At 35.9% G+C, this 72,089-nt stretch overlaps 1 long non-coding RNA gene across 2 annotated transcripts; it reads right to left on the bottom strand.

Annotated features, from left to right (window-relative positions):
- Positions 1-58,266: 58,266 nt before the first annotated feature.
- Positions 58,267-59,966, bottom strand: LOC114387379. 2 transcript variants are annotated; one of them, XR_003661300.1, is made up of 2 exons: positions 59,261-59,966; positions 58,267-58,495 (listed from the first exon to the last, which is right to left on the bottom strand). It is a non-coding gene; the product is annotated as an uncharacterized LOC114387379 (long non-coding RNA). The 2 variants fall into 2 exon arrangements; XR_003661299.1 differs by having other exon boundaries at positions 59,432-59,964.
- Positions 59,967-72,089: the final 12,123 nt, after the last annotated feature.

Below are 72,089 nucleotides of genomic sequence, written 5' to 3'. Positions count from 1 at the left end.
TGCTAATAGTCTTTTAATGGGATGCCTTTCTTAGATCTTCATATGTTAGCATGCCGTGCTAAATGCTTGAATTATTTTTCATTTTAAGTGTGGGTGGTAGATGGTGAAAGCTAGGGTCTAGAAATAATATGGTTCTCAAAGTCCACTATAATAATGTATGCATCGGATTCATCTAGTAGCCATAAAAAATGATATTCCGTAGACCACTTGTTAAGGTCATTCACGCTAGAAGCCATCCCAATTTAGATGGTAAGATAAATTGAATCATTTTTTTTATAAATTAGAGGATTAAATTAAATCTTAAATAAATTAGAGGATTAAATTGAATAAAAAAATTAATTTAACCTAATTATGCCAATTTATTATTTCTCGATTCTATTTAAGCAATTCTATGACAAAATTTTACTAAAAACAAAAAACAATGAAATTAAAAATTCCCAAACATGTGCTGAAATTTAACAGAAACACCTAATATAAAAATAAACATTTCAAATTGATTAAATATAAGTTAGATCCAATAGGAAACTGATTGAAAAAATAAAAATATTTGTTTTATTTTGAAAGCAAAATTTTCTTTTATAAAAAACCTAGGAACTACAAATATTGTAATAATAATAGTAATAATTTAGAGAAGTACATTTGATAATTTTCAATATATTATACAATAACATGATTGTTTAGTTATTTTTCTCCAATCTCTAAATTCCCATCCTTCTTTTCGGTGTTACATTTTGTTCGCTAATTCTTTTTATGAAACAGGACATTAAGCTCTCTAACATAGCAATACCTTCAAAAATGAAAGCACCCCATAAATAGCAATTTGAATTATTGTCCTATGCCTGGTAATAAGCTTCTTGTTTGAGAGATCACCTGCTGTAATTATGGGAAAATATTGATAGAAGGAGAAAACTGAAAACCATTGGTATGAGAGATTACTTGTGCCAAAATCTTTGGTCATCAAATTCCTTTCAATCAAAGGCACATGAGGAAACTTTTAGAGGGAGTAAAGGAATTGGAGTATTTAGGTAGTTATAGCTTAATATCAAACCCTTTCATAACCTTATTCTTGAATCTGAAGGTCCAATTTATACTTATGCTTAAATTTAATAATGATACACATTGTTCAATACTCATATGCCTATGATGTTTATCCTTTTCAATAAAGCACCACTCACGTCAGTAGAGACATAAGACTTGCTTTTGAGTTTCAAAAATCCTCTTAACTCCAAGTTTTTGACAAGTAGCTTAGTAAATAGTAATGGATAAATTTGATGTCCTTGTCTCTCGTTCTCTCACAATTATATCTTTGCTTATTTAACTTCCACTGGAATATGAATGTAAGCCGTTGGTTTATTTGCTCAAGCAACCTGCGCTCTTGAGTTTGACTTTCAAGTCTGTTCAATCAGAAGTTGCTCGTTCTACACGTTTGATGATGGTGCTGTAAACAACGAGTAAAGTAAAAAGTTAAAAAAACAAAAATCTTTGATTAACTGTGTTTCAAATAAAACATACAGACATTCATGTGATCTTATTTTATCATTCCTAAAAGTTGTCTTTTTGAGAGAAAAGTGAGTTATCAAGAACAAGAGTCATTTGACTTATTCTGTCAATTGAAAATCCTTTAAATATTTCTCGTCCTTGAAAATTTATTTTCGAGAACCTGCACATTTTCTTTCATTTTTCCTTGCTACAAGGTCATGACAAAGGACAACAATAGATACTTCAGAGCCCTACACTGGGGAATGAGAGGCACCGTGCATGAGCCTCAAGCGAACCTAGGGGCAGATCAAAATTTCTCACTCAATAGGTTGAAAACCCAAAAGGGCGGCCTAAGCAAAAATTAGGGTTACAAAAATAAAAAGAAAAGAAAGAAAAAAAAAACAATCAGGGGCATGTTATTAAGGATTTGTCCCAAAATCCAAACTACAAAAGGATCTAAGTCAAGATTTGAAATAACACATGGCCATGTTTCAATATCCCAAACACTGGTTTATCCTTTGCTACCCCCTCTGAGCCAAAGCATACTTTTTTTTTTCTAAAAACAACAATATAGAAAAACAACAAAAGCAAAATAGAAACCCTGAGTGGGAACCACCGCTAAACCGGCGGGAAGAGCAATGCAAAGAACACATGCATGAAGTTGGGCAACAATAAAAAAAAGAGATAAAATCCGCCAAAGGTGAGTGAAGTGAAAAAAAGAGACAAAAGATCTCCAGATTTTACAAGGCACAAAAGTGCGATGAAAATTAATGTATGAAACAAAAGGAGTAGAGCCTTTCCCAAAGGTACAAGTAATGCTCTTGAGGTTCTTACTCTATGTAACCCTCAAAGACTCTTTGAGCCTCTCTAATCCTTTCTTTCATAGCCCTCTTACCCCTGACCACGTTATAAGCGCAATAAAGCCCATGTGGATCAACGAATGACTAATTTTGCTTTTAAGTTGGGATTCTGGAATGAAACCCGCACACGCTTGTGATTGTTGAAAAATATATATATAAAAGGGAGAGAATCCTCGAGGTTTCACACTTGCACATTTGAGAAGAAAAACTCATTTGGCCAAGAGCTTGTGCAAAATGCCCAAAGCCATTTGTAATAGTAGGGTACATCTAATGTTAGTCGCTCATGCAGACTCCTTAGTGCCGCAACCTACCCTTCGGTGGGAGGGCGACGCGGGGCTCAAGGGTTTGTCTTCCATGGGAGGAAAATGTGCGGAGTCGCCACCAACGTTTATTCGAGGAAAACATCGGAAAAACCGGAAAAGGTGTGGTCTACGAACTTTAAGTGTGAAAGGTTCAGGAGTTGTATTTACGCACGGGGAAGGTATTAGCACCCCACTCGTCTGTCACAAAGGACGACAGCCTTTAATCAAATGTGCAATATCATGTCTTTAATTTGTTTTATTTTCCCTTTTTTATGTTTTTTATGTCTTTTTATGCCTTTTGTATTTTTTATCCTTTTGTGGTCGACAAGGGTGTTTCCCTCGCTCCTACGTATCCTCAATTACGATGAGGAAATCAGACCTACGTAGTTCTTTCAGAACTAAACGTTGGTTAAGTTATTTTGATCTTTTTCCGCAAGATCGATTTTAACCACACAAAAGGTCATTTAAGTCGTTGGACCATTAAACGATCTTTGATTTTGAAAGGAGAGAAACTTTAAGGCGTTGGACCATTAACGATCTCTTGGTTTTTGAAAGTAGAGAAAACGTTAAGGCATTGGACCATTAACGATCTCTTGGGGTGGTTGACAAAAGCGGGGCTTTTGCTCCTAAGTATCCTCAATTGCGATGAGGAAATCAGACCTACGTAGTTTTTACAAAAGTGGTAAAGTTACATGTTGATTTTATGCTTTTGAATGGTCCATGTTAACCGATAAAAGCAAAGTGGATCGTTTAAGGTGTTGGACCTTAAGACGGTTTTAAGTGACTTTTGCGGACAAAGCTTGATTTGTGAGTTGATTTTAGCCTTTGTTTCACTTTGGTTATTAGTCAATTCATTCAAGGAAACTTCCAAAGAAAAATGTCCGATTGATTTTTTTTTTATTATTTTATTCAAAGCTTTATTATTATTTTGCCTTTTTTCGATTTAATCGTGATTACAGCGTGAACGATCAGTTGAATTTTATTTTAACAGTGATTAAACGATATTACAACTCAAATGATCGGTTGAAATTCATTTTATTATTTATTAGGTGAGAAAACGGCTTAAATAAAATGGTTAAAGCACGTCAAAAAGGGGTACGAAAAACAAACGAAAATGAAAATAAAAGTACGCGAAACAAGTGGGGACCACTAAGGGTGCATAGAATGAATTGAAAGATTCGATTTCGAGATCTTATCGGTTGAAGACCAAAGAACGAACGAAGAACGATGAAGAATGATGAAGAACGATGAAGAATCTTCACGAAATCACTCACGGAAACATCTCGGAAGCGTTACGGAAGCACCTCGGCTTGGATTTTCTTCACGAAAACAATTTTCCTCACTAATTTCGAGAGAATCCTAAATACTAGAAGGGCTGAACCTTTTTGTTCTGCCCTCTTTCCCCTATTTATAGGAGAAAAGAGGGAGGTGGTTGCTGCCCAGCTCGCCCAGGCGAGCTGGGTTGCTTCCACCAGAAAGCACCGCCTTCTGTTGGAACCCCCTAGAAGGCCTAAGTGGGCCTGATTACTATTTGCACCCCCCATTTTTACTAAATACACCCCCCTTTTGCGTTTTTTTGCTGATTCCTTTTCCAAAACGTTACGAAACTTTACGGATTACATAACGACACCTATTTTCTTTCCGGATTGTTGCAAAACTTTACAGATTATGCAACAATGCCCTTTTTGACTTCCACAATGTTGCGGAACTTTACGGATTGCGCGACAATGCTTCTTTTCGACTTCCGGAACGTCGCGGAGCTTTACGAATTACCTAACGATGGGCGTTAAGTACCTCGAGGTGGTCTAGCGAAGGTTGCATGCCACCAGACAATGGTCCTCGGACAAAATTAGGGTATGACACTTAGGATTCCTTTTGAATCCAACGATGGCCTTTGCTTCAGGATCATCCCGTGTCATCGAGTTTCAGCAAGATCAGCATACCCATGGCATCACTCTATGACCTTAAATCAAGAAATTTTCACTTGGTCATATACCAAGGTGTAACAATCCATTGCCATCCTTCAATGGTGCATGCGATTGGTCCCAAAGCGTTATATTCCTCAATGTTAGGTTATAAGTGCATAGATTTCTCTTTATATACCAACTTCCCAAATCTAATGTCCTATCTTTTGAGTTTAGGATGAGAGGCCTTTCAAAGAGTCAACCTCTTGCTTGCTCATAAGGTTAAGCCCTTTTGTACTAGTACCTATTGGCTTGTTTCCTAGGACTCCAAGTCCTCGCCTTTATGCTTTCATAGGACTCAAAGTCCTCATCTTTATCTTTCATAGGACTCAAAGTCCTCTATTCTTTACATTTCAAAGACTACCAGAGTCTTTTGTCAAGGCTATCACAGTCTTCTTTACATTTCAAAGACTTCAATGTCTTTTGTCAAGACTATCACAATTTTCTTTCTTTTCCAAGACTATCAAAGTCTATTGTCCTGTGGAGACCATCAATATCATCCGCCTTTACTTTTCAAATACTATCATAGTCTTTTGTCTTGTAGAGACAATCAAGGTCATATACTCCTTTACTTTTCAAAGACTATCAGAGTCTTTTGTCTTGCGGAGACTATCAATGTCATCCGCCTTTACTTTTCAAAGACTATCATAGTCTTTTGTCTTGTAGAGACAATCAAGGTCATTTGTTCATTTACATTTCAAAGACTTTAATGTCTTTCATCAAGACGATAATGTCTACATTCATATTTCAAAAGACTTCAATGTCTTTTGTCAAGAGGACGATGTCTTCATTTACATTTCAAAGACTTCAATGTCTTTCGTCAAGACTATCACAGTCTTCTTTACATTCTAAAGACTTCAATGTCTTTTGTCAAGACAACAATGTCTTCATTTACATTTCAAAAGACTTCAATGTCTTCAGTCATTTACGCTTTCAAAAGACGACAATGTCTTCATTTAAATTTCAAAAGACTTCAATGTCTTTAGTCATTTACGCTTTCAAAAGATGATAATGTCTTCATTTACATTTCAATGACTTCAACGTCTTTTGTCTTTTATAGGACTCAATGTCATTGTTTGTGCTTCATAGGACTCGACGTTCTCGTTTCTATGTTTGAAAAAAAAAGAAAAAAAATAACTTCAGATATATTCTGCTCTACAGAACTTCAATGTCCTCATGTTTTCTCGGTTTCACTTCCTTGGTTCGCCAATTGCCCGGTCGAATAGTAGGATCGCTTGATCGAAATTAGTGTCCTTATCTTTACTTTCCTTTTATTTCCAATAAAAGATAAGTAAAGAAGGGCAATTGTCATACCCTAATTTTGTTCGGAGACTATAGTTTGTGTATCTTTTGATCCTTGCTAGTCGACTTGCGGTGTTAAACGCCAGTGACGGTGCGAAACAGATGATCATTCAATGTTTTGATCACGGATGCGAGAATACCCAAAAGGGAGGGAAAAAGGGTCATTTTAACGCTTTTTCTGAACCTTGGCTCGCCTGGGCCACCGAATAACTTCATGGTGAAGTAACTAGCTCGCCTAAACGAGCAAGGTTGCTTCAGGATGAAGTAATAGCTCGCCTGGGCGAGCTGTCATGACCCCAAATGCCTTGTTTTACTATAAATAAGTGTGAAGAGGGGATAAGAGGGAGGTTCTAAGGTCTAGAGGTGAAGTATTGGAGAGAAAGAAGAGAAAAGAATAAGGAAGAAGAGAAAAAGAAGCTAAATCGCTGCCGAACTGCAATCGTAATCGTTCTTTGTTCTTCATCTGACTAGTGTTTCTCTTAAAGGATTTGAACATGATTTATAGACCCTTAGGGGTCCCCTTTATTGCTTTGTGCATCTTGATCTCCTTCTCCTATCATCGGTAATCGCTTTTCTTTTGTAAAGTAAGTTTTAACCGGTCGTTAGTGCCGTAAGTTATCTTTAAAAAGGATTGGAGGTTAAAAAACAAAAAACCAAAATAAAACCAACTCATAACTATTTTCTTTTTATCAAATATCACTTGAGATCGTTTCAAGGTCCAACGCCTTAATGATTCTCTTCGTTTTTCATCAAACATCACTTGAGTTCGTTTCAAGGTCCAACGCCTTAAATAAATGTTTTTCGCAATTAAAATCAATCTTTCAAAAAACCATAAAATAAACATAAAAACATTCAGGCTTAAAGAATTACGTAGGTCTGATTTCCTCATCGCACCTGAGGATATGTAGGAGCAAGGACAACACCCTTGTCGACCCCCAAAAAATAATAAACATAAAAAGGGAAAATACATAAAAAAATATAAAAAGGGAAAATACACAATTTTGAAGTCATGTTTTGCACACTTGATTAAAGGCTATTGTCCCTTGTGACGGACGCGTGGGGTGCTAATACCTTCCCCATGCATAAACAACTCCCGAACCCTCATTTTCAAAATTTGTAGACCTTCATCTTTTTTGGTTTTTCTAGCGTTTTCCTCAAATAAACGTTGGTGGCGACTCTGCTCATTTTCTCCCTTGGAGACAAACGCTTTGGCCTATCATTTTTGCCTTTTCGGACCCCCGCCAAAGGGTAGGTTGCAACAATGGTAAACCTTGGAACTTGGATATCAAGCGATATATCGAAGACAAGGAATACCCACGAGAGGCTTCTAACAATGACAAGAGAACGTTATGAAGGTTGGCAGCTGACTTCTTCCTGAGTAGGAATATCCTGTACAAGAGGAACCATGATATGGTTTTGCTCCGATGTGTGGATGCCAGGGAGGCTAAGCAAATGCTAGTGGAAGTGCATGAGGGATCCTTTGGAACATATGCCAATGGACATGCCATGGCCCAGAAGATCCTGAAGGCAGGGTATTACTGGCTCACTATGGAAAATAATTGTTGTATCCATGTGAAGAAGTGCCATAAGTGTCAGGCCTTCGCCGATAATGTCAATGCTCCACCCGTATCTTCGAACGTCTTGGCAGCACCTTGGCCATTCTCTATGTGGGGAGTAGACATGATTGGAACTATTGAGCCCAAAGCTTCGAATAGACATCGCTTCATTTTGGTCGCCATTGACTACTTCACCAAATGGGTTGAAGCGGCTTTGTACATTAGTGTGACTAGGAGTGTGGTTGTTAGGTTCATCAAGAAAGAGATAATTTGCCGGTATGGTTTGCCTAGGAAGATTATCACGGACAATGCCACCAATCTGAAAAATAAAATGATGAAGGAAATGTGTGAGGATTTCAAAATCCAATACCATAATTCTACGCCTTACAGGCCAAAGATGAGTGGGGCAATTGAGGCTGCTAATAAGAACATCAAGAAAATAGTTCAGAAGATGACCGTTTCATACAAGGATTGGCACAAGATGCTCCCTTTTGCGCTGCATAGTTATCAAACCTCGGTACGCACATCAACTGGGGCAACCTCATTCTCTTTGGTGTACGGGATGGAGGTTATGCTTCCAGTTGAAGTAGAGGTTCCATCATTGAGGATTCTAGCCGAGTCAGGGTTGGAGGAATCAGAATGGGCCCAAACATGCCTTGATCAGTTGAATCTTATAGAAGGTTAGAGATTGGCTGCCATGAGCCATGGACAATTGTATCAAAGCCGAGTAAAGAACGCTTTTGACAAGAAGGTGCGCTTGTGCAAGTTCTGCGAGGGGGATCTCGTCTTGAAGAAAGTATCCCAAGCTCAAAAGGACCACAGGGGGAAGTGGGCTCCAAATTATGAAGGACCTTTTGTTGTGAAAAAGGCGTTTTCAGGAGGGGCATTGTTGCTTGCCACCATGGACGATGAAGAATTGCCTTCTCCTGTGATATCCAATATCATCAAACGATATTATGCATAAAGCTTGGGGTAGCTAGAAGGTTCAATACATGGTTGTTCTCCAAGGACTCATTGAGATCTCCAAAGTCTTAAAATCCTTTGTAAACCATGATCACAACATTAATAAATATTGGATTAATGATTTGCATTTTAAAACTTCCTATGTTGTGTCTTTTACTTCTTAAGAACATACACTCCCGATCTTACCCACTGAATCCAGAGCCATTTGACTCAATTAGTGGGGTGCCATAAGCGTTTAAGTAAAATTGAACACGATAACACCTGTTTAATTGTTTCACTTAAACATCCAAATCATAAGCATGCATGCATTTGCATCTTGTCATCCTACAAATCGGAGGATGAATAAAGAGTCATTTTGATTGATGGTCAATACCACACCAAAATTGAGGCAAGGGTAAGTGAAAGGTAATATAGGTATTTTGTGGTGTTGTTTCACATTTGCTGCATGATGCCATTTCATTTGTTCAAAGCTTAGGGGCAAGTACGAGCAGGTGCTAGGCCCATGATCAATCAATCATCATCTCGCGTCCGACTCAAGACGTTAAAGAAGGCTCCTGGGAGGCAGCCTAGTATCTCTAATTTTTGCTCTTTAGAATTCCTATTTTTATTTATTGGAATCGTATTCGAGTTTATTTAAGCTTATTCGCAATTATAGGATTTTTTGAAAATACATGCCTAAGAATCCATGTTTTTTTGCAAAAAAAAAAGGGAAATTAGCTCTCCTGTGCGAGTTGAGCTCGCTTGGGCAAGCATGTTTGACGTTGGTTTTTAAAAAGGGAAGGGGTGAAGCCATTTCTTCATCCCATTTCTTCCCCAAAACTCAAAGAACACTAAGGCTTACGGGAATCATGAATCCAACAGCCCCCAAGCCCCCCATTGTGTGTTTTTGCTTTCGTTCTTTGCATTTTTTTCATCCCTACAAGTATCACCTCCCTTCAAGTTTTTGCTTTCCATGGTGGTATTTTTAGTGCCCTAGTTGCTTATCTTTTGCAAATTCCGTGGGACAAATTATGTGTTAATCCATGCTTTTTTTGATGGATTTGGGGGCTATATGGGATGGCTATAGGCCTATCTTGGGTTCTGGTATGAATTGGCATGTCACCTTGCTCCCATTCCTCATTTTTTCATGCTTGAAGATGCGCCCACCAACTGTTCAGTGAAATGCCTCAATGACCTTTGCATGTGATATTGTGAAGTTTAAATTATGGAATGAATTTGTGCATGTATGTCTGCCATTTGGGGTGTGTGGACAGCTTGAGATGTTAGAATAAAATGCCAAAAGCATGACCTATGCGAGCATGTTTATTTGGATTTTAGACTAGCATTTGAACTTGTTGCATCATGGTGGGCACCTTGCATCTAGGTAGCTAAAATGCGTTTCAAATATATATATATATATATATATATATATATATATATATATATATATATATATCACAAAATGCCTTTCAAAAAATATATATGTATGGATATATATCATAAAATGCCTTTCAAAAAAATATATATGTATATAGATATATATACTTAAAAGGACAAGGTAAGCTAAACAAAAGGCATGCCAAATGGCTGGAATTTCTAGAGCAATTCCCTTATGCAATTAAACATAAAAAGGGAAAAAGAAATATTGTTGCGGATGCCTTGTCAAGGAGACACTTTTTGCTTTCTATGCTTGAAACAAAAATGATTGAATTTGATTGCTTGAAAGAAATGTATGAAGGAGATGACACCTTTCATGAAATCTTTAAAACTTGTGAAAAATTTTCTAAAGATGGTTTTTATAGATATAGGGCTACCTCTTCAAAGAAAATAAATTATGTGTGCTGTTAGTCGTCTTATACGACTAACTTTTGTATAGAAAACATTTTTCAAAACTTGTATAGTTTCCCCAATTTATAGTTAATTTGTAGGGATTTGTAAATAAATCTTGTTTTATTGTTATAGTTGTCTCTAGAGTATCTCCCATGTGATTTAATGATAAAATTTGCACAATTTTAGGTCAAAAGAGGCTTAAATCTTGAGGTGCTAAAGGGAGCAGTTGCGCTCAACTCACCATTTGGGCTCAGCGCGCATCCAAAGCTAGCGCAGCTTCAGCGCAACAATAGAATCTGGCAGAGCATAAATATCATGGCCGCACGCTAAGCATGAGATCCGCTCGCTAAGCGCGATGGCTGTCTTTAGCCAGGCTTAGCGCATGACTGGTGCTAAGCTCAAATCCTCTAACTCGCACAATGTCGCAGATTCAGAGCCTGTCTTATGCAGAATTAGGGTACACAATTTTTAGCTAGCAGTACAAAATTCCAGAGCAAGTACACCATAGTGCTAATTTCGAGATACAAGCTCTAGAGGCAGCAAGAGAAGCAGCTTTGCAGAGAAGCCTAGGGTTCTTCAATTAGAGAGATATTAATGAGCTATAAAGTGATTGTGATGTTCTGAGAAGAGGAGTAGGGATCCTCCTTCTTGTGTAAGGATCAATTATTCTATACTCTCAATCTCATTTGTGTTAGGGTTTTTCTGTAATGGCTGGCTAAACACCCTTGTTGGGGATTTCTAAAGAATAACTGATGTAATTACTTTAATATCTAATTAATTGTATTTTATGTCTTCAATGCTTAATTTCTGCATGCTCTTGATCTGATCACCCATTTGTGTGTACAGTCAGGTGACTTTAGCATTGGGAAATGTACTATTGCCTTAGAGCTTGATAGAAGCAGGACTGAATAACCACATTACCAGGGGTGGATTATTGGGGTTTTGGTTTTCTGAATATGTTGTTACGATAATGCTTTTTAAGTTAAGCCTAGTCTTACAAGAGGGATCTGCGGACGAAGCTTAGGTTAAACTAGTCTAAACTTACGAGGGATCGAGGTTTAGTATTTTAGGCTACAGCATAGAACACAAAAGCATGATTGATTAGAGAAATATCTGCATATGCATCATCTTGTTTTTTAGAAAAACCCAACGCTTTTTACCTATTGCTGCCAACTTTTACTTACTTGCATTTACTGTTTTTACCATAGAAGTAGTTTATTTCTATTTTTAACCATCGTTTATCAATGTTGTTCCAACAATGGCTTACTTCTGAATAAAACTTTGTCTAATAAGCAAGTTCCCTGAGTTCGATATTCAGATCACTCCGTTTTAATTTTAAATACTTGATGACCCGGTGTGTTTTCCAGTGTTTCATTTCCCTTGAATATATTTGTTGAAAATTGGAGAAAAATGAACCATATGGGAAAATGAACAAAGTATTTATGGCGCCGTTGCCGGGGAACTTAATTCATTAGAAGAGTTCAATTCAGGTTTACGACATTGCTTTATATTTTTCTCTTTGATTCATTGATTCTTTTTGTTCATATTTTAGTTACTGCACATTTTATTGTTCTTTTGAACTGGATAATTGTTGTTCTGTTTCTCTTGTATGCAAATAAGATCTACTACAGGTGATTTGATCCCCATCGATTTGGAGATTAACACTACTTGCAGGAGGCGCAACGTAGAGAGAATTAGGAAATTTTTGCAAGACTTGGAAGCAGCAGCAACTCCAGAAGAAGAACCTCGATCTTCCGAGGCATCTTCTAGCTTTCCTATTCCAGGGAAATCTTATACAGATTTAATTGAAGAAGTTATTATGGCTGAAGAGCCAAGAAGAGTGACTCTAGAAGATTACTCAAGTTCCACTCTGCCGCAATTTTTTACCAGCATTGCACAACCAGAGGTTCAGGCATAAACAATTACACATCATCCTTTTCTGATACAGCTGATTCAAAATAATTTGTTTCATGGTCTACCAAATGAAGACCCATACGCACACTTGGCCACTTACATTGAAATATGCAATACTATTCAATTGGCTGGTGTGCCTGAAGATGCAATTCAATTGAGTTTGTTTTCATTCTCATTGTCTGGAAAAGCTAAGAGGTGGCTTCACTCATTCAAAGGCAACAGTCTTAAGACTTGGGATGAAGTGGTTGAGAAATTTATGAAGAAGTATTTCCCGGAGTCTAAGACTGCAGAAGGAAAAACAACCATCTCTTCTTTTCACCAATTTCCAGATGAATCCCTGAGTGAGGCCTTAGAAAGATTTTGTGGTCTATTGAGAAAGACACCCACTCACGGATTCTCAGAACCGATTCATCTCAACATTTTTATTGATGGGTTAAGGCCACAGTCCAAGCAGTTATTAGACACTTCTACTGGGGGAAAGATAAAGTTGAAAACCCCTGAAGAAGCCATGGATCTTATTGAAAATATGGCTGCAATTGACATTGCTATTCTTAGAGATAGAGCCCACATACCAACAAAGAAAAGCCTTTTGGAACTTACATCACAAGATGCATTGTTGGCACATAACAAGTTGTTGTCCAAGCAATTGGAAGCATTGACCGAAACACTAAGTAAGTTGCCAACTCAAATACATTCTGCGCAATCTTTACCATCTACTATTTTGCAGGTTGCAGGGTGTGCCATCTGTGGTGGAGCTCACAATTCTGGCTGCTGTATCCCCAATGAAGAACCAACTCATGAGGTCAATTATATGAGGAATCAGCCAAGACAAAATTTCAATGCAGGTGGATATTCCGGATTTCAGCATGGCCAACCATATAATTCACAGCAGGGACAGTGGAGGAATCACCCTGGAAACCAGTTCAACAAAGACCAGGGTGGTCCATCTAACAGACCAAAACAACAAGGGCCTAGTCTCTATGATCGAACAATGAAGCTGGAAGAGACTCTAGCTCAATTTATGTAGGTATCTATATCAAACCATAAGAGCACAGAGTCCGCCATAAAGAATTTGGAAGTCCAAGTGGGACAACTGACAAAACAGTTGGCGAATAGGCCGTCAAGCAGATTTAGTGCTAACATTGAGAAGAATCCGAAGGAAGAATGTAAAGTTGTAATGACAAGGAGTAGAATGGAAATTCAGGCTGATGAAGGTAGAGCTAAAGAGAAGGTGCAGGGATATAAACAATTGTTGGCAGCTGAGCTGGCACTGGAACCAGTTTCTGATTTTGTTGAACCATAGGAAGTTGTGGAAGATGAAGATGACCAATAGGGGAGAGAGATACCAACAAAAGAGAGTGAAATAGGAATAAAGATGAAGGAAGAACAAGAAAAACAAAAAGAAAATGAAAAAGAAAAAGAAGAAATAGAAAAAGAAAAAAATCAGAAAAATGAAAAAGAAAAAGAGAAGGTTGATGAGGAGAAAAAGAAGAGCACGAGTGAGGTTTCAAGAGAGAAAAAAAGAGAGATTACTTCAGCTGATGGCAAGGAAGTACCATATCCATTGGTACCTTCCAAGAAGGATAAAGAGTGACACTTAGCTAGATTTCTTGACATCTTCAAGAAGCTGGAGATCACTTTGCCTTTTGGAGAAGTTCTCCAACAGATGCCACTCTATGCCAAATTTTTAAAAGACATGCAGACAAAGAAGAACCGGTATATCCACAATGACGCAATAGTGGTGGAAGGTAACTGTAGTGCAGTCATTCAGCGCATCCTTCCCCCAAAGCACAAAGATCCTGGAAGTGTCACTATACCGTGTTCCATTGGCGAGGTTGTTGTGGGTAAAGCTCTCACAGACTTGGGAGCTAGTATCAATTTAATGCCTCTCTCCATGTGCCGGCGACTTGGAGAAATAGAGATAATGCCCACACGCATGACCCTCCAGTTGGCTGATCGCTCCATCACAAGACCATATGGAGTGATCAAAGACGTTTTGGTTAGGGTCAAACATTTGATCTTTCCAGCTGACTTCGTAGTGATAGACATTGAAGAAGATGCTGACATTCCCCTAATTCTTGGAAGACCTTTTATGTCCACCGCAAGTTGTGTGGTAGACATGAGGAAGAGGAAACTACAAATGGCCATAGAAGACCAGCAAATCAGTTTTGATATGTTTCATGAAGAGAAAGCTTTGCCTGACCAAAATGTTTGTTTGAAGGTGAATATGATGGAGGAAAAGAAACTAGAGAAGAAGGTTCTGGAAGTTGGAACCTTGTTGGACCTAGGATACCAGGATGATGCGTCAAGCTAGTGACTTTAAAAGAGAGCTTACTGGGAGGCAACCCAACTTTTCTTTCCCTTTTCTCTTTTTCATTCTTATCTCTTGCATGTAGTTAGGATAATTGCTTGTGATTATGATTAATTTTGCAGCTTGTTTAGTAGTGAATAAGGGGGTTTTTAAGCCTAGGTGAAGAGATGGATAGAAAAGACTTAGAAATTTTTTTTTCAGTTGTCCATCCGCTAAGCGCAACCCTTGCGCTAAGCGCCATGTCTTCACGCACTAAGCCAAAGCTTCCTCGCGCTAAGTGCTTAGACCCCTGGCTAGTTGGCTGAATAGTTTAGCTAAGTGCACATCACTGCGCTAAGCCCAGCATCTTCACTAGAAGTAAACTTCAAGCAGTGGGCTTAGCGGAGATGATGCGCTAAGCGCCACTTCTTCTCTGCAAAAATTTATTGTAGCAGCGCTAAGCGCGCTGTCCTGAGCTAAGCCCTAGATCCATTTTGGAATTGAGCTTTCATAGTTGGGCTTAGCTGCAAGATGCGCTAAGCGCCAATCCCTTACTATTTTTGAATTCTTGGAAGTACGCTTAGCGTGCTTGTTGCGCTAAGCTTGAACTACTCTCTGTAAGTTGAAATGTGATTGCATGCTAAGTCTTACATCTCAGGCTAAGCACATATTGCAAAAAAAATTGTGTTGTAGAAAGCACTAAGCGCCACTTGCTGCGCTAAGCCTAAGATGCTCACTGGAATTTGAAACCTCAAGTTAGGCTTAGCGCTAGGTTAGGCGAAGCACATGCTTACTCAGAAATCAAACGTTTCACTAACGCGCTAAGCGCGCCATACGAATTTTAGTTTTTAAAACCAGAGGCTGAGGCATTTTGGGTGCTACCTTTACACCAAAGCTTTTGCCTTTGCTAACCCTGAGCTTTTGCACTTTCTACTGTATGGTGAAACCTACTTGTCTGCATTGTTCTTGCTTCATTCTACATTGCAATCATAATCCAAGTAAGTGAGTACATTTTCAATTTCATTTTCTTAGTGTAGATGATTTCATGCTTTCTTAGTTAGTAGTGTCTTAAGTTAGGGTTTTTAGTTTGAGGGTTAGTCATTTTAGGATTTTAGGTAACTTAAAAGCTCATTAGGGGCAATGTGGCTGAAAGGGGCCAAGACCCCTTCATTCTGCTGAGAATAGCGATGAACGCGCTAAGCGCGCCTGCTGCGCTTAGCCTGTTCATCTCATCTGAGAAAATTTATGGATTTCCAGATGATTGCGCTAAGTGGAGCATGTCGTGCTAAGCGCGTTCATCCCTGCTGATGAATGAAAGCGATGAACCCGCTAAGCGTGTCTGTGCACTAAGCGGGACTAATGTTTCAGACATTAGAATTTTTGAAATTTTGTCTCAGCGCTAAGCCTGATCTGTCAGGCTAAGCACCAATATGCTTCTGTTAGTCAGTCCTTTGAATAAGGCTAAGTGCAGTTGCTGCGCTAAGCCCTTGTTGTGTATCAAGGAGGTTGAGCTAAGCGCACCCTGCTGTGCTAAGCTCAACTTTCTCACTATTTTTGAGTTTTTGTGGTTAGGTTAAGCGTGCCCTGTGTGCTAAGCCTAAGGGTCATTCTGATGAGGCTGAGCTAAGTGCGCCATGCTACGCTAAGCCCAGACCCTCTTCTATTTTGAAAATTGTAGATTTAGGCTAAGCTCAGCATGCTGTGCTAAGCCTAATCTACAGAAAAATATTTTTTGTATCTTTAGGCTAAGTGTGCGTCTGCTGCGCTTAGCCCATGAGTAAAATTTTATAAGGCGTGCTAAGCCCAGCCGTCTGAGCTAAGCGCCCAGTTAAATTTTTGGTTTTATTTTTCTGTTTTGTTGAAAATAACCCTGATTAATGTTGTTGTTTGATCTTATATTTTCAGATGCATCAAAGAAGAGAAAGGCACCTGCCACACCTTCCTAGGTCCGATATGACCGATCCTGGTTCACTTCTCCTGATTCATATCTCTCCAGCACTTATATTTGAAGACATAATGCCATCAACACCAGCCATGGAGCCAGAGAAGCCCATTCTTCAGGATACACCAGCTGCTCCAGTGCTGGATTTAAATGAAGATCAGCCACAGGATGAGCAGGATGTTTAAATTCTATTTTGTTTTAATTTCTGCAAATCATGAACAATTTAGTTATTAGTTATTTAGTTGCTTTATGTTTCAGTCATTTAAATTCCAATTATTTTAGTGTTGATTGCTTGTACAAAAAGCTTGTTTGAACAGTGAACTAATTGATTATGATATTCAGCGGTGTGATTTCTTATGAATGAGGTGTTTGTGATTGATTTGAATGAGAAAATGTATGAATTGAGTGGATGGGAATGTATAGATTTTGTTTGATCAAGCTTGCAGCCATTAGAAGAAAAAAAAACATGTGATTAGAAGTATGATTGAAAATGTTAATCAGTTTGTCAGATTGATTGTGAAGGAATGCATTGACCGTATCCCGGTGAGAGTGTGATCCTTAAATTTTGAGAGAAATGACTATCATTTAGTACTGATTTTTGCATGAATCTCTTAAGTATGGATTGAATGCATGAATTGAGGATGATGAAGGCCATGTTTTGATTGTGATTGCTACTTAGCCAAAAGGCTGACCTTGTGCTTGAATGATTTATCCCTTGCACCCTGTTTGAGCTAAATGAATTATTGATTGATTGAACCTTAAGCCTATACAATGTTATCTCCTGCTACCTTGTCTTAGGTTGTAGGAGAGCATCATCCACAGAAAGCTTGGTTCAAAGTAAATTTGTCCCAAATTTGGGGAAGTAATTGCTAAGGTAAATTTATTCCAAAATTTGGGGGAAATACTGGGTAAAGAAATAAAATGGTCAAAACAGAGTAGCATATACACACTGTTTTCTGTATAAAAAAAACTGCAAGTATAAATAAAAATGTATAAAAGTGTGTGTGCTGCAAATCAAATCAATGGAAGCTAAGTGCTTAAATAAAAGGCAAGTATGGGGTAGGAATGAATAAAAAAGTAAAGGTTTATCTATGGATGAATGTTCTCCTAGAATCGAAGCTTTTGAATCCTAGAAAAACCATGATTTGTTGGCAGCCCAACCTCATTACAAGCCTAGAAAGTCCTTCGGATTCATTTTGTGTGTTTATTTTTGTATGGTATGAGATGATATGCAAAAGTTGGGACTTGTGTTAGTTGTTTATAATGGAATGAGCCTAAACACTTGAGCTTGAGTGAAACAATGACTGTGAGGCTTTGGTTGATGATTCTTTCCTTGATATCTACCATTCTCACTAGCTTATTTCAATTGTGACTCTAATTCATATGTTCCTATCTTTGAAAAGTTGCATGTTTGTAAAAAGCAATTGATTGAAGCATTCCATGAAATTCATTTCATATGATTGAATTTCTCTGTGAAGCAAACACCATTTGGATTGACCACTGTATTTTGTCACTTAAGGACAAGTGAACTGTTCTTTCTTTGCTTGAGGACAAGCAAAACTGTGAATTTGGGGGAGTTTGTTTGTCGTCTTATACGACTAACTTTTGTATAGAAAACATTTTCCAAAACTTGTATAGTTTCCCCAATTTATAGTTGTTTTGTAGGGATTTGTAAATAAATCTTGTTTTATTGTTCTAGCTATCGCTAGAGTATCTCCCATGTGATTTAATGATAAAATTTGCACAATATCAGGTCAAAAGAGACTAAAATCTTGAGGTGCTAAAGGGAGCAGTTGCGCTCAGCTCACCATTTGGGCTAAGTGCGCATCCAACGCTAGGCATAGCTTCAGCGCGCTTAGCACGACAGAAGAATCTGGCAGAGCATAAATATCAAGGCCGCATGCTAAGCGCGAGATCCGCTCGCTAAGCGCGACTAACTCGTGCTAAGTGCGAGGGTGGCACTAAGCACAACATCGCGGATTCAGAGCCTATTTAAAGCCTGTCTTGTGCAGAATTAGGGTACACAATTTTTAGCAAGCAGTACAGAATTCCATAGCAAGTACACCACAGTGCTAATTTCGAGATAGAAGCTCTGGAGGCAACAAAAGGAGCAGCTTTGCAGCGAAGCCTAGGGTTCTTCAATTAGAAAGAGATTAGTGAGTTGTAGAGTGATTGTGAGGTGCTGAGAAGACAAGGAGGGATCCCGCTTCTTGTGTAAGGAACAATTATTCTGTACTCTTAGTCTCATTTGTGTTAGGGTTTTTCTTTAATGGCTGGCTAAACACCCTTGTTGGGGATTTCTAAGGAACAACTGATGTAATTACTTTAATATCTAATTAATTGTGTTTTATGTGTTCAATGCTTCTTTCAATGCTTAATTTCTGCATGCTCTTGGTCTGATCACCCATTTTTGTGTACAATTAGGTGACTTTAGCATTGGAAAATGTATTGTTGCCTTAGAACTTGATAGAAGCAGGACTGAATAACCATATTACCAGGGATGGATTGTTGGGGTTTTGGTTTTCTGAATATGCTGCTATGATAATGCTTTATAAGTTAAGCCTAGTCTTACAAGAGGGATCAAGGTTTAGTATTTTAGGCTACAACATAGAACACAAAAGCATGATTGATTAGAGAAATATCTTCATATGCATAAGCTTGTTTGTTAGAAAGACCCAACGCTTTTTACCTATTGCTGTCAACTTTTACTTACTTGCATTTACTGTTTTTACCATAGAAGTAGTTTATTTCTATTTTTAACCATCGTTTATCAATGTTGTTCCAACAAAGCCTTACTTCTGAATAAAACTCTGTCTAATAAGCAAGTTCCTTGAGTTCGATACTCGGATCACTCCATTTTAATTTTAAATACTTGACGACCCGGTGCGCTTTTCAGTGTTTCATTTCCCTTGAATATATTTGTTGAAAATTGGAGAAAAAGGAACCATATGGGAAAATGAATATGTGCCCAAGTGTTCTACTAGAAACTTGCTTGTGTGAAGCCCATGAAGGTGGGTTGATGGGGCATTTTGGGGTCCAAAAGACCTTAGATACATTGAAAGAACATTTTTATTTGCCTAACATGAAGAAAGATGTGCAGAAATTTTTTGAGCGTTGTATTGTTTGCAAAAAGTCCAAGTCAAAGGTAATGCCTCATGGTTTGTATACCCTTTACCAATTCCGGATTCTCCATGGATTGATTTATCAATGGACTTTGTTTTAGGGCTACCTAGAACAAGTAATGGTAAAGATTCCATATTTGTTGTTGTTGATAGGTTTTCTAAAATGGCTCATTTTATTCCTTGTAGGAAATTTGATGATGCTAATCATGTGGTAGATTTGTTCTTCAAAGAAGTGGTGAAGGGTACTGTTTTCAAACATATTACGAGGGGGTACTATTTTTTACGTCTGCATGCAAGCCAAATCGTCCTGCACGCTGGCGATTTCACAAGGGAAGGGCACGTGGCTTCTCGCCACTGCCACTGGCAACAAAGCCAGTGGTTATCGCCACTTCCATTGGCGAGTCTAGCATGGACCAAACTCGCTGGTTTGACTGGCGAGTCCAGTATACGTAGGTGCACAGGCTAGTTGGGGCTGGCGCAGGGGTGCAGGGCACAAGAGTTGCAGAGGGAATTGCCATTATGACTAGCGACTTGTGCTTCGGGTATCGCCACTGGTGCTGGCGATTTGTGCTTCGTGAATTATAACCCCCCCCCCCCCTCTCAAACGATAGCAAGCACACATTTTTCCTTTACGCTTTACACTTATGCTGGTGGCGAGAACTTTGGATTTCCTTTACGCTTGTGGTGCTAGTGGCGAGAACCTTTGGTGCATTTTCAGTTTTGTCAAAAGTTGGTATGTTATTTAATATTTTTTGTATTTTATTTATTTAGTTGTTTGTGTTCTAATAATTAAATTAGTTGTTTTAGATATTATAAAGTTTTTATGTAATAGAATAGTTTTAGGTATTGTAAGTTATTAGTTTTGTATAACTTATTTTTTGTTCTTAGTTTTATATGGTAGATTAGTTTTAGTTTTATATATTACGGTTAGTTTTAGTTATTGTAAGTTTGATATGTTATGTTAATTAGTTTTAGTTCTTAGTTATCTTAGTTAGTTTTAGTTGTTAGTTTTATATGGTACATTAGTAATAGTTTTAGTTTTATATGGTACGTTAGTTTTAATTTTAGTTTTAGTTATTGTAAGTTATTAGTTTTATATGTTAGTTTTAGTTTTGTATGCTATGTTAGTTTTAGTTTTAGGTATTTTAAGTTATTAGTTTTTGTCATACCCTAATTTCGTCCGGGGATTATTATTTGATGATATAGAACCTTTGATTGGCCGCTTTGAGATACTTGGCACCCTTTGTTGCACAATAAGTGAAGTCCCGAGACGTGCCGAAAATCAAAAGGAAGCAGGCTTACGCGATCCGTGAAAATTCCGTAATGTGACGAAAATCGAAAGGAGGTGTTTTTCGCAATCCGTGAATTTTCGTAACTTCTTCGAAAGCTAAAAAAGAGTAAATACATAATCCGTGAAGATTCATAACCTTGCAGAAGGAAAATAAGTATCGTTACGAAATTCGTAAAGTTTCGTAACGTTACGGAAAAAGAATTACCAAAAAAAGGTAAAGGGATGTATTTAGTAAAATGGGGGGTGCAAATAGTAATTTTCGAATCTGGCCCCTTCTAGAGTTTCTGGGCAATTTCTTGCTTAAGGTTGCCCCCCATTTTGTTGAAAAATGGGATTCCGGGGCTTCCGGGACACCCGTAATGCTTCCGTAAAATTCTCATAACCCTAAATAAGAATATTTAACCTAATACGGGTGAGAGGGAAGAGAAAAAAAGAAGAAAATTAAGTCCTATATGCTTCCGTAACTTTTCCGTAAATTACGAAAGAAGGGGGGTGAACTTATCAAAATTGGTGGGGGTGCAAATAGCAATTTTGAAATTTTGAGTTGGGCCTTCTAGAATGTTGTTTGGAGCTGGGTTGCTTCCGCGCCTGGGCGAGCTGGGCGGCAACCTCCTCCCCCTTTTTCCTATAAATAGGCTGATGGGGGTTGTTCTAAGGAGCTCGAAGGCCCCTGGTGAGGTATTTCAGCTGTTTTGGGTTAAAAAAATTGTTTCCGTGAAGAAAATCCAAGCCGAGGTGCTTCCGTAACGCTTCTGAGAGGTTTCCGTAAGCAAATCCGTGAAGGTTTTCCTCCGTTATTCATCATTCTTCGTTTTCTTCAGTCTTCAACGGGTAAGTACCTCAAACCGAGCTTTTCAATTCATTCTATGTACCCGTGGTGGTCCACATTTTGTTTCATGTATTTTTATTCTCGTTTTCATTCGCTTTCTATACCCCCTTTTGACGTGCTTCAGTCATTTATTTGAGTCATTTCTCGCCTAATCTAAAAATAAAATAAATTTCCACCGATCATTTGAATTGTATCATCCGTTAATTTCGGTTAAAATGAATTCTGACCGTTCGGTCGTGCCGTAACCACGTTGGAAATAAAAAAAGAGGTAAAATAATGATATAATAATCAAAAAATATCTTTTAGTAAAATGAAGCACAAAAATCAATTGGATGTTTTCTCTTTGAGATTTCTCATTCTTAATTGAATTGACTAATAACTAAAGCGAAACTAAGGCTAAAATCAACTCGCCTAGTCAAGCTCGTCCACAAAAAATAGGGTTTTGAAAGTTTATCATTTCAGTTTCATACCAAGTAAAATGGATCATTTTTAAGGTCCAACGCCTTAAAATGATCACCTTTCAAGTAAAAAGAATCGCTTGATTCACGCTTAAGAAGAACTACGTAGGTCTGATTTCCTCTTTGATGGAGAGTACGTAGGAGCAAGAGCCCCGCTTTTGTCGACCTCAAAAAAATAAAAAGAAATAAAAGTTAAGATAACACAATTCCACAATTCTAAAAAATAGGTTGTTGTCCTTTGAGACAAACGTGAGAGGTGCTAATACCTTCCTCAAACGTAAATACAACTCCCGAACTTAGAATTTTCATTTTGACCGGTTTCCTTCGGTTTTTCCGACGTTTTCCACAAATAAACGTTGGTGGCGACTCCGCGCATCTTTCCTCCTTTGGAAAGCGCACCCGTGAGCCTCGCCTTCGCTCGCCTGTAAAAGGGCACGTTGCGCTAGTTGGCGACTCCACTGGGGACTATTTTTGTGAGTTAGGCCTATTTTAAGGAATTGTGGATTTGTGAAACTTCGTGTGTGCATTTGTTGAACTGTGTAAAATGTAAATAACTGTTGTCTATTTCGCATTCTTTACACTGCATTCTAAGCACCCACGGGTTTGAGTAAAAAAGGGGCCCTATACCCGGGTTCATGGGAATTTAAGGAGTGGAGGTGAATCTATCATCATGCTAGGTCTCCGACTTGCTTGATAATAGTGAAACCTCGTCTAGAGCTTTCTCTCTTTATAATGTGTTGTCGCTGGTATTCCATACCGCCACAATATTATTATCTTGAGTGATGATACCTCTAGAAAACAGTCGTGTGAGTTATGAATTGTTAGGGAGTAGTTATTAGAGACCCCTAGATATTGTCCCGTAGGTTCCCAAATAGGGGCAAAGAGCAAACACGCTCCGTGCCATTCGTTCTCATGCATTTTTTGGTAAATAGCACTAGTTTATAGTTTTGCTAGTGATGTTTGGTTTCTTTAGAGTAATACGTAACCTTTTTAATACTACGTTGAGGCGCCATCATGCCCAAAACGTAGCATTAAATTTGGATATCTGCAGTCTCGTATGTGTGAATTACCCCTTTGTGTTGTTTTCTTTCCGTTTCATGCATGCGCATCTGCATCATACCGTCACACATGCGTTGTATGTGGGTCTTGTCTTTTGTCATGGGAGGCCGGAAGATCCATATCGTCTTCTTAACTGCACACATGGGGCACTGCACCCCCGAATGCGCAAGTAAGGAGAGATGATTTTCCGGACTCTCGTGTCCGTAAATGCATTCATATCATGCATCGCATAAGCATCTCTTCATGGCATCATAACGAACATATCGTTCCTACATTTGTCCGTTATCATATTCCAGCATCACATTTTGCATGAGTCATTGCATCATCATGCATATGCGTTCAACAAACTTTTTTTGATCTACAAATTGCATACTAATTGTTTTCATGTTTGCTCATGCATGACCCTTGTGTTTTCCCCTACAAGACAAAAACAAAAAAGAAAGCGCAAAAATTCACGCTGCATTCTTAGTTGCATATATTCGGTACCATGAGCCAAACCATATTGGGATCATAAACCCATTTCACTTAAAAACAAAATGATTGAACATGGTACCTAATGCATGGTTAACTAAGAAAGGATGTTTCTTCGGGCATCTCAATCTCATAATTACATTTTCCATGCATAGCATGCATATTCCCGAGTCTTTCATCCCTATGAATTGTTGATGAAGTATTGGCGATCAAAATTGCCATTCCCTGGGTTATGGGGTTGAACTAAGCTCGTGCTTTTACGAAAAGGTTCATCGAGTCAAGTTGAAGTATGGAAGTAACCATCTTAAAAAAAAAAATTGGGGCAAAAGATGGATCGTGTGACATCGCTGTTTCGTCTACTGCCAAACACATTTAGGGCTGTCGATGTCCCTGTTACTTCCAGTTTCACCTTGACGAAGATGTCATGGACCATGTTGAAAATCTAAATTGATTCAACCCCATATCCTGCGTAAAAATTCACAATACTTCAACTAGGCATCATTCGCATACATCCATGTTGTTCATTGGTTGCATTGCTCATTGCATTCTTTCCTTGAAAAAAAAAGGAACTTAATCATTGTTATAAAAAAGAAAAAGAATGCACTTTACGATGCCCTCACCGAACCTAGATAGAGCTAGAGTAATGGGTGAAGTAGAGGAGGTACAAGAGAAGATGAAGGCTGACATGGAGGCCATGAAAGAGCAAATGGCCATGATGATGGAGGCCATGATGAGCGTGAAGAAGATAATGGAAGCCAATGCGGTTGCAATTGCCACTACCAGCGTTGTTGCTAAGGTGAACCTGATGTCCCCATCCGGCATCAACCAAATGAATCATCCAACCTCAGATATGGTAGGCAAAGATTTGGGAAGTACGGGCGGCCCCCATGATGTGCAAATTCAAAACGAGCACGCCTTCCCGCCATATGGCTTGCCTCTCAACTATACGCCACCCAATGTGGCGTACACTCCCAATAAAAATGCCAATAACTCCACTTCTATACCCATTGAGAGCCAACAACCCCAAACTGATCATGCACATGTCTCTTAAACCATGGGGGAGACACATGAAATTCCCCATCATAATCTAGCCGACTTCGAGCCTTGGCTCGGATATGCCACTGAAGGGCAAGCAGTTGGTGGTATACCCCTACAAAACCCTTTGGAGTGCCCTCAGCATCACCCACAACTACACCTCTTGCATTCCATAACAAGTAAAAACTCTCGTGCTATGGCAGAAATGGGAAAGTTGGATCATCTAAAGGAGAGGCTCAGGGCCATTGAAGGAAGTGAAGATTATGCCTTTGCTAACCTGGAAGAGTTGTTCCTAGTACCCAATATCATCACCCCTCCCAAGTTCAAGGTGCTGGACTTTGACAAGTACAAGGGGATTACTTGCCCCAAGAACCATCTAAAGATGTATTGTCGGAAGATGGGGGCATACGCAAAGGATGAGGAATTGTTGATACATTCCTTCCAAGAAAGTCTTACTGGGGTAGTTGTTACCTGGTACACTAACTTGGAACCTTCCCGAGTCCATTCCTGGGAGAACCTAATGGTTGCCTTCGTTAGGCAGTGTCGGTATAATGGCTTCGGATAGGATGCAACTACAAAACATGTGCAAAAAGGGGGCACGAATCCTTCAAAAGAATACGCCCAAAGGTGGAGAGACCCGGCAGCTCAAGTGGCACCTCAATGACGAAAAAATGATGACAATGATAGTAGACACATTACCAGTATTCAACTATGGAAAATGGTGGGTTACACTCCTTCAAGCTTTGCGGATTTGGTCTTCGTCGGTAAATCTGATCATCATGCTTTGATAAATGCAAAAAAAAAAAAAAAAACTAGGGCAAATGAAGAGGGTGAGAATGAGGGAGAAGCCCATGCTTTGACTGTCATTCCTATACAGCCAAGTTTCCCACCAACCCAACAATGTCATTACTCAGCCAATAAACAAACCTTCTCCTTACCCACTGCCCAGTTATCGACAAAGGCCATCCCTAAATCAACCACAAAGTCTGTCTACTACACTTCCAATGACGAACATCACCTTTAGCACAATCCAAAAACACCAACCAAGAAATGAATTTTGCAGCGAGAAAGCTTATAGAATTCACCCCAATTCCAGTGTCCTATGCTGACTTGCTCCCATATCTACTTGATAATTCAATGGTAGCCATAACCCCAACCAAGGTTCATCAACCTCCATTTCTCCAAGAATACGACTCGAACGCAATGTGTGTTTGTCATGGAGAAGCCCCGTGGCATTCCATTGAGCATTGTAGGGGCTTGAAGCGTAAGGTGCAAGGTCTAATTGATGCGGGCTGGCTGAAATTTGAGGAGAATCACGTGTAAATCCTGACATTGACAAGAGATGCCACACATGGGGCAATTTTGAAAGCTGTTGTTAGATGTCTCTAATGACTCATCAGGATTTTCAAGTTTGTACCATTATTGTAAACCACAGTTACAATGAAATGGATGAAGTTGATATCTTTGTCCCTCATCCTCTCACAAGTGCATCTTTGCTTATTCAACTTTCACCGGAATGTGGGTGCAAGCCATTGATCTGTTTGCTCAAGCGACCTGTGCTCCTGAGTTTGGACTTTCAAGACCGTTCAATCAGAGATTACTCATCTTGCACGTAGTTGGGGGCGCCATAAAACAACGAGTAAAGTTCAAAACAAATAAGTTTCAAAATAAAAATAAAAAAAAGTGTTCAAAAAGAAAAAAAGCAGTTGATTGACTGTGTTTTCAAGACGTTCATGTGACCTCATTTTATCATCCTGGAAAGTTTGTCTTTTTAGAGAGAAGTGAGTTATCAAGAATAGGATGTTGGAAAAATGGCCTCAGAAGGGGGGGGGGTTAAATTAAGATACAAAGACTATTCCCCAATTAAACTTTCACTCTCTCTTTTCAGATTAACAATGCACACAGGGACAACCCTTCCCTTGTGTTCAAGAATCCCCTACAAAAAGAGACCCACGATCTCTTAATCCCTTTTCAGAAATAAGAAGAAGAGAAGAAGAGGTCTCTCTTAAAAGAGATGGATTGTACAATGAAGATCAATCAAAATTCTTTATTGAATATGCAAGTGGTTGACCAAGGAATCTTTTGAGAGGATAAAGACATTTCAGTTTAGAAAAACTCTTAATCTTTTGAGGATAAAACTTTTTGGGCAATGAAAACTCTCTTTAAATTCGTGTTTCCAAGTCACATATAAATAGACCTTTGATGGCCGTTCATAAACCATTTGAATAGATGTGACTCCTGGGAATTATATTCTAAAAATCGCCTCTGGTAATCAATTACAAGACTTGTGTAATCGATTACACGTTATAAATTTTGAATTCAAATTTCTAGTGACTGTTATAAACATTTTCAACTGCTGGTAATCGATTACCAGAGAGCAAATCTCAATTTGAAATGATAGAATTCTTTGGTCAAACCTTTTGTATTTTCAATTTGGAAACTTCTTCCTAAAGATTCTAGAGATCAACTTGATCATATATCTTGATTTTCTTGGATTCTTGTCTTGAGTAAAACTTAGAAGCACTTGATCCTTTAGCATCATCAAGACATCAAAACATCTTGCTTCTACATAGGAGTCATTTGACTTAATCCATCAACTGAAAGATCCTTCAACTATTTCTCGTCCTTGGAAAATTCTTTTTGCAAGAATCAACTGCATCTTTCATTCTTCCTCACTACGAGGTTGAGAAAACAAGACAACAATTGGTACCTCTAAGCCCTACACTAGGGCAATGAAAGGCCCCATGCATAAGCCTCAAACGAACCTAGGGGAAGATTAGAAGTTCTCACCCAATAGGTTCCTTGCTACAAGGTCATGACGAAAGACAACGATTATACCTCAAAGCCCTACACTGGGGCAATGAAAGGCCCCATGCATAAACCTCAAGCGAACCTAGGGGCAGATTAGAAGTTTTCACCCAATAGGTTCCCAGCTACAAGGTCATGGCGAAAGATAACAATTGGTACCTCAAAGCCTTACACTGGGGCAATGAGGGGCATCGTGCATGAGCCTCAAGTGAACATAGGGGCAGATCAAAAGTTCTCACCCGTCGATGTTTTTAAACAAGAAAAAAAGGGGGGAGACAAGCCCTAAAATTTCAATAGATTGATTAAACGCCAAACGGCTCCATTGTCGTCACTCCAAAATGGTCAAGTGACTAAATCAAACAGAATATACACTCTGAGGGAGTTCCCGGAGAGATTTGCAAAAGATAGGATAAGGTTGCATGAATTATTACCTTTTTCAAAAGGACAGTCAATCTGTGTTTTCTAAAAAAATTAAATCAAAATCAAAATCACAAAATAGGGAAAGAATGCCCTGAACATTGTACAACTTTCCATTGCATTGCATTGTTTCATGTGCGGTCAGCATTACCAAATTTCACAACAAAGGTTGCATGCGTCTGCATCCCTAAAAATCATGTTAACTGCATAGATTTCCTACATCTCGTGTCCAATCTTTTTGGATGACCTGCCCTCTCGATGAGTCGATCTCTTGCTTTCTCATAAAGGTGGACCCTTGGGTACTAGTACCTATCACCTTTAGAGGACTATATGTCCTCGCCTGCAGAGGGCTACACGCCCTCGCCTTTAGAGGGCTACGCGTCCTCATTTTCAGTGTGCTCCATATCCACACCTTAAGAGAATATAAGGTCCTTTGCCCTTAGATGCTTAACCGAGACTTGCGCTCCCGGTTAAGGGGCCAGTAGTTTCCTTTTATCGGTTCCGGGGCCACCCCTTGATATTGGAGGGCAACCAACTGTGCGAGCACATCCAGAGAGGGAGACTATCACGCATCTACTATGCATACCGGGGCAAGATTTCACCCGTGCCGCTGCAAAAAGATGAGTGCGAATCATGTGTACCAACATGACCAATCTTACGTGGATATGGATGACGTTGCTATTTAGCAACATTCTGCTAAGCGACCACAATGCCAATCTTCACCTACAGATGTATCGGTTGGTCTGTGCCGTCATGACATAGGTAAGTATGCACATGGCTCAATTGATTTCTGATGTCATCTATTGTTTGTAGGGATCACGCCCACAAGACGCCCAGTGGACCCGAAGAAGTCCAACAGGGCCCTGGGGTTTCCAGCTCTGGTTACGGGCCTCTATAGTCCTATAGGGTGCCCGTTCCCCCGGCAAGGTCACGTCATCATGGCATAGGTAAGTATCCACATCGCTCAACTGATTTCTGATTTCATTTATTGTTTGCAAGGATCACGCCTGCAAGACACCCAGTGGACCCAAATAAGTCCAGCAGGGCCTTGGAGTTGTCAAGCTCTAATTACGGGTCTCTATCAGTTCTACGGAGTGCCTGTCACCTCCAGCAAGGGCATCAGGCCCCCTACTAATCGAGCTTTCATCAAGAAGTACTGCGTCCCCAGGCAGGCATAGGGCGAAATATCACAACAGCCTGGGGATGGCCGGCAGCGGGCAACAGACACACCGCCATCACCTCTAGAGTTCGCCTCAGCTCATCCACAAAAAGGTTAGAGCGTTGCTTACGACCCATGGCTGACCAATAGGCAACTAAGTCCAGAGCCAAAGGTAAGCAAAGTACTAGGTCCGTGACCGACAAGCCATCAAGCGTCCAGCTCAAGATGTTAAAGAAGCGCTACTAGGAGGCAACCTAGTACCTTTTAAATCTCTGCTTGTTATTTGATCACCTTTGTTTCTCAAGTCATAGCAGGACACACCTAGTTGCTCATGATCCTAGGAATTTAAATAAAACAAGCACAAGCTCGGAAGGTAGTCATACCTCACAATATATATATATATATATATATATATATATATATATATATATATATATATATATATATATATATATGTTTAGGTTGAAAGATACCTTGGATATGCATGTATGTAGCAAAAAAAATACTTCACAATATATATATATATATATATATATATATATATATATATATATATATATATATATATATGTATGTATGTATGTTTAGGTAGAAAGATACCTTGAATATGCATGTATGTAGCAAAAATACTTCACAAAATATATATATGTATGTTTAGGTAGCAAGATACCTTGGATATGCATGCATATAGCAAAAATATCTCACAAAACATATATATGTATGTTTAGGTAGCAAGATACCTTGGACACGCATGTATATGGCAAAATACCTCACAAAATATACGTATGTTTAGGTAGCAAAATACCTCAAAAAAAAAGAGAGAGAGCAAAAAGAGAACGAGCAAGAAAAGAATAAAAAAAAATAATAATAAAAAAATAATAATAAAAAGTTGTCTAGCTAAAAAACAACATGCTTGTGAAAAGAGATGACTTCCAACTTTTCTTTGAAAAAAATTTGCTGATCATAACTAGTTTTTGAAAGAATGTGTATACACCTGAAGGGTGAATGCTGTGAAAATTTTCCCGGACGCCCAAAATGGACTCGAATGAATGCACAAATTGATAAAAGAACGTATTTTGGAAATACTGGGTTGACTTAAAATAGGGAAAATGAATCCTGAGCCCTAGTGTCACATGACCATAAAAAACTTGATGCTTGAGTATCCACATAGGTGCATGCATGACCAGTTTTGCATAAAATTTCCTAATCATCATTGTTGCATGTGTATCATAGAAATAATGTGGGACGTCCCCTTTATCCCCGAACCACTGGCCAAACCCTGACATATATCGTGACCAGCCGTTCTACAAGCCTTGAGCCAAAATCCCAACATACCATAAACCTTGACCCAGGGTGAGAATGTCAATCCTTGCCCTCGGAAGAAAACGCAAAGAGAAGGAAAATTCCCAATCCAAGAAAGGGAGAAGACACAAAAAGAAAAGAAAATTCCCAAACCAAGAAAGGGAGGAGACACAAAAAAGAAAGAAAATTCCCAATAAAAGAGTGGGAGAAAGAAAAAAAAAAAAGAAAGAAAAATTCTCGATCAAGGATCGGAAGAAAAAGAAATATGCAGAAAGGTCTTTGGACTAGACAATATCTGAACAATACAGAATTGTCACCAAGTAAACAAAAAAGGAAACCATGACCCAAAGTGGCCCTCTCCCTTTGATTGCCAACCAAAATCATGTGCGCTAGCGACTTTCTTGCCCCGCACTAAACAAAAACAGAAAAGGAAAAGGCAGAAACACTCAAAGCCAAATTTCCCACCAAGAAAAACAAACCATTCCCAAGAAAAAGTCCTATTGACCCATGATCACGCATGTAATCTTTGATTTGATAGGAAATGATTTGCAAAATCAAGTCATGACATATCTATGGTTCGGAATTAGGATAAAACACTTACCTGTGTGAGATTGATACACTTTGAGTGATTTTCTCCTATCTTTGTTGGACCCAGTGTTTCCTCTAAATGGTCATTTAGAAACGAAATGCTAACATCCAAAATCTCATTTATGGTTATGAGAAAATTTCATCAGCATACTCTCCTTCCCCGATAGACACATTGTTTTTCATCCAAAAAACATATGTTGCTCTGATCAGTTAGACGTTTTGTCTCTTTACTAAAGTATGTTCGCATTTTGGTGAAGAAAACACCGAGACTATTTTTAGTCTCACAGTTATCAACAACTGCGTAGGTCTGAGTTCCTCATCACAAATTGAGGATACGTAGGAGCAAAAGCCCTGCTTTTGTCGACCACCCCACTTTTTGTTACCGTGACCCAAGAGTCTGGTGGCATGCGGAGCCACATGACCGTGGGATCCCCAATTTGTTAACGTTTGTTTCGTTTTGATTAACTTTTGTTTTGTACATACATATCGTTTGAGTCGTTACGTTAGTACTTGTTTCGTTGTTGTCAATAGTGTCTGTTGAAATTCCGAAATCGCGTAGAATTTTTCATTTAGGAATGTCGTCCTAAAAATAAAATGAACCAAAATCATGATAAAAAAGAAAGAAGTGTTGTGAATAAAATGTCTGCGTATATAAAGAAAAAGGAAAATGTGCATAGAAGGGTTTTTTATAAAAAATACGTGTAGAGAAATTCTTGTGTGTGTGAACAACGAGTGTATATAAAGAAACTTTTGTATGAACCATAGGTGTGCGTTGGAGAAAAACGAAAAGGATCTTTTGAATGTAAATAGTCTTTGATCGTGTGACGTAAAGAGAGAGAGTTCCAATGCGTATACAGAAAAAGTTTGTCATGTATAAGAGTGTAGATATACAAAAGAAAATTTCTTCATAAAGGACCACAGGTGTATAATTTTGTGAATATATAAAGATGAAACAAAAAGGAAAAAGAAAGAAAGACCGCGAAGGTCGACATGTTATAGTTAAGAAGTATAAATCATTCGTAGAGAGCAAACATATCTTCTGGAAACATGGGACTGATGCTAAGAGTTTATTTTCCGGAATAAACCGAGATAAGAATGGATGAATTCATTGAACTGATGAAAGAACATAATTTGGAAACATTGGGTCTGTTTGTGTAAATTCCCAACCGTAGTATCACAATGCCATAAACGGGATGCTTGAGTGCCCACCTGGCTGTAGCCATGACTAATTTTGCACGTTGTTTTCAAATCATCATTGTCACGCGTGCCTTATGGAGTGATCTGGGAGTTCGGCCCGAGACCAACACCTTGACACCCAAATTTGTTTCGCCCCAGATATCAAGATTGGGTTCCCACGATAAAAGACCCCATTGAAACACAACCTTAGACCTTTTTGAACCTGGGCCTATAAAAAAGAATCCTCATTCCTTCCCCGAAGCAAAGGACAGCGGAATCTCCTCAAGGGAGAGCGAATAGAATGCTAAAACCCGATTTCCCAAAGAAAGGGATGGGGAAGGAGAAGTGAAAAGAAAGAAAAAGAAAGAAAGAAAAAGAGAAAAAATGAAAATAAAGAAAAGAACAAAAGAAAGAAAAGGAAGGATTCCCGATCAAAGATCGAAAGGAAGTAAAAAGGGAAAAGAAGCAATTCTCGATCAATGAAAGAAAGAGAACGGAAGATCTTCAGACCAGATAAATTTTCGGCAAGGTAAGTGACTGCCGGCAAAGGAAAACTCATTTTTTATGTCTCTTCCCTTCAGATTGCCATTCAAGGTCGTTGTCGACTGGCGATATCCCACCCCACCTGAACAAAGAGGAAAAGACCGAAACACCCAGCTTCCTCTCCAAAAAACACTACCCTTGAGAAAATCCTATTGGACCGTTGCCTCGTGCGTAAGCTTATCTAATTCACAATATTATTTCATATTTGTTCATAATCATTTTCACAAAAATTAAATCTAGCACTGGGCATTGACTCCTTAATTAAACAAATCGATAAAGGAAGACTTACTTTACGTAATGCTTTTGTTGAGCTTATGTTGTTGAAGTTCGACCAAAATATTAATATAACATTTCATTTTAAAAAATAAACACCTTAATTTCTACTCATAGTGATTCTATCCAATTTATATAAGATTGTCTCCATAATAATTCTATTCAACTCAAATAAAATTGTCTCACGTGAATAAAGAAAAATATTTATTTCAAGTCATTTTTACATGAATTATGATAAATTCATGCCCCAATGTGAGGTTCACAAGAAACAGTGATTGAAAAAAAAAGATAAATAATCTATCAGGAAAACAAGAGAAAATTAATAATAATAAAAAAGAAAATAAATTAGAAAAGAATATGACAAAAAAAAAGTGCAGGCTAATTTTAAGGACTGTAAAAAGAAATATTTTTGAGGAATATTTTTTAATCACTCAAATAATAGCTTTCCTTTACAAACCTCAACTTTTTCCTTGGTAAAAACAATTCGTTTTCTTATCACATTACATTACAATTATATCAGTTTTTATCTATCTTCTCTTCCTATCTCTACGTTGAAGAGATTTTACACCAAATAATTCTATTTTTTTCTTTTTTATACAAAAATCCAGCTAGAATTTGATAAATTAATATTGACTCCTTTAAACATGTAGTTTTTTTTATTCCTTTAAACGTGTTGCTGATCTCTGTGTATACCTACTGATCGTAACATTCAACTTAATTAATCTTATTCAATTTAAAGTCTTTTTTTTCTTTCTCAAATCATAGTCAAGTCACTTATCACGTTTCCTTCTCGTGACCTTATATTGTTCTATCCCATGAGTTCTTCAATGGCCCGAAGCCAACTTGTAAAACTAGTCATTTAGTCAAATAAAATGATTTCAAGCTTAGGTATCTTTTCTTGGTCATAACTTTAATATAATTATTGGAAATTAAAACTTTGCACATATAGTATCGTGATATGAATATACTGGTTGGTCTAAAGATAAAATAATTAAAAAAATGACTCGACGAAATGAAATAATAGAAAGAAAAACTAATGTTTTGAGAATATTGGTGTCATATAACTTACTTCTTACATGCATGTTATACATTTTTAATTTGATCAAATTTATTGTTTTATATGGGATGATTAGAGCAAATGAAATATAAAAAAAAAAAACAAGTGTCTTTGGAAGGTCTGTATTAGCAAAAGTATTTAATATCAATAAGACTACATATTATTTTAAAAAAAAGGTTTAGTATTAGAAAATCCTGAATTGTAATTCTAAAAGGCAATCTTGAAGTTATAACTTTTTAATTAAAATCTAAAATTTATTTCTGCACCTAACAAGTTTTCCTTGGAAATACTCTAATAATATAATCTGACTAATATAAAGGGAAGAGCTGGTGTAAAACAGGTGTAAAATGGAGAGATGTCAAGAATTTGAGAAGAGGGGGCGTAGTTCATTCACCGCATCCAATGGAGAGAACAACTTAACTAAGAATTAATATTACACAACAGAGGCACCCTTAGTTCTTCTCTTCAATGTTCAAACAATATGACAAAATTTATATGATTCATCACCTTTTGTTTAGAAATGGATATCTACAAAAATACGATAACCAAGACTCTGTGTCAATAAGATTATACATTTTGCTTACACTTAAAAAAATTAATTACATGTGTGTAATCACACTACAAGCCTAAACAACTCCATTCAGGAGTAAAAAAGTAATAAACACTTCTCATCTCAGAAATAACTTTTCACACTTAAGTAATCTTTCGCATGTATATATAAATTTCTTACTCTTTGTTGTTTCACTGGTTGATACATCATGAGAACATTTTTTTTTTTAAATAATGGTGGTGCAACTTCTTCTAAGAATAAAACTAGCTAGTTAATTTTCACATTTTCAAAACGGTTAAAATTTTGAATTTATTATTTTAAGAGTCAAATATTAATTTCAAATAATATAACAATAACCTATATTTTTTTTTTTGACAATTACAAGAATGACCTACCTATGTATAAGAATCACCATAACTTTGAGAAAATATTAATTTAATAAATTTCTTTCATTAGCAAATAATTTTTTGTTTTTTATTTTAACTTTTTTTGGGTAAAGTGCTGAATATTTATTGACTCAAAGAAGAAGCAAAAATTGTCACTAAAATTTTTAACTTGTGATGTTACAAACTATAAAAAGAAACACAGGTCATTAACATAATGTGGAATAACAAAAATCAAATTATAGCTCCAGTTATTAACATGAAAGAGTTGTCTTGTTTTGGTTCTTTCAAGCTCTCACTCTCTCTCTAGATGGTGTATCAGATGAATTGGAAGAGATGAGCTATGGGACCAAATACATGTGTTATATATAGATATTCTACCATCAAGAATGCATTTAGTAGTCATTACCACTCATTAGTGGTAATTACAACCCATTAGTGATCATTACCACCCATTAGTAGCCATTCAATTTGGCTTCTCAATTCCAAAACTAATGGAGTCTTTCATTTTCCAAAATGTTGAGACCAAAATTATTACATTCTCCCACTTGTTCCAAACATTTTGACTCAATGCTCAATCTTCTTAAGAAATGAATATACGAATCATAGTGATAGTTCCTCTTATGACGAGTAATATCATCCATGTATTACAATATGCTCAATTTCCCAAGCAGTATACTCAAAGTGGTAATAAAACGTAATGAATAATTTCAATGTTTATTCTTGGTCCAAAACATATTTTTTCTCAACTAAATCAATGTGCACCTAAATATGAGAAAATATCACAATATAAAAGTTTCATTTTTAACATGTAATTATACAATCATAAAGTGGAACCAAGTCTCATTCTTTCTACATGATTCTTAAATTTAAATGGTGGCATGCCCTTAGTTAAAGGATCAACGATCATTAACTCAGTGCTTATATGCTCAATGACCACTTTCTTGTCTATTACTCTTTCTCTAATGGCTAAGTACTTAATGTCAATGTGCCTACTTTGACTTCCACTTTTGTTATTCTTAGCCATAAAGACAGCAGCTGAGTTATCACAAAAAATTCTCAAAGGCCTTGAAATAGAATCAACTATCTTCAGCCTAGAAATGAAACTCTTAAGCCATACAGCATGTGATGTAGCCTCAAAACAAGAGACAAACTCAGCTTCCATGGTAGAAGTAGCAGTCAAAGTCTGCTTAACACTGCTCCATGAAATAGCTCCACCAACCATCATGAAAATGTACCAAGATGTTGATTTGCGAGAGTCAACACAGCCAGCAAAGTCTGAGTCGGAATAACCAATCACATCTAGATTGTCTGTCTATCTATACATAAGCATGTAATCTTTGGTCCCTTGAAGGCACCTCATCACTTTCTTAGTAGCTCTCCAGTGGTCAATACTTTGATTACTCTAATATCTTCCTAACATTCCAACTGCAAAAGCAATGTCCGGCCTTGTCCATACTTAAGCATACATGAGGCTTCCAACAACTGAAGCATAAGGAATGTTTTTCATTTGTTCCCTCTCAAAGTCATTCTTTGGGCATTGGTTCAAATTAAACCTATCACCCTTCACAATGGGAGCAACACTTAGTGAACAATCTTTCATCCAGAATCTCTCTAGAATTTTGTTAACATAGTTTTCCTGTGATAGACCCAAAATACCTCGAGGTCTATCTCTATGAATCTTAATGCCGATGACATAAGATGCATCACCCATATCCTTCATATCAAAATTCTTAGAGAGAAATTCTTTCACCTCATGTAGCAAACCTCGATCATTGGCTGCAAGTAAAATATCATCTACATATAAAACAAGAAAACATATTTTACTTCCATTGACCTTGTGGTATGTGCATTGATCCATAAGGTTTTCATCAAAACCAAATGAAGAAATTAACCCATGAAACTTAAGGTACCACTAACGGGAGGCTTGTTTTAAACCATATATAGATTTATTAAGCTTGCAAACCAAATGCTCACCACTACTAGAGGAGAAGCCTTCAGGTTGTTTCATATAAACCTCCTCCTCTATATCACCATTAAGAAAAGTCATTTTCACATCCATTTGTTGCAACTCAAGGTCAAAATGAGCAGCTAATGCCAAGATAATACGAAGAGAATATTTCTTAGATACTAGACAAAAAGTCTCTCTATAGTCGATTCCTTCTTTTTGAGTAAATCCCTTAGCAACAAGTGTTGCCTTGTATCTCTCAATGTTGCCTAATGAATCCCTTTTGGTCTTAAAGATCCATTTACATCCAATGGCCTTTGCCCCATTAGGCAACTCTACAAGGTTCCAAACTTTGTTACTCTGCATGGAATTCATCTCATCCTTCATGGCATTATACCATAAATTTGACACTTTACAACTAATGGCTTGATCAAAAGTTTCGGGATCATTTTCAGCTCCAATATTATAATCAGATTCTTGCAAATATACAATATAATCACTAGGAATAGCTAATTTTCTTACTCTAGTAGACCTCTTTAATGCTGCATCAAAATTTTCTTGGGGATCATGTTGTTGAACTAGTTGTTAATCATTTTCAGGAATTTGATGATCAACTTGATCTACTAGATTATCAGCAACAGGTTGTGGAATGCCAATCATGTGTTGTTCATCATCCCTTTGAACTTGAGCGGTATGAATTACAACCAATCTTTCACTTGATGTGGAAGGTTGAGATTCTATATAATCAATTTCAAAACCTAAGTCCCTCAATTGATCACTCCCACTGATCAAGTCATTTTCAAGAAACTTGGCATTTCTTGATTCCACAATCCTAGTAATATGATATGGACAATAAAACATATAACCTTTAGACCTTTTGGCATATCCAATGAAATACCCACTAATAGTCCTCGGGTCAAGTTTCTTCTCTTATGGGTTATATATTCTCACCTCAAACAGACAACCCCAAACACATATATGTTTCAAACTCGGTTTCTAACCTTTAAACAACTCAAAAGGTGTCTTTGGGACAGCCTTGGTTGGAACACGATTTAATATATATACACTATTGTCTTTAGTGCTTCAGCCCACAAGGATTTAGAAAGATTGGAGTTGTTAAGCATACTTCGCACCATGTCCAATAATGTTCGGTTTCTTCTTTCTGCCACACCATTCTGATTTGGAGAATCAGACATAGTGTATTGGGCAACAATCCCATGTTCTTGAAGAAACTTTGCAAAAGAACCAGGTGTTTTTCCATTCTCAGTATATCTGTCATAGTATTCTCCACCTCTATCTGATCTCACTATTTTTATTTGCTTGTCACATTGGTTCTCAACTTCTATCTTAAAGACTTTGAAGGCATCCAATGCTTCATTTGTGTTATGAAGCAAATAAACATTCATATATCCTGAATAATAATCTATAAAGGTGATAAAAATATTTCTGACCATATGCATCCATATCTGGACAACAAATATCAGTATGAATTATTTCTAATATGCTTGAACTCTTGTTAGCACCATTCTTAGACATGTTGGTCTGCTTACCCTTAATGCATTCCACACAAGTCTTAAAGTCAGCAAAATCTAGAGTATTGAGTACTCCATCTTTCACTAACCTTTTAATCCTCTCAATGGAGATATGTCCTAATCTTCGGTGCCATAACATAGAGGAATTCTCATTAATATTACACCTTTTAATACCAGTTTGAACATGCATTGAACTATAAGTGGCATAATTTTGTAAACCAAGAAGATAAAGACCATCAGACAAGATACCATTCCCAACACATTCAGAATTATAAAATAACTTAAATGATGTGTCTTTAAAATTAAAGGAATATCCAAAAGGTACAAGTCTAGAAACAGAAATCAAGTTTTGAGAAAAAATTGGTATATAAAAGGTCCTTTCTAATTTTAAAATAAAGTCACTACTTCAAGTTAAAATGCAAGTTTCAATGGCCTCCACATGTGAGCCTAGCTTAGTGCCTAATTAAATGTTTTGCTCACTTCCCACTAGTTTCCTTAGGTTTTGCATACCCTGTAAAGAATTTTCAATATGAATAGTAGATACAGAATCAATCCACCAGGTGTTAATATTAACACTAACCATATTAGATTCATAACATACTAATGAGATTGATTTATCTTTCTTCTTAAGCCATTTCTAGAATCCGAGGCAATTCTTCTTCATGTGTCCCTTCTTCTTGAAAAAAAAACACTTTGCCACCTTCTTAATATCAGTTTAAGGTGGTATTTTACCATTCCCCTTCTGATTAGCTTGAGACTTAGTTGCTTTGTTCTTCCCATAAGCAATTGCCAGCAATGCACTCTCACCCATCTCCATTACAAGTCTTTATTCTTCCTGAACACACATGGTCATTAATTCATTGATAAACCACTTGTCCTTATGTGTGTTGTAGGAAATCTTAAACGACCCATATTCATGCAGAAGGGTGTTTAAAATGAAGTGCACCAGGAAAGACTTGGACATATCAACCTACAATTTCTTAAGTTGAGCTAAAATATCTCGCATTTTCATTATATAATCACGCACACCTTTCACACTAGTGAGCCGAAGAGAGGAGAACTTCATGATTAGGGTGCTTGCTAAAGTTTTATCTGAAGTGATGAACTGGTCATCGATGGCCTTAAGCAAGTTTCAGACCTTTTCATGCTGGTCAACAGAACCACATATCCCAGCCGAGATTTTGGTCATAATGAACATCACGCTGAGCCGGTTGGATTGCTCCTACCGCTCATATAGCGCAACATCAGCTGGGCTGCTTTCATCAGTGACTGTAGGTGGTTCATCTTTCCTTATAGCATAGTCTATGTCCATCCACCCCAATTGCAGAAGAATTCTCTCTTTTCATATCTTATAGTTATCTCCTTTGATTTCGGGAACATCACATTGAATATCAGAAAAACTAATAGTTTGAGAAGCTGTAAAATTCAAAGGCTGATATCAAAATTTGAGACACACTAATCTAATGATAGAATAATCAAATTACAAGCTCAAATTCATGCTTTGCGGGTACAACATGAAAATAATTAAATTTCTATCGCAAATATTTACTTTATGATAAAATCGACAAATTATACATACCTCATGATGCCTGTGGATAAACCATGAAAAATAATGTCATTTTATCCCAATTAATTATACAAATATAATAAAAATTCACGTGGGATAAAATTCATTATATAAGTACAATTAATCACAATATTATGTCTAATTCCTTATATGATCTTTAACACCTTAATATATAATTTTAGGCAAAATATAGATGTTGTGGCTAATCCATAATTAATCAAAATTATAAAGATCACTTAGACATAAAACTTAATTATATGAGAATAAATCATATTATGCATTTCAGGATCAAGATATAATATAATTATGAATAAGATTCTCATATAATTTCATAATTGAAACATAATATTATGCATTTGATTTCATATATATATGTGTATATATATATATATATATATATATATATATATATATATATATATATATATATATATATATATATATGCATAGAATAAAATTTTCCAGAATATATTCATGCATAAAATAAATCAAAATCCCATAATTTATAAAATAGAATAAGGATATAAAATATGAAAAACAATTACATATAAGAAAACCTTTACTGATTTAGTGGTTTATGCTATACTATAGCATCTTGTCAATCATGGGTTTGACACCCAGCTAGTGTAAAAAGCTTGGATTTTTTGTTTTTTTTATAACTTTTTTTTTAGCAAAACACTATTCATCATCTTCAACCTCTAGCGGGTCAAACCCGACCCATATGCAGACTCGGTTGATTCTCACTCATTTCCACACTGTTTTACACGATTCAAAAAACCAAAACACAAGGAAATCAAACAAAATAAAAAATTCTAATCTTATTTTTAACAAACAAGGCCCTTTATACCAGCTTGGATTCCTTTTTACGGGTCCACTCCCACTTAGCATTCTTCCATTGATGATGTGTCCCTACCACGCGAGGAGGAAGATTAGTGCGATCTGTCGTTATGCGGCGACACTCAGTGGTTTTCCGGTATTGTCGCGCTTTTTATGAAGGAGAGGATGGTGGCGTTGGAGGGGGTGTACGGTGCAGGGGAGCGGATCGGGATGATGTCAGATTGGGAGTCACGAGTGAGGTCGACAGAGCTAAAGTTGTCTGTGGCGCGGCCAGTGATTTGAAGGAGCATGGTGACAGCTTGTTGGAAGGGGGTGGGGGAAGGTGTGGAGGTCAGATCAGGAGAGGAATTGGAGGAGGACGTGATAATGAAGGATGTCGACAAGGGTATTCAGGAAGAAGTGGTTGCCGACAATGAGGTAGATGATGGGGACGACGAGAATGGAAAGGGAGGAGTGGTTTGAGAGATCCGTGGTGAGGGGCATGGTGGAAACGAGGAGGGAGGTGAATAGGGATAGTATTGTATTTTTTCTTTTGTAAGACATCAGACAAGAATAGAATAGAGGAAGGAAATTAAAAAGCTTTTGTTTCCCTCTTTCGATTAACTCACTTTCAAACTTTCAGCTTTTTCCAAAAGCTTTATCTCTATGGGTTCCTCTCTTCCTTCTGGTTTTGTAGGGTTGAGTTAAGCCCAAACCCACTTTCTGACATGGTATCAGAGCCTATCCTAAATGGATCCCTATGTTTGTCACGCTCTAGATAGGTAGCCTTGAGCGTGAGGGGAGGTATGATCACACCTAGATAAAGGGGTGTGTTGAAAGTCCCACATGGCGAGTAGCCATGAGAAAAATGGAGATGTTGAAGTCTCACATTGAATAAAGATAATGATGAGATAAAGTATATAAGTGAGGAGCAATCCTCACCTTACAAGCCGGTTTTGTAGGGTTGGGTTGAGTTGAGTTGAGCCCAAACCTTCAACCTCATTGCCCCAAAATTAACATGAAGTTGCAAACAGGATGAAAAACTTGCTTCGATTTAGGTTGCAACGAGAGGAAGAAGCCTAAAGGGTTATGGATTTTCCAAGAGGAAGAGCTTGCATGTTAGAGATTTTGAGGAAAGCTTTTACGGAAGAAGATTTTAGGGATTTTGAGATGTTTTTAGGGTTTTGTGGTGAAATAAAAATTACCGATGAGGGTTAATTTCTTGTTCCAAAATAATGTCCAATAAAAATTTGACTCGTGACCGTCAACGTATGCAATTAACAATCAACATTTAATTTCAGGGTTAGGGACTAAAATTGCGAGATTACAAAAAAATGGAAGACTCAATTGATAAATTAAATTATAGGGGAACCAAATCATTAGCTAAGATAAATATGAAGACTAAATTTACAATTAACCAAAAAAAATATACTTATGTCAACAACAAAGTTTGTCGCTGCAAATGTCGTTAGGAAAAATGTTTATTTTTTTATGAGAGCGTGTTGGTTATTTATTTTTTTTTGGAAATGTCACTGTGTTTGTTGTCGTTAGAGTTAAGTGATATGATATTTTATAAGTGCGGTGGAAAGTATAGTCATACAATTGTAAAAAGTATAATGCCAAAGTACCTTTAATTTACTTTTTTTCTTCAGAATTGACTCTACCTAACATTACTTCCGTCGATTTTACTCTTTCAGTATTTTATTCATATTCTCTTTTGTTTCTTTCGGATATACATACTTTTAAATGTTTTTACTCACTGTAATATTTTGATGTGCTTTTGATATTTTTTAACAACTTTAAGTAACTTTGTATTTTGTTTAAAGAGTATGAAATTACTTTTTTTAAATCTTTGAAAGTTAAAAACTCTTCTTTTAAGGTTTGAATGTTGATTTAAATGAATATAATTAACAGGTAAATGTATAGTTATCACCACCAACATGGAGCAATTTAGCAAAGTTATTTTTATTTTATTTGAAAAGTATAATATTTCCAAAAGAGTGTCTGTATTCTTTTTGTTCACATTAATATTGAATGACATAATTTTATAAGAAATATAAAGGAAACTAAAAAAAAAACGAAGTAGTACATTTTTATATAGTATTGTACAAAATATTATCCGACTTGAGGAATACATAAGAAATGAGAATCACAAAAATTTATAATTTCTCATAATTTTTAATTAAGAGTAGACAGTGAATGTATTTAAAAGCTAAGAGTGTATTTCTACTTGTAACTATGTCTAAATTGGCCTTTAATTGATTTCTTTTTCTAATATTGGACTATGTTGGTGTAAAAACTTATCAATGGTTGTGTTAGTTAACACGGGTTGATTTCCTAGTAGACGTTTGATTCAAGAAAGACACTTTGTTTATCTTTGATTGAGTTAGCTCTTGGTCCATTTCAAAGAATGATATGAACCCTCATAGTACAAGAGCTGACTTAGGATCGTCTAGGATTAAACCTTGATGGCAAATATGGAAATTGATTAAGGAAAGGATGGAAAATAAGGTAGTTAATTTCGTGGGTCTTAATAAGGTGGTTCTTGGCATAAAATGGATGAATGGGATGGTAAAATGTAGGTTAAGTCGTGGCTGGATAGAAATATAGAAATGACAATAACTGAAGCTACAGGGCTCCAAATGAGATGATTCCAAAACGAGGTGAAAGGTCTCATTTTGAAATTCAATTTAGGCTCAAGAATCACTTAATTTGAGTGCGTAAAATGTGAGTTATAGCCACGAGATAATTCTGGGCAGAGGTGGATTTTCTGAAATTGTGGTTTGAAAGAACAAGGGTGAAGATGAAAACAAGGAAATAATCACTCTTTCCAGCGAGGGCAACACACAAAGGTTGTGAAAGTCCTTTGATACAGCCAGGGTGTTCTTGAATCACTCAAGAATTTAGGAGAATCACTCTCACTAAGATAAAAGAGATAAACTCTAATTTTCTGAATAAAACTCAACTTGTGTTTATTGATAAAATGGTTCAGCTTATATAGAAGCTTTACAGCAGATTTTAGTAATGACCCACTAACCTAGAATTAAAATAACTTAATGCCATTAACCTAGGGAATTAAAAAAAAACTTAATGGCTAAGTGTAACTGAAATTGTGGCAACCAAAAGTCACCCCCAACAGCCAACAAGTCAGCCACCATTTGGTGTCCCAAAAGGCTGATGCCTAGGTTGCCAATTGGGCCCTTATTACAACTTGAACTAAACCTAACTAAAGCCCTTTTAGTTGATTAACCCAAAACATATTTTTGGTCAGCCAACTTTACAAGGATTGGGCCATTATTTAGACAAACTAAACACTCTAAAATTGAAACAAAGTGGTATCATTTAGTCCTCCTCCATTTGGGCCATGATACAACTCACAACCTTGGACATTTCTCCTTGAAACTTGGGCTTGTATTCAAATAGTATGGACAACACTTGTTGAAGAGCTTCCTTGGCTTTCCTTGCTCTAGCCCTTGTCATAGGTCCTCCAAGTCCTTCAAGTGGATCCTTGCCCTTGCTCTTGGTCATGTCCTCATCATTCTCTCCCTCTTGAGAAGGATTTGTCCTCAAATCGGATTCTCCATTTGCATCAAAAAGAGATAAATCAGAGACATTGAAGGTGGAACTAACATTATACTCACCGGGCAGCTCAACTTTGTAAGCATTGTCATTGATTCTTTCAAGCACTTGAAATGGTCCATCTCCCCTTGGTTGAAGCTTTGATTTCCTTTGTTCCAGAAACCTTTCTTTTCTCATGTGCACCCAAACCCAATCTCCGGGTTCGAAGACAACCTTCTTTCTCCCTTTGTTGGCTTGTTTAGCATAACTTTTATTTTTCCTCTCAATTTGATCTTTGACTCTCTCATGAAGCTTCTTCACATAATCCGCCTTTGCTTGACATTCTTTATGCTTAAAAACAGAAACATTAGGCATAGGCAAAAGATCAAGAGGAGTTAGTGGATTAAAACCATAAACAACTTCAAAAGGAGAACAATTAGTGGTGCTATGAACAGCTCTATTGTAAGCAAATTCAACATGGGGTAAACAAGCTTCCCAAGTTTTTAAGTTCTTCCTCAAAATTGTCCTAAGCAAAGTTCTCAAAGTCCTATTAACAACTTCCGTTTGCCCATCGGTTTGTGGATGACAAGTGGTTGAAAATAACAATTTAGTGCCCAACTTGCTCCACAAAGTCCTCCAAAAATGACTTAGGAACTTAGAGTCCCTATCACTAACAATGCTCCTTGGCAGACCATGGAGTCTCACAATCTCCTTGAAAAACAAATCAGCCACATGGGAAGCATCATCAACTTTTTTACATGGAATAAAATGAGCCATTTTAGAAAACCTATCAACAACCACAAAAATGGAATCTCTACCGTTGCTTGTTTTAGGCAGCCCCAAAACAAAATCCATGGATAAATCAATCCAAGGATACTCCGGAATTGGCAATGGAGTATACAATCCATGAGGCTTTACCTTAGACTTTTCCTTTTTACATACAATGCAATGTTCACAAAATTTCTGCACATCCTTTTTCATATGAAGCCAATAAAAATGTTCTTGTAATGTTTCTAGAGTCTTTTGGACCCCAAAATGCCCCATTCAACCTCCTTCATGTGCTTCACAAACAAGAAAATTTCTAGTAGAACATTTAGGTACACACAATTTGTTTTCTTTGAAAAGAAAGCCTTCATGTCTAAAGAAACCATTTTCTGAAAAAATTTCACAATTTTTAAAAATTCCTCCAAAAGTTTCATCATTTTCATACATGCTTTTCAAACATTCAAGACCAATCAATTTTGTTTCAAGCATAGAAAGTAATGCATGACGCCGAGAAAGAGCATCAGCTACAATATTACCTTTTCCCTTTTTATGTTTGATAACATAAGGGAATTGCTCTAGGAATTCCACCCACTTCGCATGCCTTTTGTTAAGCTTGCCTTGCCCCTTGATATATTTGAGGGACTCATGGTCACTATGAATGACAAATTCCTTGGGATAAAGGTAGTGTTGCCATGTTTTCAAAGCCCGTACTAAGGCATACAACTCATTATCATAAGTTGAATAGTTAAGGGTAGGACCACTTAACTTTTCACTAAAATAAGCAATTGGATGGCCTTCTTGCATCAACACAGCCCCAATCCCAACATTTGAAGCATCACACTCAATTTCAAAAGATTTTTGAAAGTTTGGCAACGCAAGTATGGGAGCATTAGTTAGCTTTTGCTTAAGAACATTGAAAGCTTCTTCTTGTTTCTCTCCCCATTTGAAACCAGCATTTTTCTTGAGCACTTCATTGAGAGGTGCTGCCAATGTGCTAAAATCCTTCACAAATCGTCTATAAAAACTTGCTAAGCCATGAAAACTCCTCACCTCGGTCACGAACTTAGGTGTAGGCCATTCTTGAATAGCCCTAACCTTCTCCTCATCAACTTGCACTCCTTTTGAACTCACAACAAAACCAAGAAACACAACATGGTTAGTACAAAAGATGCATTTTTCAAGATTGGCATACAATTGTTCTTCTCTAAGCACAGTCAAGACAGATTTTAAATGATCAATATGCAAATCAAGTGAAGTGCTATAGATAAGAATATCATCAAAGTACACCACAACGAACTTTCCTATGAACTCTCTCAAGATATGGTTCATTAGTCTCATGAAAGTGCTAGGAGCGTTAGTTAGGCCAAAAGGCATAACCAAACCATTCATACAAACCATATTTTGTTTTAAAAGCAGTTTTCCATTCATCCCCTTCTCTAATCCTAATTTGATTGCATCCACTTTTTAAATCGATTTTAGAGAAGTAACATGCACCATGCAATTCATCAAGCAAATCATCAAGCCTAGGTATAGGGTGCCTATATTTAATGGTGATGTTATTAAGGGCTCTACAATCGGAACACATGCGCCATGTCCCATCCTTTTTAGGGACCAAAATCACTGGGACAACACAAGGACTCATACTATCTCTTACCCAACCTTTGCTAATGAGTTCATCCACTTGTCTTTGAATCTCTTTGGTTTCTTGTGGATTACTTCTATAGGCTGGCCTATTAGGCAAAGAAGCTCCTGGATTGAGATCAATTTGATGCTCAATTCCCCTCAAAGGTGGTAGTCCATTTGGCACATTTGGTGGAAACATGTCTTGAAAATCCTGCAAAAGAGTTTTAACACTAGAAGGCACTTCAAAATCATCAAAAGTGTTAGTGGTCAAAATCTGATTTTTGGAACACAAGATATATAGTGACTGTTTAGCACGAAACAACCTCTTGACCTCACTTTTTGTGGCTAAATAGCTCTCCCTCACTTCAAGTGTTTCACTCTTCTTTTGTTCACTCTTTTTCCTATCAAGTGTTTCCCTCTTTTTCTCACTCTCAAGTGTTTTGCTCACTTTTTCTTTTTCTCTTTTCTCTTGAAGAAGTTTTTCTCTCATTTTCTTTTGATCCTCACACACTTCTTGTGGACTCAATGGCTTGAGCACAATCTTTTTGTCTTGGTGTATGAAAGAGATCTTGTTGGTGTAACCGTCATGATTGGCTCTTTTATCAAATTGCCATGGTCTCCCCAAAAGTAAGTGACTGGCCTCCATAGGAACAACATCACAAAGTACCTTATCATTGTATTTCCCAATGGAAACGTCCACTTCAACTTGCTGCCTCACTTGCACCTCCCCATCCTTACTAAGCCATTGAAGTTTGTATGGCCTAGGATGTGGTTTAGTAGCTAAATTTAGCTTTGACACTTATCTAGCACTAGCCACATTGGTGCAACTACCTCCATCAATGATCACCATGCACACCTTGCCATTGATTAAACATCTAGTGTGAAAGATGTTTTCTCTTTGGCTCTCCTCCTCATGCTTCAATTGACCACCAAGTAACCGCTTAATCATCAACAAATCTCCCTCCGGAGTCTCCTCTTCCTCTACGTACTCACTCTCCTCTTCCTCTTCAACATCATATTCACTTATATATTCTCCATCTCTAAGAACCATGGACCTTTTGTTAGGGCACTCATAAGCATAGTGTCCTAGGCCTTGGCACTTGAAACACTTCACATCTCTACTCCTTTTAGAGGGTTCCTCTTGGTACTTTGAGCGAGTTTTTGATGGGATAGGTGTGGAACTACTAGAAGTAGCAGCCCCATCTTTCTTACCTTTTTCTTTCCAACTAGAAGAACCAAAGTTGGTAAAACTCCTCTTAGCCAATCCCTTCCTTTTTAATTGTTGCTCCACTTGGATTGCTTTGTGAAGTAAATCATCCATTTCAACAAACTCCTGCAGCTCAACAATATCACGGATATTATTAGTCAAACCATTAAGAAATCGAGCCATAGTTACCTCCTCATCTTCTTCAATATTTGCTTGAATCATGAGCACATCCATTTCCTTGAAATACTCCTCAACCCCCTTGTTGCCTTGGGTTAGTTTTTGGAGCTTGAATTTCAAGTCCCTTGAGTAACTAGCCGGCACATACCGCTTCCTCATGATCTTTTTCATCTCCGTCCATGTATCAACCATTGGCTCTTCATTTCTTGCTCTCTCCTTTTGTAGCTTGTTCCACCACACAAGAGCATAGTCGGAAAACTCCATGGCGGCAAGCTGCACCTTCTGGTCCTCCTCATAGTTGTTGCATGAGAAAACATGCTCTATTTTCATCTCCCACTCCAAGTAGGCCTCCGGATCATTCTTTCCTTTAAATGGAGGAATGTTGAGTTTAATACCATCAATTCGGTTTTGTCTAGGAACACCATCATTCCCTCTTCTCCTCCTTTCTTCTTCATTATGATCTCTATTCTCCATTTGATCCAACCTCTCATAGAGCGCATCATCTCGTTGTTTCATTAGCCTCTCCAAATGTTGCATCAAAGCTTGCATTTGGAATTGCGAAAGCCCCACTCCATCATTAGGATTAGTACCTGACATCTCAAACAAATAAATCAAACGTAACAAGACAATTATAGTTGCTGTTTGAATACCTCACCCATTCAAGTGTATCACACAATTATGGCTTTTCTCTAATGAAACACTCTTGCCTTTTACCACTCTAATTCCCCTTGAGTTCTTAGGCAATTCAAGAGATTATGGCCACAACAAAGAACAATTCACCAATATGTGTAAGGTAAGGCTAGAGAGACAAGGAAAAGGTTAACCAAGAAAAGGCTAACAATGTTTTTAGGCACAAATGAAGGAAATAAAATTCAGAATTTAGGAATTCAAGTAACAATCCTTCATGCAACCAATATATTACCTTAAAGAGATTTTTTTTAAAGTTCTTCAAGCATGAACCATTCAGCCCAATTTTTTTTTTTTTAATTTTGCTTATACGAAATTATGCTTCTTTTTTTTATATAACAAAGAGATCAAAAGGCTTAACTTTTGCAATGGTTCAGCCTAAAAAAAAATATATGAATAAGAAGGTAATATAAATGGCAAAGAGAATAAAGAAGGATGTTACCCAATATTTCCAGCAAAAGAAGTGTTGATCCTAGAACCGGAGCTCTGATTACCAAATGATATGAACCCTTATAGCACAAGGGCTGACTTAGGATCGTCTAGGATTAAACCTTGATGGAAAATACAGAAATTGATTAAGGAAAGGATGGAAAATAAGGTGGTTAATTTCGGGGGTCTTAATAAGGTGGTTCTTGGCATAAAATGGATGAATGGGATGGTAAAATGTAGGTTAAGTGGTGGCTGGACAGAAATATAGAAATGGCAATAACTGAAGCTACAGGGCTCCAAATGAGATGATTCCAAAACGAGGTGAAAGGTCTCATTTTGAAATTCAATTTAGGCTCAAGAATCACTTAATTTGAGTGCGTAAAACGGGAGTTAGTAAAACGGGAGTTATGGCCACGAGATAATTCTGGGCAGAGGTGGATTTTCTGGAATTGTGGTTTGAAAGAACAAGGGTGAAGATGAAAACAAGGAAAGAATCACTCTTTCCAGCGAGGGCAACACACAAAGGTTGTGAAAGTCCTTTGATACAGCCAGGGTGTTCTTGAATCATTCAAGAATTTAGGAGAATCACTCTCACTAAGATAAAAGAGATAAACTCTAATTTTCTGAATAAAACTCAACTTGTGTTTATTGATAAAATGGTTCAGCTTATATAGAAGTTTTACAGCAGATTTTAGTAATGACCATTAACCTAGCGAATTAAAAAAAAACTTAATGGCTGAGTGTAACTGAAATTGTGGCAACCAAAAGTCACCCCCAACAGCCAACAAGTCAGCCACCATTTGGTCTCCCAAAAGGCTGATGCCTAGGTTGCCAATTGGGCCCTTATTACAACTTGAACTAAACCTAACTAAAGCCCTTTTAGTTGATTAACCCAAAACATATTTTTGGTCAGCCAACTTTATAAGGATTGGGCCATTATTTAGACAAACTAAACACTCTAAAATTGAAATAAAGTGGTGTCATTTAGTCCTCCTCCATTTGGGCCATGATACAACTCACGACCTTGGACTTTTCTCCTTGAAACTTGGGCTTGTATTCAAATAGTATGGACAACACTTGTTGAAGAGCTTCCTTGGCTTTCCTTGCTCTAGCCCTTGTCATAGGTCCTCCAAGTCCTTCAAGTGGATCCTTGCCCTTGCTCTTGGTCATGTCCTCATCAAAGAATTTCTTAGCGCTTTGTGATATTGAGGTTTTTATGCTACTTTACTCTTAAAGAAAATGCGGTAAATGAATGTTTTAAATGACCAGATAAAATTGGCGTAAATGTATATAAAAGTTTTAAAAGAAGCCATAAATTTAGTTAAGTAAATGAAAATAAGAGAATTTGCCTGCTATTGATCGTGGACCCTGTTTGCATCTCATGTTTTCCCATTTAAAGCATCTAAGCATGATCAGCCACCCTTATAAATAACTACCTGTGAATAAATCTGTATGTTAAAAAATGAACCGGTTTGATTTAAAAACTGATTTATATTATTTAGATGTTTAAAGTAGTTTGATTTAGATTATGATTACTTTTAATTTCATTTCTTTTTTGTAGAATCCCAAAATTACGGGGTCTAACTTAAGTAGTTGGTTGAAAAATATAATATATGAGTCTTAATTATAGTCTCTAGTATTTATCAGTAATTCTTACTAATAAAAGTAAAGTTTCAAAGTTACCAATTTACTTCTCATTCTTGTTTTAACAATAAATATCTGATATTATAAAATAAATGAATTGATGTGTGCTGGAATTTTATTTGAGAAATTTGATTAATATATTTAAGCATATATATACAATTTTTTTTCATATCTATGATTTTTGAAAAGATAATATAATATCTAGAAAGAAACACCCCCTAATTTTATTACATGCATATAACATATAGTTTAAATTTATCATATGAATAATAATTTCATTTTACCGGACTCGCGAATAGCACATATACCAGCTTTTCTTTATAAGTGCAAGCGTTAACTCATCCATTTTAGCATCTAGCTTGTACAAATATATATAAAAAAACAGACACCACACCGTGCACAACTCAAACTATATGGACATACAGAAGTGAAAATTCAAAGCACACATAGAGGGAGAACCTCACATGGTATTACAACGGTTCAGACTCCCTACTTTTTATTTTATCATACACGCTCATGTAGCACTGACCATTATTAATACTTGATAGTTGATATTAAAATAGTTTTAGCTAGCCAAGGTTCCAAATTGCGATTATGGTTGTAACAACATGTCCTGATGTTGTGGTTGTAGAGATTGAGTCCTTAAAGTTAAACCATATGACGCAATCTAAAACCCTTGACTCACTGATCAGTTTGGAGGCCCTCTTGGTAGCTTTCGATCCGTGTTTGGTTCCACCCCAGCATCATGTCCAGGATGGGGATGGCCTTTCTTTTCTTTGCTTGGTTGCTCCTTTGTTGTTGTCTCGCGTGGTGGTATACGTTTATGAGGTGGTAGGTGGGTACTATCAAGATGTGGGGTGAGTTGTTGTTCTTGAAGGGTTGGAGGATGAGGCTGTGGAGGCTTTTCTGGTTGACCAGCAAGGGAAGTTGCAACCAAAACCAATGCTACCAACAACACTATAATGTATTTGGGAGACATTTTGATTGAATTAGCTCTCACGGTTTTGGACAATATTGGTGCAGAAAATAGAGCAGGGTATTGTGCCTTTTATATACTCTAGGAAAAAGATACACTAACAACCACCCAGAAATTCTACGTGTCCATTTTTTTATTATTAAAAAATTTATAATAATCGAAACATCATATCTTTAAATATATATTATATGTATAACTATAATTATTATTTTACTTTATGAATTGTCTAAAATAAATGTTTTTTTATATATAACTAAACTTTATAATAAATAAATATTTCTATATATAAAAATTATATTACAATCATAATTGTTAAAAATAATATTTTACGTTGTTATTTTTAATTATTGAAGATTTTTTAAGAAAAAAAGTAGATTTAAATTAGAATTGAAGATATTAAAAATGATTTTAGATTGAAGTATATAAGAAATTTGTTGGAATTTTATAAGATCTTTATTTAATATCAATAATCATGAAGAATACATTAAGTTAGATGATCAAAAAGAATTTTAAGAATACCTTTGAATTTATAATGATCGATCAAACAAACACAGCAAAATCTAAATTTGTATGTAATATTTTATCTATGTACTCTTCTTAGACTTTGTTACGGAATGGATAACTGGCAACGTATTAGCTTAATTGGTCACTTCATAGTTATTTATCAACTTATTTCTCAACTGAAACATGTTTATTCCTTAATAGGACCTTTAGTGACAATTTGATATATTAAAAATCACAGTCTTTTTATAGTGAGTTAATCTAATAAAGTTTTGATTATTCCTCTAATGGACCAACACTGGCATTTATTGATTTAAGTCTGTATTATCTGATTTAGTTGGCTAATAAATTTACTTAATTTGATCATATAAAATAAAACTTGCTAATAATAAATAACTAATATAATTATCTTTATTACTTCACGTTAATTATTGAAATAAAAAATTTCAACAAAATTAAGTTAAATTGTTCGGTTAATATATAGATATATGCTCGGTTAATATATAGATATATGCTGGGAATGTATTTAAATTATGAAGATAAAATATATATTTTAAAATATTTTCTATTTTCAATTACATTTTTTAAAATCGTTTGATTGATGATATTAAAAGCATAAGGGAATATATCACGAGATTGCTAAGGTTAGAGTCTTAGTTACGCATGTAAATATAGTTAACTTCTCTTCATAAACGATTAATAGTAAGTAGATGAACGTGATCGTACATAATTATTGATATGTGACTACAATATTGCCAAGAGATTACTAAATTATCTAATAGTGGTTTTTTTTCTTTCTTACGAGCGGTTAACAGTATCATGATATTATTGAGATATTTAGTAATAATTTATCATGCATAAGGTATAGTAAATATAATTCACATATTATACCATTGCGTTTAATTTTGTTTGAATGTAATTATCATCTTCAATTTTCTTTCATCCGTAATTTTAGTTCCTTTATTTTAAAATTGAGATATTTGATTTTTTATCTAAAAAAATATTATTTTAATTATCTCATTTTAAATTAGAGACATTTAATTATTTTATTTTAGAAAAATTATAATTTGAATAAAAAATTTTATTTAATTAATTACAAAATAAAAAATAAAAGAAATAAAGCATGAACAGAATTAAAGATTAAATCAAAATTATAGACATTCTAAGTTCGGAAATCAAAATTATGATTTTTTAAAAATATAAATTTATATTTAAAATATAGGAAACAAAATTATATTTAAATCCTTTGCTTTTTCTCAAATACTTTTTAACTAAACTAATCATGTTACATAAGAAATTAATCATATATCCAAGTGAAGGCCTGATGGATATTTCCAACGTTAATCATTATTCTATACTCAATTATTCATTGTAGTCATCAAACCCTTTTGCCTGCCGTGAGTATGTATTTATATTTTAAATATATTTATATTCTATACTCAACGTTAAAAATATGTATTTATATTTAAATATATTTTTTTTATTTTTAATAAATATTTAATTTTTATGTATATTTTCTAATAAATTTTTATTTTTAGGCCCCTGATAAAATAATACTTTTATTTTTATCCTTGATATTTATTTTAGTCCCTAATAAATTAAAAATTTAGTGTTTATTTTCTAATAAATTAAATAACTTTTTTAGTAAATATTAATAATAAATGAGAAATATTTATCATAAAAAAACATAAAATTTACTAATTTATTAGAGGTTAAAAATAAGTGTTAAGGACAAAAAATAAAATTATTATTTTATTAGAAATTCATCGCAAAACAAAAATTTATTATTAAACAAATGTAAAACCGAATATTTATTTGGGATAAAAAAAATATATTAGCGTAAATTAATCTAATTCACAATATTACTAAATAATTATTTGTTTGGATTCATTTTCACACAAAGCACGCACTTGATATTGACTCCTTAAACAAGTCGTTGTAGGAAGACTTACTTCACGTACGTAATGCTTTTGTTTAGCTTATCATTTCAAAGTTCGGCCAAAATATTTTATATCGTGTTTTTAAAAAATTAAAAAGCTTAATTTTTACATAGAAACAGTCATACATAACCTAGTTAGGATAAAATAATAAATGTAATTGTGTAAATCCTAGTTTGTTTTATTGTTAAAATTGTTTCTAGTAAGTCGAGTTAGTGTTCATTCTGCTATTGCATTCGCTTAAATTATACTATAGTCTTCACTTGCCTCGTACGTAGGCTTCAGCCCATATCACAATATTATTACAAAGATTAAAATCTATTTTTTATCTCTGATAAATATTTAAATTTTATATTTATTTCCTAATAAAAAACTTCTTTGTTTTTGCTTTATGATAAAATAAAAAATTTATTTTTGATCCTTCACATTTTTTAGTCCCTAATAAATTAATAATTTTTAATTTGTTTACTTATAAAAAAAATTCATTTGTTTATTAGTCTACTTGAAAAGACTAATAACAAATGAAAAAAAAAATATTAGGGAGTAAATATAAAATTTGTTAATTTATTAGGGATTAAAAAAATGTGTCAAGAAAAAAAATTATTATTTTATTAGAAACTCAATATAAAAAAATTATCAAAAAACAAAAATAAAATTTGGATATTTATTAGGAATCAAAAACATATTTTAATTTATTAATTTTTTTTTATTTCAAGTCAATTTTACATGAATTATGATCAATGCATGCCCAATTTTGTGAGGTCTATGGAACGAAAAAAGCATAGACTAAAAAAGGTAATGAATAATATAATAGAAAAACAAGAGAGAAAAAATGTATGTTAAGTATTTTTTTTTTAAGGAATGATTTTTTTAACGACTCAAATAGTAACATCACCCTTTACAAAACTTAGTTTTTTCTCCCATAATTTTTTTTTCTTATCACATTGTACTATAATTACATCACTCTTAATCTCTCTTCTATCCACCTTTAAGAGATTTTCCACCAATTATGTTTGCCTCTTCCTTTTAATACAAACCTAAATTTTGATAAACTAAATCCTTTAATCGTGTAGTCTTTTTTCTCAAATCTTCGTCAAGTCACTCACATTTTCGTAAACAAGGAGAGATGAGAGAGAATAAGGGGAGAAACATTGGTGAGAGGATCAAAGGGAGACTAGAAGAGGGGGGAGTATTATGAAGGGACAACTCACAACCTACTTCTTCTCAAGATTTCTTGAGATGCACACAATACTAAAACTTGACATTTAATATCGGTGTTTTTGAACATTCAACATCGATTTTGAACCGATGTTAAAACGACCGTCGTTAAAAGTATGTCATTTTAAACATTGGTTATAAAAATCGATGTTTGAAATCCACTATACAACACCGATTCTCTCTAAAACCGATGTGGTATAATAGCAAATAGATAAAAAAAACAAAAAAAAACATCGATTCTTGAAAAATCAATGTTGTAAGTATCATACGATGTGAAGGTTTCCCCTCATCCGGCTCTCTGCAAGGAAATCTCCACTCACTGCTTCCCCTAATATCCTCCCTTTATCACATCATGGGGGTTTACAGGATGTAACGCACCGTTTTACTTAAATAATCATATAATATTAAATAACAAAAGTTAAAATAACACAAGCCACTCCCCTGTAGTTTTTTTTTTTTTTAAATCCCGAGACCTTTCTCCATCTTTCCTGAAACTTCCATTTTCTTTTTGTGCAGCAGCCCACCGCCTCTCTAACCCTATCCCTTCTTCCCCAAAGACTTAATCCTTCAACCTTTCACTCATCTCCTCCCATGGTTCCAAAAATTGCAAGCTTTTTACATCTTTGGGTTTTTCCAAGCACGAGAAGATGACTGGAGAAAACGGAAAACACTATGCATTTCCTAGGTTTTTCTATTTGATCTCTTTAAGGTAAATGTTTATGACCCATTATGTTAGATGAGTATGTTATAGCACTGATTAGTCATGGGCTGTGAGAAAAAGAGTTAGAAACTAAGTATTAGAAATTATTGTGATTTTCTCAAAACCCAAGGTTTGCTAAAACTGGGGATTTTGTCTAAACCCTTGTTCTATTATTTGAATGCTTAGGTTTTGTGGAAAATATAGCGGTTGACCTTCCTAACAGCGGTAGAAGTCAGTAATTGTGTTATTTAGGTGAGTAGCTAAATATACTTAGCGATTTTCTTAAAGATCATTTCTGAAGAAGCAAGTATACTTTCGAACATATATATTTTTGGTAAGCTTTGAAATTTATTGTGAGATCTTGATAATATATATAAAAGGATGAATGTTGAACTATTTGTTTAATTTTATTTATGTTGAGATCATGAATGATATGCCGTTTGCTACAACGAAGAGATAATGTAGTCTATGAGATAATTTCTCATAGTATAATGATATATGTCGTTTGCTACAACGAAGAGATAATGTAGCCTATGAGTTGAATTCTCATAGTATAATGATATATGCCGTTTGCTACAACGAAGAGATAATGTAGCCTATGAGATAATTTCTCATAGTATAATGATATATGCTGTTTGCTACAACGAAGAGATAATGTAGCCTATGAGTTAAATTCTCATAGTATAATGATATTTCCTTTTGCTACAACGAAGAGATAATGTAGCCTATGAGTTGAATTCTCATAGTATAATGATATTTCTGTTTGCTACAACGAAGAGATAATGTAGCCTATGAGTTGAATTCTCATAGTATAATGATATTTCAGTTTGCTACAACGAAGAGATAATGTAGCCTATGAGTTGAATTCTCATAGTATATTTATATGTTCGGTTCACTGCAACGAAGAGATAATGCAGCCTACGAGCTAAATGTCGTAGTTATATAATTACCATTCACCACAACGAAGAGATAATGTGGTCTATGTGCACATAGTAGAATAAATGCTTGATTTTTAAGTAATTATTTTGGGTACCAAGTTATGAGAAATTCTGAAATGTATATTCTTTGCGTACATGGATTTTTAAAAGCAAGTGTATCTTTCATTCATTATTTATTGAGATGTCATTTTAATATCTTTTGAAATGGAAGGATTCATGTTAAATGGTGCTCTCTTTCATGTCTGCTTAGTATATTATGCTCTCACTAAGTCCTTGTGACTTACCCCTTTATGTTACTTCTTTTCTCAGATAGCCAGTAGTGGAGTACCGATTTTCCTGGGATTTGCTGACACACCCAGGAACTTGATTATCTTTTTGGTAGGTCCCTATTGTGTCTGATGGATATTTTGGTTGTAACTCCAGTATAATGCAGCTATAGGGGTCAGGGTAGTAAGAGATTTAGAGAGAATTCTTTTATTTTGGGATGTAAATGATTCTCTCTTGTAGCTATGATGATGATAAACTTATGATGTTTTGAGACACTTGGTGATTAGTAATTATAATCCACTTTGTTATTAAATGGATGAGATGAGATACCAGCATAAGGATTTGTCTATATATATATATATGGTGTGCTTTTACAGGTTATGTTGTATAGGATAGGTTGGCCAGACTAAGGAAGTCATAGTCTGTGCGTTGGTCATGTCCCAAGAGTGGGTTGTGACACAGGAGATCCCAGAGGCTCGCTCGGAAAGGCTGCTATACCATACCTTTTGACTCCACTCTACTCTAGTAGTCACTGGACTCACTATAGTAGTCCGTCTGGCTGCTCTTGCTGAAATCATTACTCTTCATTCTCCCGTGCTCTAGCAATTGCGCTCCCTAAACCACTACCATGTAGTTAGGTAGAGACAATCAATCCGTAGTGACGGGAATTTGATAGTACTTATAACATCAATTTTGGTAAAAATCGATGTAGAAAGTGCCTTTCTACATCAATTTTTCCTATAATTAATGTTGGATAGTCACTTTTTACCTTGTTTAATTCCATAAGTGATGTAGAATGTCATTTTTTTTTAAAAAAAATATAGCATATTCTCTTTAGTTCCCTCCTTATCATTTTAAAAAACACATTAAAAGCTTAAACAAAATTTTTAATGCATTTCTATTAACAATATTTGATTCTGAATTCATCTTCTTAAACAAAAATGACCCACAATATTATGGAAAATTCCCATAGTATGCGTGGAAAATTTCCAATGATCGCTTGCTTACTAATTAATGGAAAAGAAAGTATACTCGGTTGTTAGATTTCTGTCTCCTTCACTAAAATGTGCACTGACTGCTTAATTGAGATTACCACCATGCTCCTGAAATGAAACAATACTTACAAATGATAAAATATATAACGGAAAACATATTAAGTTTTAATTACATAAGCTAAACATATATCTTGTTCTATACAAACAAATCTGTCACCAGATACTAGTTTTATAGGATGTACAATAAAAAAATCTATCTGTATAAACCAATTAGAACCAGAAATTCACATAAGAGTAATGGATCACTAATAAAAAAAATCTTATTGCAATAAGCAACAAGATTTTAAGAGCTTATGTGTACGCATATGATCAATTATCATCCAAGGTCATACAAATGGCCAAAACTAGAGACCCATATCAACTTGGTCATAATATATGCCACAAAACTTTCAAATCATATTAAAGTTAGGTGGCCCTCATTGCTCATCTACAAGAACTAGCATTTAACATATTGCCTTAAGGCTGATGCCTGTTTGCACTCCCATTTTTAACTCCATATCATGTTTAAAAAATAAGAAGAAAGTTGCAATGGCAAGATCAAGGTCTTCACCTTATCAACACTTGAATTGAAGCACAACAATGATAGTATCCATTTTCGTCGAAAGAAAATATTTGCGAAAGATAAGTTTTAGGAATAAGATATTGTCCCCATTCTTGATCCATACTACTTGAAAATGCCTTGCGCATCAAAAGAATCAACCTTTCTTATTCTTGAATACTGACAACACATATAAGCTATTTAAATTGGAAAATTATATGAAACTTTTATAGAGCAAGGGAAATTGTTAAGCTGCAAAAATAATGGGGTAGCACCTTTCCTATGCCTTACGTTCATCACAACAGTGTCTAGCTATAAAAATGAGCAAAATCTAGATGATTACCGAAAACGGTCAAAAATGCAAATAAAATGCAAATAAATCTATGTTCAATGACACTACTCATAATTTAAGGATGCATGGTGAAGGATAAAATTTAGTTATATACTAAAAGTGAAAAGTTCTGTGGCTAGTAGAACATGCTGAGTGAGATGAAATGTATTTCTTGCACGACTGCTGATGAAAAGCCCCCACAAGAAATATATATAATATGCTCATGAGATAAAGCCTCAACTACTATTGGTATCTTCTGATTTTGGATAGATCCATGGCCCAACTAACCTTATCCACCATGGCCCCATGAGAGCACTTTGGCATCATCTAATGTAAATCAAGAATAAAGTAGTTATAATGAAATAATCCGTGAGAATAGAAATGAAACAATACTAATAATGTCACATCAACATAGCGATTAATGGAAGGGAGTGATATCCACCACTTTCTATTTAAATTATTTTAATATTCTCAAGGCTAGGTATTGGTCTTGGTTTCCAACCACCAATCTTATAACCTCTCCCAAGTTCATAGTTAGAATTGGCTGAGAAAATGCCAGCAGCATCATCAATTTTCTAAAACTAAAATCACTTATTCACTTAAGCATAAGCTATGAGAATTTTGCTTGTCTGCTACAGAAAATATAGGGAAAAAAATTAATATAAAGCATGTGACAATTACCTTCCCAGATCCATAATTGTCCATCCTCTGTCAATGCCATTGAGAAAATCCGCCACAGGATATAGCAACAATATGGTAAGGTAACTCTTTTACTTTGGAAGGGATACTAAGTCCACCTGCATGATCTGGGGCCTCACAAGGACCAAGACCCAATCGGCCATCCCCTCATCTCGACCCCAAATATAAAGATCCCTTACATCCAATATGAACCTGCCATCAGTTTCAAAGGATGGATACCATTTTTTGATAACTAGTTGAAGTTCCTGAAGTTTCTTAGTAAGAATCTCAAATTGGTTTTAGAAAGTTAAACTTTAACAAAGGAGAAATTGATGTATAGTCCTACATGTTAGTGAAATAAGAAAAAGAAAAGCAAAAGGTAAACATAAAATAGAAATTTATATTTTCAATCAAATGTGTTGGTAAAACAATAGAGCAAAGCTTTCAATACATTAAAGAATCTGATTTGACATGTATAACAAAAGTGCATCTTCATTCAATCACTCTGGTAGAAAATAAGTATATTGGGAGTCTATAATTTTAGGAAGAATTTTTCATCCTTATTTGTACATACCTTATTTCTCTCAATGGATTCTTTTCTTGTCCCAAAGAAAAAAGAACAGAAAAAAAAATTAGAAATCTAATCATATTAAAAGAGAAATCTAATCAGCAACATGGTGGTGGAAGAATGGATTTTCATACTTTGCCATCCAGTTATGTTAGGTTTTTCGGACTCCCTTCCTATGTGCAGTAAATTTCCAAATGAGAAGACCCATTTTGTCACACTTATTTAAGTGGAGAGGGGTCAGATTAAAGAGAGATACGATGATAGAAACTCATTTGAGTGGGGAAAATAGTTACAAATCATTGAGAGAGAAAGAAGGAGAGGAAAAATCATTGTGATTTTCGCATACCCGCTCGAGAGCGTTTTTTAGATTACAACCATCGATTCGTTCACCGTTGGATCGGACTAATTTATGGACAATGGGTTCTACGCGTGTGATCCTTCAAATTGGCTGGTTGGAGCGGGAAACAAATATCTGTAGAGAAAGATAAGCATTTCTCATTATCTGTTCTATAATTTGGGGTTTTATCTTCTTGTCTCTACTGTACTAATTGGGGGTTTGTTTTGATTTGATTGTAGCACATTTTAGTGCACTTGTTGGAGGTTCTCTTGTATCTTCATTGATTATAGTGGAGTTATTTCTTTGGTCTGTATGACCCGTGGTTTTTACCCTTGCATTGAGGGATTTTCCACGTTAAACAAATTATGTCTTTGTTTTTCTTTAATTTCTATTTTACGCTCTATATTTCATTGGTGCTGCTCACAGGTTCTTGCAAGTTTGGGGTAATTTATTTCCGTTGCTTATTACTCTGTTATAGAGTTTGTTATTGTATTGGCCTATTTCCCCCTATTAGAGTGGTATCAAAGCCCTTGGTTAAGGGGTTGTTTTTCCTATTTGCTTGAACAATGGAGGCGCATATGAAGGGTGATAGAGACAAGAGCAGAAGCAAGACCAGGTCTTGAGACAAGAATGTTGAGTGTCATTATTATCACAGAACATGGTATATCCAGAGGAATTGTTTTCTATGGAAGAAAGAGTGTAAAGACAAGAAGAGCAAGCAAAAAGAGAAGGGTCATGATGATGACTGTGTGACTACTGCTACCAGTAATGATCTTGTTATTCTCCATAACCCTGATTTGCTTAGTCTTGTATCTTATGAGAGCATGTGGATAATTAATAGTAGTGCTACACTGCATGTTATAGGTAGGAAAGAGTTCTTCACATCTTACAGTCCAGGTGATTTTAGAGTCTTGAAGATGGGTAATGATGGTGTGTCCAAGGTGATTGGTGTTGGTGATGTTTGTTTGCAAACCAACATGGGAATGCAGTTGCTACTTAGAGGAGTGAAACATGTTCCAGATGTCCGCTTTAATTTGATCTCTGTGCAGGTACTTGACGATGATGGTTATGATAACCATTTTGGTTTTGCGAAGTGAAAACTCACCAAGGGTAACTTTGTTGTGGCCAAGGGGGAGAAAATTTCAAAGTTGTATTGGATGAAAACTTTGGTTGCTAGAGACAGTGTGAATGCTATGAATATGGAGACATCTTTGTGGCACCAAAGGCTTAGTCATATCAGTGAGAAGAGACTGAATTGTTTAGCCAAGAAGGATATGCTTCCAGGATTGAAGAATGCAGATTGGAGAAATGTTCTCATTGCATGGTTCGTAAGCAAACTAGAGTATCCTTCAAGAAACATCCTCCCTCCAAAAAAATTGAATTGCTTGAATTGGTGCATTCAGATGTTTGTGGCCCTTTGAAGGTGAAATCCTTTAGTGGTGCACTTTATTTTGTTACCTTTATTAATGATTGTTCCAGGAAACTTTGAGTCTATGTTCTGAAGACAAAAGACCAAATTCTTGAGAAGTTCAAGGAGTTTCATGTCTTAGTTGAGAGGCAGTCAGGTATGAAGCTGAAACACATTCGTACTGACAATGGTGGTGAGTATTGTGGACCATTTGATGTCTTCTGCAAGCAGCATGGTATTGCTCATGAGAAAACTCCTCCTAAAAATCCTCAATCGAATGGTTTGGCGGAGAGGATGAATAGGACATTGATCCAGAGAGTGAGATGTATGCTCTCTAAAGCAAAGTTACCCAAGCACTTTTGGGGTGAGGCACTGTACACGACGGTGCATGTTATCAATCTTAGTCCTGCTGTTGTTTTGAATAGTGAGATGCCGAACAAAATTTGGTTTGGCAAGAATGTGAAGTATAGTCACTTAAGAGTTTTTGACTACAAGGCTTTTGTGCATGTTCCAAAGGATGAGAGATCCAAGTTGGATGCAAAGTCAAGGCAGTGTATCTTCATTGGCTATGGTGAGAATGAATTTGGTTATAGGTTTTATGATCCTGTTGAGAAGAAGCTTGTTAGAAGCCGTGATATGAAATTCATGGAAGACCAAACCATTGAAGACATTGATAAGGTGAAGAAGTCTACACCCAAGGAAGACAACGGTGTGGCTGATTTTCAAATAGTTCAGTCGCCTATTCAGAATCTGAATACTGATGTTCAGAATGATGTTGGTGTACAGCAACCTGGAGATGAGGTAGATGTTCCTACTGATGATGATGATGAAGAGGAGCATGACATGTCACAAGATGAAAATCTTGGTGATGCTACCGAACCACCTCAAGTTCAACTCAAGAGGTCCAACAGGGAGAGACAACCTTCTAAGAGGTATTCTCCTAATGAGTATGTGATCCTAATAGATGATGGAGAATCTGAATGCTTTAGAGAGGCCATAGATAGTGAAGAAAAGAGAAAGTGGCTGGATGCAATGAAGGATGAGATGAAATCCATACATGATAATCACACTTTTAATTTAGTGAAGTTACCTAAGGGTAAGAAAAAGTGGTTGGATGCAATGAAGGATGAGATGAAATCCATACATGATAATCACACTTTTGATTTAGTAAAGTTACCTAAGGGTAAGAGGGCCTTGGATAACAGGTGGATCTATAGGGTGAAGCATGAGAGTAACTCTACATCTCTAAGGTACAAAGCCAGATTAGTGGTGAAGGGCTATAGTCTAAGGAAGGGTGTTGATTATAATGAGATATTTTCTCCCATGGTGAAAATGTCATCCATTAGAACTGTGTTAAGTTTGGCTTCTACTCTTGATTTGGAGGTAGAGCAAATGGATGTAAAAACTGCTTTCCTAAATAGTGATTTGGAGGAAGAGATCTACATGAAGCAACCTGATGATTTTCATGTTGAAGGGAAAGAAGACTATGTGTGTAGGTTGAGAAAGAGCCTATATGGTTTGAAGCAAGCTCCGAGATAGTGGTGCAAGAAGTTTGAGTCTGTTATGTGTGAGCAAGGCTACAAGAAGACTAGTTCTGACCATTGTGTCTTTGTTAGAAATTTTTCTGATGAAGACTTCGTTATCCTGTTATTGTATGTTGATGACATGCTTATTGTTGGGGAAAATGTTTCCAGGATTGACAGGTTGAAGAAGCAATTGGGTGAGTAATTTGCCATGAAGGACATGGGAGCTGCTAAATAGATTCTTGGCATAAGAATCATGCATGACAGAAAAGAGAAGAAGTTATGGCTGTCACAAGAACACTACATCAAAAGAGTGTTGCAGAGATTCCAGATGGAAAAGGCTAAGGTTGTGAGCACTCCTCTTGCGACTCATTTTAAGCTAGGTTCTAAACAAAGTCCTTCAAATCAAGTTGAGAAATTAGATATGCAACGAGTTCCTTATGCATATGCGGTGGAAAGTTTGATGTATGTAATGGTATGCACGAGATCAGATATAACACATGTTGGTACAGTCAATAGATTCTTGTCAAACCCATGTAGAGAGCATTGGAATATTGTGAAATGGATTTTGAGGTATCTTCATGGTACTGTTGATATGAGGCTTTGTTTTGGTGGTGATAAGCCTACTTTGGTGGGATACTTAGACTCAGATATGGCTGGAGACATTGATTCCAGGAGGTCCACTTTGGGCTATTTGATTAAATTTGCAGGGAGAGTTGTGAATTGGCAGTCGAAGCTACAGAAGTGTGTAGCTTTGTCTACTACAGAGGTAGAATTCATTGCCATTATCGAAGCATGCAAGGAGTTGCTATGGGTGAAGATATTCTTGTAGGAGCTTGGTTTTGTTCAGGATAAATATCTATTATTTATGGATAGTCAGAGTGTTATTCATCTTGGTAAGAACTCAACTTTTCATTCAAGGTCTAAGCATATTGATATGAGGTATCATTGGATACGAGGTGCTTTGGATGCTAAGCTGTTGGAGTTGGCCAAAATTCATACTGATGATAATGGTGCTGATATGATGACTAAGACATTACTAAGAGGGAATCTTGAAGTTTGTTGTGAGATCGCCAGTTTGGCAGTCACCTCCACATAGTTGTGAGGGGGAGATTTGTTGGGTGTTTTGGACTCCCTTCCTATGTCGAGTAAAGGCCCAAATGAGAAGGCCCATTTTGTCTCACTTATTTAAGTAGAGAGGAGTCAGATTAAAAAGAGATACACACAGAGAGATACAGTGAGAGAAACTCATTTGAGTGGGCAAAACAGTTACAAATCATTGAGAGAGAAAGAAGGAGAGAAAAAATCATTGTGATTTTTGCATACCCGCTCGAGAGCATTTTTCAAATTGTAACCGCAGATTCATTCACCGTTGGATCAGACTAATTTATGGGCAACAGGTTCTACGCGTGTGATCCTTCAAATTGGCCAGTTGGATCGGGAAACAAATATCTGTAGAGAGAGATAAGTATTTCTCATTATCTGCTCTATATTTTGGGGTTTTATCTTCTTGTCTCTATTGTACCAATTGGGGGTTTGTTTTGATTTGATTGTTTGTAGCATGTTTTAGTGCACTTGTTGGAGGTTCTCTTGTATCTTCATTGATTATAGTGGAGTTATTTCTTTGATCTGGACGACCCGTGGTTTTTACCCTTGCATTCAGGGGCTTTCCACGTTAAATAAATTGTGCCTCTGTTTTTCTTTAATTTCTATTTTGCGCTTTATATTTCATCCGTTGCTTATTACTCTGTTATAGAGTTTGTTATTGTGTTGGCCTATTCCCCCATCAAGTTATAGGAGTTGAACGTAGTGTGATAGATGGGAAAATCTAAAAATTGGAAATAGATTATTGCATAACTAATTATTAGTAATCCAAGCCTATGGATATATGACATATTATAAACATGGCATATTAGAAGCATATTGAGCTAGAAATAGTTTAATTGTATTACAAAATAATATATGCCTAAAAAATCTAGGACTGGATAGTGAATCATGAGATACATAACTCTTCCATAATACATGTCAATGGATGGAAGCCCTGTGTGTTGCACAAATGGAGCGAAATTGGAATCAACTCCACTGAGCCTCTAAATCAACAATCAATAAAATAGAAGTGGCTAAGCAATGATGATACCACGACAAAGTTGAAACCCACTTAGAAAAATACATGGGAAAAATGTGCATTTTTATAATACATATCCTTCTAGTAAAATAAATGTCATATATTGAAACAAAAGAATGCCAGTCTTCTATATGAAGTCAGTTTCAGCTTTACGCACTAGGGTTGCCAAAACTCAAGCAACTTGTGAAATCCCAATTATAAGCCATTCATTATCAAACTAATTGAGCTATATGCAAGCTCAAAACCCAAGAAATGTTTGATCAGTGACTAACAAATAATGAGTAACTGTAGGATTTGGTGCTTTAAAATTTAAAGCAAAAATGATAATAAAGAGATCATGGTTCTTTGGAGCATCATAACAATTGTATCAGACAAAACATGAGGCAACTGCAAACAAATACTTGGCCAGTAGTGACAAAAGCATTACATTATTGCCTCCACCAGCAATAGCTTAATTCTCATATAATGATACACCCTCACAGTCAGGATCTTTGACCTTAAATTATAGCAAAAGTTGATTGATGTTCAAAATTATTGAATTACTAGGAGTAAGCATGATATATGTGTTAAGAATTATCCATATGTATGTTTGCAGATGTATTTATAAATGATAATAACTTCAACTAAATACCTTTTTAACTTGTGACCTCAACAATTAGATTGTCTAGCTAAGGAGTTGAACCAACAAAGAAACCAGGACCTTGCATAGCGTAGTCCACATTAATGTATGCTATAGCTTTGGAACCAAGATGAATAAGGTTTTGTTCAACCCACTCAGTGGATCCTATCCACATAAATAGATAAACTGGATTTAGCGTGAATATTGTAGGAAATGACACCATTATTGAAATAAAGCAAACTCATTTGATTAGACAGTGAGGATATTAAGCAGAAATTTACAAGAGCAAGACAATGCAATTTAATTTAGATAAATGATAGTAGAATTTCACCCCGGATGTCCAAAATTATCAGTCACTGGTATATCAACAACCATTAACACCCCATCATCATGGAAGCAGTTACATAAGATATTAACAAGAATGAAAAATACTAAAAACCAAAGAAACTGATCATTTCCATGTTATTCCTGGAACCCCAACGCATATCAGTTGTAATGAAGGAACTACTACCTACCATCCCAAATTCCTCTGCATCCCAACTGCAGAGAATAATTATCCTGGTTGGCTTCCACCCTAAGCCCAATAGAGCAGAAAATCAACGAGCAATATTGAGTAGTGCAACTATCCCACTGCTGGATCGACAACACCATGTGTCCATGCATCTCTATGGTTCCCAAGCAGAACATATAAAATAGTAATCTTACACCACCTAATGCGACAGTGACCAAAATGTTTTTCTGTTCACCACTCCCGTCAAGTTTGATCCCTATGGATTTGATGAGACCTTGAAAAGCTGTTAGACTTGCTATAGGTAAGCCAACACATTAAGATGTTAAGGATTCTGATGGTCTTGATGCGGTGATGCTCTCCTTAGCAACAACAAACTTAGTTAGTCCTTCTCCACTCAAGCATTATAAAATTTCATGATTCATAAAACATGTCTTTTGTTTCCTGAGGCTGGTTGATATTGGTAACATCTTTGCATTATTCCATCATGTGTAATCAAGTCAAATGCAAAAATAAGATTCCTTAAATACCAATATGTGTATGTTTTTTCCCCAATTATAATTTAAAAATAAGACAAGATACAAGAGGGTGAGTAAAGATTTAGATCAGGATAACTTAAGCAATAAATCATTTTTTTTCGGCTACAAAATACCATAATTCAACTTACACATTATGCTGGTAGATATTTTTTGACAAACACCTACATCATAAGTAAAAAGTAAAATAAGGAAGATTTCATCATAAAGTGGAAGCACTACTACAAAATATACATTCAACATCGCTAATTTAACATCAGTTACAAGAAAAACTAATGTTAAATTACTCGTGGTGACATTTTCATAAATAAAGGGATATTGTTAACATCAATTTTTTAAAAAATCGATGTTACTAACAAAAATGTAACTGATTTTTTGAAAATCGATGTTTTCAGTTAATAGTTAACTTTGGATTTCCAAAATTGATGTTGTTAGTTCATAGTTAACGTCAGTTTTTTAAAATTGATGTTGTGGAATGCATGAATAACATTGGTTTTATTTAAAAATCGATGTTGTTGGGCCTTTTATAATAGTTGTAACCCTGGTGCCTAAACCCTCGATCTCCACTGTGTCGTTGTGTGCCCATTGTGTTGCCCACCTTAGTTGTGTGCCCGCCGCATTGGTAGGTTCTCTCTTTCTCTTTGTTGCTCGAAGCAATATGATAATGGTTTAAAAAATTTGAATGAGGAGCTATTTCGGATTTCTGTTGTAGCATTGTCAATGACCTTCACGGCCAACAAAGAAAAGGGTAGGAAAACACCCATCTGATTTCGAATTTCTGTTCATGTGATGACACTTAGGTTCCTTTTTCTTTTCTTCCATGTCTGCATTTGCTCTTTATTTTGTTCCTTCTATAGATTATTATGTCTTGAGTGTTCACGAGTCACGCTGTACCTAATACAAAGGATATGAATTCGACTTTTTTGTGGCGTTTCGTTCTTGTTGAGAAACTTGTGTATGTGATTGAGGAATTGGCTATTTGGTTGCATCACCATCCCATCCCTTTAAGAATTAGTTGAACAAATATTTTCATTTGGTTTGTGCGAAAAAGCTTTCTCAAATCTCAAAGAGGAGCTTATAAACTTTAAAGGATAAATCATCTTTTAATCCTTGATAATATAAACAGCTATCAAAATACTGCATGGTGCTATGTTGTGGTATGACTAAAGTAGTGAGGGAGTTTCACAGTCTTTTGGTGAAAATAGCAGTGATAGGAGAGAGGGGGAGGGGACTGATGAGGGTTGAGAGAGAAGTTAAGATGTTCCTTTTAACTTGATGTTCCAATGTGTAACTAGGAGCAGTACATTAATATATAGCAAGGACTAGGATGTGCACTGTGTGGCAAAGCCATATTATAGGCCACTCTTGGATGGTGGAATCCCACCTTTTTATCTTAAATTATTCTATCATTACCAAGCTAAAAAAAAACTTAGTTAGAAATTTTGAACCGTTGCTTACGATTTTCTTGATTACTCTTTTCAATTTTTAACACAATTTTTTATTAACGGATTACTTTTTAGTAATATCACTGTTTTCTCATTATTCATGCCCTTACTGAAATTGGCAGAGGTAGAAACAAAATTTATGTTATTAATAGTAGCTAGTTGATCCAAGGAACAATACATGCAGACGAAAAACCAATATTTCAAAGAGGCAAAACCAGCCTCCACTTCTTCCTTAAGTTCAAATATTTTTTTCATCTTGGAATTTTACATCAATATTTTACTCTAGGCCATGAACTGGTGCTGGTCGAAATTCAAGCCACAATCACAAGAAATAAAATAAAAACAGAAATTTGGCCACACAAACAAAAAAGTGAATACATAATTGATTCATCACGTTTTGTCTTTCTAGTGATATTAGAAGGATTTTTGTTATCGTATTTTATGCAAAAGAGTCATACTCATGATATTTGTATGTCTCATGTCTGTGCATGTTGCTGCAAGACCAAAAAAAAAAATGCTAGAACAACCTCTTGTGACAATGATAGTATTGTTTCACATCTATGTACAGCTCATGATTTTTATAGCAAGTGGGTCTCTTTAATGCTTTGTGATACCGTTGAGGTTTAACATACCTGTTCAAGCCTGAGAATAAACAATTTGTGGTTCGCACTAAAGCATAAGACTATGGAATGTGTTTTCGGTCATCGGAAAATATTCTGTATAAATTGGAAAATTATGGGACCTAAGAGGTTTGAAAGAGGACTTCTAGTGCTAAAATTATGTAAAATATCACAGCCAGATGCTTTCAGACTTGGATGTAAAAGCTGCTACAAGACAACTGATTTGTTGTCAAATTTTGACAGCAGACAAAATAGTTTACAATTCTAAACTTTCTCACAATTTGGCCTTTCTACTCTTCAATTTGAGAACAAGTTTTAACATGGATATTAGACATCAAACCTCAAGTAATTTATAGGATCTAACTTATTATATTCTCTGTGTTCCTCATTTGAACTAGGTGCATTCATCTTGATTTTGTTAAGTTACAAGGTTCAAATACTCTTAACTTTGATTGCCATTTAGTGAAGTTTATTAGTTTTCTATTTGTTCATTTATGTTACTTCTAAAAAGAGTTAGCATTTAATACCTCTTAAACACAGAGAAACACATGTTTCATACTCATGGATAACCATGCCATATCCCACACACTGATTTCCGCCTAAAGCAAGATTAGTTGTCAATCCTTCTTTGATAAAATTACTATTATTCTAGGGAATAAAGCTTGATGGAACTTCTTTTAAGTTCAAAAATACAACCATAACTTATCAATGATTAGTCACAAATTTGAAATTAGTAGTAGTAACAACCAAAAGAAGGAAAAAAAACTCATCACTAGTCCACTAAATATTGAAATCATCTATTTCTAGCTTAGCTTTTTAGTTCATTAGCTCATAATTTTGTCATTAATTTAGAATTATATTTTGCACACACTTATCAAGCCAATAAGAGTACATCAAAATTTGAAAGCTTAAACAAATTGAAAATTGTAAGAAGCTACATAACATAACTAATTGGTGTTGCTAAACCTATACATGTTTGTCACTCTCACTTTCACTCTATGTCTAGTTTGTTATCTATTGGTTTCTTCTTGTGGTGTATTCAGCTTTGTTGCCATTTAAAAAGGAAGAGTGACACTCATATTTTGCTTTGTTTATGCTATGTTTCAAACTCAAAGACTTTTGTTGAAGAATGTGAAGACTAGTAAGTCAAATGAGATTGTCCTTCTTAGTTCTTAAGGAAGTTGGTTTTTGTTTTAAAGTGATGAGTTTGCTCTTCTTCCCTTCTTTCTCGGTCTTTTTTATTTCAAGTATACTAGTGACACAATTGACATATTTCTCCATATAACTTGATTTATACAAAGGCATCAATTCCATGTGAATTTGGGCCAGGCAAGCAAAGAATTGCAACAAGTGATGGTGTTTTTGGTAACTACAAATGATGCTATTGCTTTTGAGATTAGGACCCCAATTGGACTTCTTTACGAAGCAAGATCACGAACCAAATTTGGGCTATCTAGTTAGATGGATATTATAGAATGATGAAACATTGTGTGGGATGCTTTGTCTTTCTTATTCTCTGTCATCTAATCTTGTTGTTACTCCAATACCTTTGTGGTTATATCAACTTTTCATAATTGAGTTGTGTCATCATATTCATGTAGCTCTGATAGTGAAGAAAAAAGTTATAGTTTTTTACACAAGAATAGTCATCATCAGGCGTAAGACTTAGCTTGAACTAAAAGCACCTATATATTTTCAATTTCTTATTTCTTACTGATGGTGTAATTCTAATTGTAATTTGTAGGCACTTTCCCTTTTTCTTGTTTGCATCTTCATCACGACATTTATTGTTGGAGATTGTTAGAGACCATATTCACAAGTACGAATATTTTTCATACTCTTTTGAGGTTCTGTTTTTACAAGTGCTTTTATAACTTGTTTTATGTGATTAATGACTATTGTTTTATATACAAGTTATATTCATTATGAGTGGTGGAATTCATGTCACTGCTTTCATGTCGTGTACTTGAAGATTAATACGAAATGCCACAGAAATTTCGTCAAATCTAAGAAAAGAGACTTAATCTTTACATATGAATCTACTATAAAAAATATCTTCCTGAATGGATAGGGTCACACCTTTAATGAAAAAAGTGAGGTTTTAATGCATGGAATAACTTTATGAGTATCACATAGTTATTAGATGAATCAAATTTGGATGATTGAAAGTCGCATGAGCCTTGCATATAAGGAACGACTTGAATAGTTCTTGCAATTTGCCTTAGAAAGAACTCGATCAGATGAGGATGGAAAATATTCTTGTCCTTGTATAAACTAATTGAATGGGAGACGACAAGTACTAGACAACATACATGAATATCTTCTTTGTGATGGGATTAAGAAGAATTATACGACATGGATGTGGCATGGTGAATTGACTAACATACAAAAAGGGTCCCAAACTGA

This window comes from Glycine soja, chromosome 15 (assembly GCF_004193775.1).
Source record: "Glycine soja cultivar W05 chromosome 15, ASM419377v2, whole genome shotgun sequence".
Classification (NCBI taxonomy): domain Eukaryota; kingdom Viridiplantae; phylum Streptophyta; class Magnoliopsida; order Fabales; family Fabaceae; genus Glycine; species Glycine soja.
This window is presented reverse-complemented; position numbering and strand designations above follow the sequence as displayed.